At 42.3% G+C, this 67,195-nt stretch overlaps 9 protein-coding genes across 13 annotated transcripts in view; 3 read left to right on the forward strand and 6 right to left on the reverse strand.

The window, feature by feature from the left end:
• The first annotated feature begins 1,798 nt into the window (after positions 1–1,798).
• LOC115685933 (ammonium transporter 2 member 3-like) lies at positions 1,799–4,692 on the forward strand. Its single transcript, XM_030611093.2, has 3 exons — positions 1,799–2,671; positions 3,553–3,838; positions 4,166–4,692. Exons 1-3 carry the CDS (start codon positions 1,940–1,942, stop codon positions 4,690–4,692), a joined length of 1,545 nt encoding a protein of 514 aa, XP_030466953.2. The 5' UTR covers positions 1,799–1,939.
• Positions 4,693–7,228: 2,536 nt separating this feature from the next.
• On the reverse strand, positions 7,229–12,509 carry LOC115685944 (bifunctional nuclease 2). 2 transcript variants are annotated; one of them, XM_030611105.2, is made up of 10 exons: positions 12,146–12,509; positions 10,671–10,868; positions 10,521–10,573; positions 10,386–10,442; positions 9,511–9,576; positions 9,337–9,408; positions 8,696–8,805; positions 8,498–8,589; positions 8,283–8,348; positions 7,229–7,658 (listed from the first exon to the last, which is right to left on the reverse strand). In XM_030611105.2, the coding sequence occupies exons 1-9, from the start codon at positions 12,411–12,413 to the stop codon at positions 8,302–8,304; spliced, it is 963 nt and encodes a 320-aa protein (XP_030466965.2). In that variant the 5' UTR covers positions 12,414–12,509; the 3' UTR covers positions 7,229–7,658; positions 8,283–8,301. The 2 variants fall into 2 exon arrangements, with proteins under 2 accessions (XP_030466965.2, XP_056169542.1); XM_056313567.1 differs by lacking the exon at positions 7,229–7,658 and having other exon boundaries at positions 8,299–8,415.
• Positions 12,510–13,183: 674 nt separating this feature from the next.
• LOC115683578 (ankyrin repeat domain-containing protein, chloroplastic) lies at positions 13,184–18,296 on the reverse strand. The gene is made up of 8 exons (XM_030608120.2): positions 18,152–18,296; positions 16,057–16,842; positions 15,842–15,918; positions 15,463–15,561; positions 15,256–15,354; positions 14,821–14,919; positions 14,631–14,729; positions 13,184–13,845 (listed from the first exon to the last, which is right to left on the reverse strand). Exons 2-8 carry the CDS (start codon positions 16,760–16,762, stop codon positions 13,699–13,701), a joined length of 1,326 nt encoding a protein of 441 aa, XP_030463980.2. The 5' UTR covers positions 16,763–16,842; positions 18,152–18,296; the 3' UTR covers positions 13,184–13,698.
• Positions 18,297–19,008: 712 nt separating this feature from the next.
• On the reverse strand, positions 19,009–25,819 carry LOC115683528 (phospholipase D delta). 3 transcript variants are annotated; one of them, XM_056314139.1, is made up of 10 exons: positions 24,730–25,819; positions 24,368–24,484; positions 23,593–23,790; positions 22,212–22,553; positions 22,053–22,124; positions 21,660–21,807; positions 21,145–21,293; positions 20,618–20,764; positions 19,778–19,978; positions 19,009–19,378 (listed from the first exon to the last, which is right to left on the reverse strand). In XM_056314139.1, the coding sequence occupies exons 1-10, from the start codon at positions 25,687–25,689 to the stop codon at positions 19,088–19,090; spliced, it is 2,625 nt and encodes an 874-aa protein (XP_056170114.1). In that variant the 5' UTR covers positions 25,690–25,819; the 3' UTR covers positions 19,009–19,087. The 3 variants fall into 3 exon arrangements, with proteins under 3 accessions (XP_056170114.1, XP_030463926.2, XP_056170117.1); XM_030608066.2 differs by having other exon boundaries at positions 19,778–19,981; positions 24,730–25,818; XM_056314142.1 differs by lacking the exon at positions 20,618–20,764 and having other exon boundaries at positions 19,778–19,981.
• Positions 25,820–33,287: 7,468 nt separating this feature from the next.
• On the reverse strand, positions 33,288–40,328 carry LOC130134327 (phospholipase D delta). Its single transcript, XM_030608103.2, has 10 exons — positions 39,013–40,328; positions 38,636–38,752; positions 37,777–37,971; positions 36,590–36,931; positions 36,437–36,508; positions 36,049–36,196; positions 35,543–35,691; positions 34,976–35,122; positions 34,123–34,323; positions 33,288–33,720 (listed from the first exon to the last, which is right to left on the reverse strand). Exons 1-10 carry the CDS (start codon positions 39,931–39,933, stop codon positions 33,430–33,432), a joined length of 2,583 nt encoding a protein of 860 aa, XP_030463963.2. The 5' UTR covers positions 39,934–40,328; the 3' UTR covers positions 33,288–33,429.
• Positions 40,329–43,575: 3,247 nt separating this feature from the next.
• LOC115683508 (DNA-directed RNA polymerase II subunit RPB1) lies at positions 43,576–52,483 on the reverse strand. 2 transcript variants are annotated; one of them, XM_030608040.2, is made up of 15 exons: positions 52,175–52,483; positions 51,605–51,868; positions 50,622–50,921; positions 50,381–50,539; positions 50,062–50,223; positions 49,719–49,939; positions 49,497–49,638; positions 49,057–49,392; positions 48,663–48,949; positions 48,190–48,448; positions 45,005–48,108; positions 44,760–44,831; positions 44,437–44,490; positions 44,155–44,299; positions 43,576–43,876 (listed from the first exon to the last, which is right to left on the reverse strand). In XM_030608040.2, the coding sequence occupies exons 1-14, from the start codon at positions 52,256–52,258 to the stop codon at positions 44,185–44,187; spliced, it is 5,559 nt and encodes a 1,852-aa protein (XP_030463900.1). In that variant the 5' UTR covers positions 52,259–52,483; the 3' UTR covers positions 43,576–43,876; positions 44,155–44,184. The 2 variants fall into 2 exon arrangements, with proteins under 2 accessions (XP_030463900.1, XP_056169832.1); XM_056313857.1 differs by having other exon boundaries at positions 43,576–43,863; positions 44,141–44,299.
• Positions 52,484–54,684: 2,201 nt separating this feature from the next.
• Positions 54,685–56,242, forward strand: LOC115683822 (uncharacterized). The gene is made up of 3 exons (XM_030608448.2): positions 54,685–55,045; positions 55,682–55,818; positions 56,008–56,242. The coding sequence occupies exons 1-3, from the start codon at positions 54,812–54,814 to the stop codon at positions 56,147–56,149; spliced, it is 513 nt and encodes a 170-aa protein (XP_030464308.2). The 5' UTR covers positions 54,685–54,811; the 3' UTR covers positions 56,150–56,242.
• A 2,435-nt stretch (positions 56,243–58,677) lies between these two features.
• Positions 58,678–62,543, forward strand: LOC115684558 (probable prolyl 4-hydroxylase 10). The gene is made up of 8 exons (XM_030609335.2): positions 58,678–59,054; positions 59,394–59,496; positions 60,329–60,426; positions 60,546–60,643; positions 60,904–61,033; positions 61,140–61,327; positions 61,509–61,597; positions 62,271–62,543. The coding sequence occupies exons 1-7, from the start codon at positions 58,693–58,695 to the stop codon at positions 61,580–61,582; spliced, it is 1,053 nt and encodes a 350-aa protein (XP_030465195.2). The 5' UTR covers positions 58,678–58,692; the 3' UTR covers positions 61,583–61,597; positions 62,271–62,543.
• A 481-nt stretch (positions 62,544–63,024) lies between these two features.
• The window catches only part of LOC115684549 (aconitate hydratase 1), a 6,351-nt gene continuing 2,180 nt past the window's right edge, over positions 63,025–67,195 (reverse strand). Inside the window, exons 8-20 of the mRNA XM_030609323.2 lie at positions 67,072–67,195; positions 66,935–66,991; positions 66,782–66,861; positions 66,614–66,689; positions 66,007–66,192; positions 65,639–65,706; positions 65,446–65,564; positions 65,239–65,360; positions 64,995–65,093; positions 64,406–64,885; positions 63,855–63,953; positions 63,531–63,773; positions 63,025–63,439 (exon numbers count right to left, since the gene is read on the reverse strand). The exon at positions 67,072–67,195 is cut by the window's right edge and continues 19 nt beyond it. Coding sequence (XP_030465183.2) covers positions 63,365–63,439; positions 63,531–63,773; positions 63,855–63,953; positions 64,406–64,885; positions 64,995–65,093; positions 65,239–65,360; positions 65,446–65,564; positions 65,639–65,706; positions 66,007–66,192; positions 66,614–66,689; positions 66,782–66,861; positions 66,935–66,991; positions 67,072–67,195 — 1,828 coding nt within the window. The 3' untranslated portion in view covers positions 63,025–63,364. The remainder of the gene's footprint in view (positions 63,440–63,530; positions 63,774–63,854; positions 63,954–64,405; positions 64,886–64,994; positions 65,094–65,238; positions 65,361–65,445; positions 65,565–65,638; positions 65,707–66,006; positions 66,193–66,613; positions 66,690–66,781; positions 66,862–66,934; positions 66,992–67,071) is intronic.

A 67,195-nucleotide genomic window follows, 5' to 3' on the forward strand; every position in this document is an offset into this window, starting at 1 on the left:
TCTTTCTTTCCCTTCCCTTCCTTGGCCATGGCCGGTCGCCGGCGTCAGCGACCGACCACAGGCCAGGGCCAGCGAGGGCGTCGCGGCCCTCGCCGCCAGCCTCGCCATGGCTGGGCGAGGCCTCGCCGTTGCGGCCGCGAGCCACCCTCGCTGACCCTGGCCTGTGGCCAGCAGCCGAGGGCAGGCTAGAAAGAAGAAGAATAACAAACCGAAGAAGAAAACTAAGAAGAATCGGAAATGGAAAAATTGTTCACAGAATCAAGAAGTTACTTTTTATTTCTTTTTGATTTTGTTCCAAAACTGATTCTGGAAATAATTTTTTGCAAATTTGTGCCCGGGCACAAAAAATTTAACAAACGAATTTCTGTTTCCAAACTGATTTTGGAAACAAAAGAACATAAATTTTCACTATTTGGCAACTTGCCAAACAAGCCCTAAGACAGCTTGGCTGTCCCAAGAACCTAGACAATTTGCACACAATCCATGCGGATTAGCAAATGAATCTAAACGGCTTGATGGCGTGCATTCACTCCAACCTATTGATTTTGGCAATGGCAAGAATCGCCCTATTTAAAGAAGAAAAGAGCAATGTAGAGATTAGTCTGTCTAATATGCTTTGACTCCATTGTAAGTGTAAAGTCTAGCCTCCAGCAAGTGGAAGGATGAGAGAGCTTCCTTGGGGACCCTGGATATGTTTTTCTCTGGCCCTATTCTTATTCGTGTTAATTAGGTAACTATTATTATTTTACTACCTAAATATTCATCATTTTCAGGTCACATTTCATGTGATATTTTATCTTGGAGTAAATTTTTGCCTCACAGCATGTGCAATTCCAAACTTGGCCATCGATTACTTTTTCTTCAATCAAAATCGTCTAATTTGTTACAATACAGAACTTTGTTACATTTAGAGGATTCTCGTGGCTAAAAGCAGAATTCTTATGATCCCGAAAGTCCTCCTCTTGTCTTTGGCCTTAGGGTCGGACCAAGGACCCTAGTGCCCATAAACTAGGACTTTGAGATCGGACTTGAGAGCCAAGGACTGTATAGTAGTCCATGTGCAAGCGCAAGCGAGTCTTTATAGGGTAATTGTCGCTGCATATAGACACGAATTCGGATGATGAAAGTTGGACTAGTAAACGAGAAAGGACTACGGTCTCGTCTGGTTAACGGGAATGAAGCAATAAGAATGTAATCCACTTATGTCTAGAGATTGTGGTTGTAAATCTTCCATGAAAATAAGCAACAATAGAGTCAAAACAAGTTCCAACCATAACAAGTTTTCTTTCTATATAAGTTGGCAGAGTCCAAAACTTAATTAGGATGGAATTTAAAGTCAATCATTCAAATTCATTCGTCCCCATTCACTTCTATTCATCCCCCACACAACCAAGTAAAAAAGCACTATTCATTGAACATTTTCATGTAAAAATATCCACTAGCTTTGAACTAATGAAAGGTCATTATTAAACATTTTTGTATAATTTAAGGACTAAATTGATCATATACCAAAAATTTAGGGACCTCATTACGTATTGGGCTAAAGTTTATAAACAACATTGTACATTGGAATAAAGTTCATGGATCATTTCTGTCGTTTCCTCCGCGTTTTCTTGTTAGGTTGCTTTTGAGTGTCGAATAGGGAAAGATTGCCATATAAGTTAAACTTTAATATTGCTTCCTAGTTCCCACGTACACCATCATCCTTTTAGTTTCTATCAGCCGTACCAACAAGAAGTGTACACAGTTAACTCGAGACAACTGTGGGCGAAAAAAAATGTTATACATTAGTGGCCGAAAAGAGAATTTGCTGAAGTTGATGTTGATGATTGTTAAGAACTATCGAAGTTGAATCTTGGAGCTATAGACAGCAAAGAATGTTAGAGGATCCTGATACCAGCCAAAACCTCCCCGTAGATTATAACAATGCGAACCCCCCATGCATACCTCCAAAACTCAAACTCTTCTTTATCACTCTTATTCTTACTCCAATCCCAAAATTTCAATTCCATCTCCATTACACTCTCTCTCGCCCACATATCCATTAGGACCGATGAGCTATGCCAACGGCAGCCCGGTATATTTGCCGGAGAACCTCGTGCCAGACCAAGCGTCCCCGGGGTGGAACAACAAGGGTGATAACGCATGGCAGCTGACGGCGGCGACGCTAGTGGGCATGCAGAGCGTCCCGGGCCTCGTGATCCTGTACGGGAGCATGGTCAAGAAGAAGTGGGCCGTGAACTCGGCCTTCATGGCCCTCTACGCCTTCGCCGCCGTCCTCGTCCGCTGGGTCCTCTGGGCCCACTCGATGGCGCTCGGGGACCGCCTCTGCCCGCTAGTGGGGACGCCCCAACCGGTGCTATCCCAGCGCTCCCTCCTGAGGAAATATAAAGACGTGTGGATGCCAAAGGCGGATTACGTCTACTTCCAGTTCGCGTTCGCGGCGATCACGGTGATCTTGCTGGCCGGGTCGTTGCTCGGGAGGATGAACTTCTACGCCTGGATGATGTTCGTGCCGCTGTGGCTGACGTTCAGCTACACGATTGGCGCCTTTAGCATATGGGGAGACGGTTTTTTGAATCAAAAGGAAGGGATTAGCACCATTGATTATGCGGGTGGTTTCGTGATCCATCTCTCTTCTGGTGTGGCCGGCTTCACTGCTGCTTACTGGGTAATAAACACAAAATTAGTGACCAACAATAATCACAACTATGACTAAAAAGTCCATCGCACACGCTTTTTCCTAAGTAAGTTCGACCTAGCAAAGTTTAGGGAAAGAAATGCCATCGTGAGAATTAACCCTCAAGATCAAACCTTAAGATAGTTAAATCATCATTAGTGATTCTTAGATAGACTTTATTTATGTAGAATCTGTTGTATAATCATGTATGTGCAAACTGTTAGATCATGCACAATAAGCTCCAAGTGATCACAGAGAGCTAAGTTGATTACTCAGAAACCGAGTTTTATCGGCCCTCGTATGCCGGATGCATAAACGAGCAATGCCGTGATCAAGATATCATGGAATTACAGATGGTAACATTCTCTAGCAAAATACTGATACGAATTGCATCATCACCAAGTAACTACGACATATCTCCTTTAGTTCTGTATTATTTTGTTATTTAAGACAGTTCTAGAGATACAAAGATTGATTTATCAAATTAGCGTTCGAAGTTGATATAAATATGCTTTTCCTTTGTGGCTTTCTTAGAGATACAAAGGAGGGTATATCTTTCTCTATTAGAGACATCAAGGAGAATGATGGGTTCATGAGAATCCAATCAAACATCCTCCTACTTTGGACAGCAACCCCATTTGCATAGCACTCCTAAACCAATTATATACATGGACCACCAACAAATCTGGGGAATTACCTTTGATTACTGCTGCGATTTTCCTAGAAATCTCGCTCATTCTTGTTCTTGGTTCAATATTCCGATGAATGTAGCACAGTTGTCTGTATACGCATCGGGCATTCCGTTCCATTACTTCTTATGTCTATAATGCAAGTGTTCTTTTCATTTTGGTGGGCGAATTTCGTATGTACAGGTTGGACCGAGGATTTCACACGACAGGCAAAACTTCCCACCGAACAATATAATACACATGTTGGGAGGTGCGGGGTTCTTGTGGCTGGGTTGGACTGGGTTCAATGGCGGTTCGCCGTTTGCTGTTAGTAGGATCGCATCTCTGGCCATCCTCAACACCCATCTCTGCACCTCCACAAGCCTCATCGTCTGGGTTTCGCTCGACATGATCTTCTACAGGAAAAGCTCTGTCATTGGTGCTGTGCAGGGAATGATCACTGGCCTTGTTTGCATCACGCCCGGGGCAGGTTTGACCCTCTTCCGAGTCCGGAACCGCACCGTTTCGCATCGGAAAACGTTTTCAGTATATGAATCTCCTCATTTGCATTTTGAAAACGTGAAAAAGCACTCTATTTTCGTTTCACAAACTGTCACGAACTTTTATATTGTTTGGACTGTATTAAGTGAACATGAAACCGAAAAATTGGAAAACTTTTAGATATCAAATACGGCTAGTAGTTTCCGTTTACTAAACTCAACCGGTCACTCACTTAAAGCACGCGAGTTGCAAGGTACGATTTCTGGTGATTAAACCGGCTGCATCACTGCATAATTTAAACCGATCGCAACTGCAGGAGTCGTGGACCCGTGGGCAGCAGCTTTGATGGGAGCAGTGTCCGGTTCAGTACCATGGTACACCATGATGGTACTCCACAGAAGATCGGCTTTCTTCCAGAAGGTGGACGACACGTTGGCCGTCTTCCACACGCACGCAGTGGCCGGAGTTCTTGGGGGCATCCTCTCGGGGCTGTTTGCGAAACCCTATCTCCTAAGGTTGTTTTATGGCTCAGATACTAATTACACAGGCTTGTTGTATAGCATTATCCAGGGGAAGGCCAGCCAAGGACTCCGGCAGATGTCGTACCAACTCATCGGAGCAGCTTTCATCACGGTATGGAACGTGGTCGCCACGAGTTTCATTTGCCTTCTCATAACCAGGATTGTCAACCTGAGAATGGGAGAGGACGAACTGGAAGTAGGCGATGGCGCCGCGCATGGGGAGGAGGCATATGCGCTCTGGGGAGACGGGGAGAAGATGCCGAATCCCCTGCGTCTTCGGATACCTCCGAGACTCCCCTCCATCTGTCAGCGCCTGCCCTGATCTTTTCCTTCCCCCGTCCAAGGTCGATGATTATCACTGCTCGGTGATGCTCGAGTTGAAATTTCTCTGAGATATCAGCTTGTATTAAGGCAGTAATGCTCGTTACAGCACCTTCTCCGGTTTGGATGTTTTCTTTTGCGAATTCTGGTTCCATGAAATATGTAGTCAACGATTGTACAGACAGTCCTGATGAGTCTGTACAAATTGTTGCATAACAAGGAAAGTAGTATTCACAAGTGCAGAAAGTGTTATTCACAAGTGCAGAAATTTACATGATCTATGCCAAAAGAAAATGAATTAGCTAGGAGGTCCGCATCAACTAATTTATGTGGGAATATGAGTGCATCCCCCACCATTGCATTCAATATAGTAGCTTTGAGCAAATAAAGGGATACTAGGCTCCATTTGTTTCGCGAAAAATGATTGATTCATGAGATATTTTCCTAAAACGGTCGCTTGATTATTGGCAACAATTTATGTCTAAATATTTTCGTGAATGGTAAAAATATTTTCGCTTATTCATTTTATAAATGATACAAGCGATCGGTTTAAGGATTATGTTTTCCGAATCATTCATTTTTCACCAAATATATGGAGCCTAAAAGTAATTTATTAAGTAATGTGACACTTTCTAAGTGATTATTTCTGTCAGTGAGTCCATTAAAGCGCCGATAGTTTTCTGCCACATAAATTTGAATCATAGTATATTTAGTATTACTAAAAGGTTCTAATATAAAAAAAACAAAAGGTAGCTAGAATTCTTTCTACACATCTTGCCAAACGTGGGGGTTTCTAGTTAGAACTGACAGTGATCGTCGATGGTTAGCCGGTAAAGGTGGCGGAGCAACCATTGCCGGAGGCGGGACCCTAGTAGCAGTTACCAAGTCTAACAGGATTGAGCATGATCGAACCACGCCATGGTTCAGTCAGTGAGCCTCGACATTTCAGTTTCGGGGATGCATATTTAGACTTGTCGGGAGATGGCGACAGATAATAACTTATGGAATACGTACTCTGCAAGTCCTAAAATTTGTTGCGAAAATACAATTGAGTCCTATAACTTTTAAAAAGTGCAATTAAATCATACATCTTATTAAATTGGTGCAATCAAGTCCTTCTGTCAATTCCGTCCAATTTGGTATAACAAAAAATGCTAACGACGACTTATTATTATTATTTTCTCTCTCCTACGTGGCAAAGACATGGTTGAAACATGAAATATAAAACTAAAATGATGTGGTTTTGGTCCAAATCTGATTTTTTAATACAAATTTTATTTAAATTATATGAAAAATAAGCAAACTTTAAAGATACAGAAAAGAGAAAAAAAAAACTCAAGCGAGGGCAATCCTCTTGTTAACCCAATTGAACGGAATTAATAAAAAAACTTAATTGCACCGATTTAACAAGTTTTAAAATTTAATTATACTTTTTGAAAATTTTAAAACTTAATTATATTTATGGATAAATTTTAGGGTTAATACCACGAAAAATCCTAAACTGGTACACTTGTGATACATTTACCCCAAACTATTTTTTTGACCATAAAAACCTCAAACTGGTACACCTGACAATTTTACTTGAACTATTTTTTTGACCAACCAAAACCCCAACCATTTGTGACAATTTTACCACGAACTTACTACAAAAAACCCCAAATGGTACATATGTGACAATTTTACCCGAATTAAAATTTTAATATTATTTTTATTTTTTCGAATTTTTATTTATTTTTTATTCTTTTCTTTTCTTTTTTTTTCATCTTCGGACCACTGCCGGTCAGCCGTCCCGGCCGCAGAGCGGAAGCCGAGGCCGCCTCGCGGCGTCGGCGAGGGCCGCCTCGCCGCGCGGGCCGCCCGCCCGCCAAGCAGGCAAGGGCAACCTCGCCGCGTCGTGCGAGGCCGCCCACTGAGTCGGCGAGGATCGCCCTTGCCCTAGGGGAGAGGACGCCTCGCTCGCCGCGAGGTCGCTCCGGCGATCCGCGCGGCGAGGCCGCCCGACGGGCGAGGGGGCCCCACCGATCTGGGCGAGGTCGCCTCGCCGACGGCAGGTCGCTCGCCGATGGAGGGTCGCCCTCGCCCGATACCGACGAGGGCGGCCCTAGCCCGACGCCGGCGAGGGCGGCCTGCGCGGCCCTCGGTCGCCGAATCGGCGACCGGCCAAAGGTTGAAGGTGAAGGAAAAAAAAAATTCAAAAAAATAATATTTAAAATTAGTTCGGGGTAAAATTGTCACACGTATACCGGTTTAAGGTTTTGTGGTATGTTTGCGTAAAATTGTCACGATGTGTACCAGTTAGGGTTTTATGGTCAAAAAAATAATTTAGGGTAAATGTGTCACAAATGTACCAGTTTATAATTTTTCGTGGTATTAACCCTAAATTTTAAGACTTTTAATGCACTTATTTTAAAGCTCATGGAAGGCTGACCTGTTAAGACTTGTCCTCGAGAAAAGAGGAACAAAAGCTGGGCTAGGAATAGGCCGAAACCGACAAATTTGAATTCCTAAAAGCACGGTTCAAACTTCGACAGCCACACTTCAACACATCCAACATTTCAATAAATAATGAGCACGTGTACATGTGTACACAGACATTAGCATTCAACTGATATGTGGTACAACATATCGGCCGTACTTTGTGACGATACATGTTTAACTATGCAATTGAGTACAATCGGTACTTTCAAGTAATAATGGCGCTCTGTAATATACAAGGAGGCAGGCATCCATGATCGCGGAGTCAACTTAGAGGCAGCACTCATCTAACGCAAAGCTGTACATTTCAGAGTTGCCTCAATTTTTTTAGAACTCAGAAACTAACTTTAACTGCCCCTTGACCTGCATTTGGTCCCTTATACGTTTTTACCAGTCAATTTTTGGAGTTAAACCGAGTGAAGTCTGGGAACATGCCACCATCACCACCAAGCACTCGGCAACGGTAGATACTTTCTTTTGTACAAGAGAATCCTGAAAGGAAAATTACAAGGAGAATAATGTCAAACACCACGAAATGCACCTTAGTTAACGAACAAAAGATAAAAGCATAACGAAGGATCTCCCTCCCTCCCTTTTTCTTCTTTTCTGAGTATCCTTTTTTTCCTGAAGAATTGCTACGACATGTACACCCCGAAAAAGCTACATCAACATTTTATCAGAAATAGTATGGAAATCTAGGCGAAGCGACCTACATTTATTTATGTATAACAATGATCAAAATCGCAATCAATTATCCAATTAAAAAAATGGACCAAGAAAAATGATCACTAAAAATATTTACCCCAAATGGAGATATTGGTTGAGAATCAAGATTTCCATAGATGTAAAGTGGATCACAGGAGTCATGTCCAAAACAGCCTTAGGAACACCTTGAAAATTGGTCAGATAAAATGTAGTTCGCCTAGATTCTAAACAGCCCCTTGCATGGAAATATATGGAAATCTTGATTCTCGACCATTATGAAATATTACCCTAAAACAGCCCCTTAGATTCTAAAAATGTGCCTATGATATCAGGAGTCAGATAACCCATAAACTTGTCATTCCTCGATTGTCACAAGAGGTAGAGGTATTAATGCATTGAAAAAGGAAGTACCTTTGGATCTGCCTAATTGTTACGTCTTTGATTTACGAAGCTTCATTAGTTTATCTCTCCACAAGGCTGCAAAAGTTAACGGTCAAGAACACGAAATCCAGAGAGAACTATTCGTGAACTTGATCATGAATCACTGTAAAACCGGGAAACTCATGCTTGATGAATAAAAGCTTTGTGAGAAATAAGGATAAAAAATAAGCTCCCTCGAAATGTACCTGCATCATTGTATCGTTCCTCTTTGATAGCTAGATTCATGTTTTTGACTAAATCAAGTTCTTCAGCCAGCGCATCTGGACCGTCTGAAGCACTGGATAATATGTGAATCATGCTTAGATGAAGAAATTTCGAGTATGTTTACATACTTTGAGTTTTCTACAACACTATACAAAACTTATGTTCGTAAATCGAGTTACCTGTCAAGTAAAACGTCATAGACTGGTTTTCTGTCACGCGTTCTATCTGTTCTATAACCAAAACCGATAGCATCTCTGAGGACAATTTGCTTATTTACATATATTGGCACCTGCAGTATACAGCTTCCTATCAGGAACAAAGTCCAAATAACGAAGCTGCCAGCACCAAATTTATTGGTACACCATAGCAACTCCACCAATGCCATATCTACTTATTCAATGGAAATAAAGGTAGACATGATCTGGGCCTAAAAAGAGGCAATGATGGATATCTACCAATGATTTGGACCACATAATCGACAAGAAACCTAAAGCAGAAGGTATTTTTAAATGATAATTATAAAACAAGCTAAAAACCAAAAAAAAAAAAAAAACAAAAGAAAGCTCAGTTGATTTTTCCAGGACTATACTGGTGAATCACATCAACACCACAAATCTATATGAGATCAATCCATTGAGCAATTTCCCCTTTCTCATTTGCCCATTCAGTTTACAATTAGAAGGAACTTGAGTCCAACCAGACTAAGTTGTACAAGCATGCATCCACAAAACTTCAGAGGTCAGGTTTTGAGCGGGTTTCATTTTCCAATATTCACAGAACAAATAGACACTTGCAAGTAGGAGAGATACATAATACAAACCTTACACCTATAAGCCACATTTATGGCATCTGATGGACGAACATCTACACTTAGGACATCATCTTTCCCTGACTGCAGAAAAGGAAACACTTAATTGTACCATTAAATAAAGAACCATAAGGCTGATGACTTCTGGAATTTAGCATGTTGTTCAACCGACGAGCTTTTAGTTACCTTACTGAAACACAATCTGGCAAAGTAGGTGTTTGCCACTCTTTGTGTGATCCTTACCATCTTTATCTGCAAAAAAGGGAAACGAGATTCATCTATTATAACCTCTAACTACATCTCTGGATGAGTAATGTTGAATACGTCAATTTGCAACAGAAAGCTAACGCTAGAAATGCAGATGTGAGAGTAGCGATAGAAAGATTTACGCAACATATTTAGTGTTCACTCAAAAATCAAAAGCTAAATTCAAAGTTTCTAATCTAGATTTCTTCCGTTGCTCTAGTGAATTCCTTAAACACCTCACTTATACAAACTGAATCGATGTTTCATATGCCTCAATTCCATGGAGACCAAATCACACTTGTATTTGAGAACCAATTTTCCTAACAACACACTTCAGAAGTGATGGTATAGAGCATGGTACTAGATAAATAACTTGAACAACTGAATAAATGAAGTTTCGTTCATTAATTATGCTCCAATAAAAGAAACAAGATCAAGTCAATGCCATTTGCAGCACGTTAGTGATGGGATTATTGAGGGTATATGTTAATTATCTTTAAGGTTCAGTTCTTCACAGTCACCAATTTTGAACGTCAAAGCAAGCAGCCCGTGCTTATACGATCAAAAACAGCACATGTTTGAGACAAAAGCCACTTAATAGATTCCATTATCATAACAATACATAGTAAATCACTGTGTTACCAGTAGAGTACAGTGTATCAGCTTTTGGTAAATCTCAGTGTATCATTCTGTGTACCCCATCTAAATCTTAAAACACCCAAATGCATGCTTAACCTGTTGCACCATTTACATAAAGCCAGCAGAAAAACAATTAAGCCTCAACCAGTTCCTAAAAGTGAAATTTACATACGTACTTCAAAACCAACTTTGTCTGTAAGATCCTTCACAAAATCATATTGATCTGCACAATCCTGCACAAGACCATCATAGAACATTCAGATTAAAGAAAGAAATATTACATTCACTAAAAGCCACAAATAATTAATTACCCCATCTTCACCGCTGTGAAGGGCATCAATTAGTTTTTCAATCGCATACTCTCCTAAAGAGACAAAAGAAAATACCAATACATTAGTCCAGAAGCTATGGAAAACAAGGAACAGGACAAGAGAAAAGTGTGCAGGAAACTGTTTGTATACCTACAACAATGGGTAGCAGGAAATCTCCATCACAAACAATCTTAAGAAAAATTGTAGGACTCTGAAACCGGTGAAGGAATCCTTGATCTATACTAGGACCCCTTGCTTTGATTGCAAATGGATGCAATTGCCTCGATAACTGACTGTTCACATCTACTTGATATCCTCTCCTCCGCATACGGTAGTGAGAAACGGTTTCTGCCCCAATAGAATTCAGCATCAACCAAGACATATAAAGCTTCATCAACACAAAATCTTAGATCCGTTATGACATGGGCTCTGAAACCAGATTAAGTGTAAAAAGCTCCAGGAAGAAGGTTGTCCAAATTCCAAAAGCAGCTAGTCCAAAATATACTTTTCAATACATGGATAACTTTTAATTTATTATAACTTCCATCATCAGAAGAAGTACAAATAGAACTATAACCGCATTGTTACAAGTTATGGGAAGTGTTAAATAAATCTGAATAATGTAGAAAAGTATAATCCTTGAGATTTTGGGATATAGGTATCTCTTGTGCAAGCTCCTCAATAGGGAGTATTAACTTTGAGTACAGATGAACCAACTACTTCAACAGAACAACTTGTTCATGAAATTCTAACAGTTCCCATCGAGTGAAAACCAAGTGAAAGATGGAAGCCACACAATTGGATCGAAGCAGGAAGACAAAGTCTCAAGCCTGGATCCCTTGGTCCTGAATGACCCATACACAATTCTTTGGAATAACAGGATATCCATTAAAAAGTGTGGAGATGCAGATGTAGTACCTAACCTAGTTAGTACGACATTAAATTAGAAAATGTAGCTAAGTTCATCGTGTAAGTTGTGGAGAAAGATATCAAGTAATTTCTAACACGCTCCATGCCATGTGATACGAGCCGATTGAATGGGAGAAAGTCAACATGTAAAATAAAGCAAACTGAAAAATGTCGGCTTCATCAATGCATCTTGCTGCTGGCAATCGAATAAGCAGACATCATATGCAGAAACAACGAACAGCAAAATAGAACATGACAAATTCAAATGCCAAAGACTAGAACCATCTGATGTTGAACAGAGAAAAGCGACTCTCCCAGACCGTCATTCTCATATTTAATCTCTCCACATAAAGAAACTATTCATTAGCCGACAAGTCCCTCGATCATCTCGGGCAACCAATGTCGTAACATCATCTGAACACTCCCCACCCGTTGCCAAATTTTCACCAAATTACTCAATAACTCAACCGCGGACAGTTCCCAATCAGACTCCCAGTAAATGACCAGGTCGAATCGAGCTCAATCCGAGACGACACTCGCATTCCAAACAGCTCAAGTTGATCAAGGCTCGCAGCCAACGAGTCCCAGCGCGATCAAGGCATTCCCCCCCAAATCTATCTACACAAACGCACGCAATCCATAAACCAACGAGCTAGCACCGAATCCGCACGCGCAGCGCAAAACGCCGGCACGCGGGCGCGCGGAGAACGCGATACCTGCGAGGAGGAGAGAGGCCTGGAGATAGTCGCCGCCGCCGCCGCCCTCGTCGGCGGCGCCGCTCGATCCGCCGCCGCGGGACGACGTGCACGAAATGGGGGTGGTGGATTTGGCGCCGCGGCACCGCCTCCGCCGCCCCCCGCACGGCCGGACCGACGCGCGGAGGGGAGAGGAGGCGCACGCAGTCGCGATCAACCGGGTGGCGCGCGGCTGCTCCGCCGCGCCGGAGCCGGGGATCGCGCGGGCGCACAGATGAGCGGCGAGCATTGTAGAGAGAGAGAGAGAGAAGAGAGAGAAAGCTTAGTGATGAAGGTAAGCGATGATGATCCCGGGATGGAGGAAACAAGAATAGTGGGGGGGGGGGGGGATCGGGGGAGATGGAGATGGAGACGGAGACGCGCATATCTCAACACTGTTTTCACGTTTGTTAATTGTTTGTCGTCCTATTTTCCCCCTTTTTTCTTTTTAAAAAAATAATATGGATTTCTAAATATTCTTTAAGAGATAAAAGATACGATTATTTTATTTTATTTTCCTATTTATATGTGCTTTTTGCCCATTCATCATCGTTGCCATTTTGGCACGGCGCATCAACCAAAGGATTGGTCCTCAAACTGCCTCGTATGGACCACGAGACATTAAAATGAAGCTGGATATTGTCGGGTCGGCGCAAGAAAAAGATTCTGAACCTGCGGGAAGAATTGAGATGTGCAGTCGATTACGGTACAGGCAAATCAAGCACCCAGTGGCAATGAGCTTTAGGGGCTACGGACCTTGGTGAGTCCTAAAACTACCATGTCTAGATCACGAGATGTTAAAATGAAATTTGGGTATTATCGGGGTCAGAGTAAGAAATAAATCATGATCCGATAGAGAGGATGAAGGCGTGTAAGTACCGGTATGTTAAAATAAAGAACGTATTAGTAGACTCCGCCTACTTGCAGGACAGTATATTATAAATGATGTAGGAAGTAATTGCGAAATTGAAAGTGACGATGCTCAATGTCCAGATCCAGAGGAATGAAATCCCCATCGAATTTATAAACGGAAAGATGATCTGTCATGTACTTATTCTATTCTTGCACGAGCCAACCGGGCGACTTTAACAACGACAGAATAAACAACAGCGTATGACGCACTACTGTCTGATTGGACAAGGTAGACAACTCTTCCCTATCCGACATGTCGGATTATTTCATACCACCCTTTGAATGCCCGAGATGCACATTGGTGCTCGAATGCTAAGAACCATTACATTAGATAAGAACATGTGCGTTTAAGTCTCGGCAGCATCTCACTAGGTATCAAGAAGAATAGTTCTCTCTTCGACTTGTCCATTGATGTAGAGCAACTGTCGCTACCATCCTGCTCCTGCACAAGCACAAAGGTTTCCTGGGAACGTTTGCCCGGCGGTTATCGGCTGAAGTTAGTTGTACGATTCTTCGCTTCACTTTCGAAGAGCAAGCTGACTTTGCCATTTGCCGGTCCTGTACTCGTGGCCTGCGATGTATGTGCATTTTGTACTTTTGCCTCTTTCCTGAGGAAGACATCTTCAAGGACCACCCTCAAGACCGAGAGCTTCAGCGCTTTCACGGCATAATAAGCGCGACTTGGGAAGCTGCTTCAGTAACCTGATGAGCTCGTAAGTCCTCAAGTCTCGACCAGAATGTAGACAAAGGTCGAGTGGAGTCATACCATCCTGAAAAGGAAATGCTTCTACTTTTGGCTAAATGAAAGAGGATAATTGCACATCACAGAGAATTGAAACTAGGAGCACATCATACTGTTTACTACATGCTTCTGGCCGAAAAAACACTGCTATTTTCTACACCCTAAATTTAATCCAGCAGTTCATCAGGTGAAAAATTTTCAAGTTTACAGGTCACATAAGTAAGGAATAAGCAACGTATCAAAAGAAAGTATGGACCAAGCAAATTAAGGGCATGAATACTGGGAACGAGGGTGATATCTTAGGTACGTAGACCATAAGCTCTCATTTCAACCGCTAGATGTTCAACTATCTATTAAAGATAAGCGTCTGTAACCATAAATCCAATGAGTTTCTCAAGCAGTGGGTATATCCATCTTCCTCACCAGATTTTTAAGGGCAAATCACCAATTGCGATTCCCAAGGCCATCCTTAGGAGCGCAGGTCTGTATGCTCAGTAATTGTCCGATGTGTGGAGCACAGACCTATCATAGCACATTAGTGCATTCTCTTGGGGACACTCGAGGAATATGGAAATGTGCCATCCAGTAATTACATGGTTTATAAGGGAGCGGGGTACTACCACAAACATTCTCCTCGGAGAACACAGCGAAATTTTTAGTATTTACCATGAGCTCAACCGTGAATGGCACCTGCCTACGAACAGCCTCTAGATTAAAGAAACAATTCGATAGCAATTTGCAATACCAAGAAAACTGGAAGCAAAGAAATTCACTAAAAATTCTGTGCAATATAACATATTCAATTAAGTCTACCTGGTTTTTTATTGTCTTATCAGCTCCCTTGATTAATAAAAGTCTCACCACATCAGTTCGTCGAGATTGGACAGCAAGATGCAATGGTGTCCATCCATCCTGAAGAACAGAGACAAAATCCTCAGATATAAAGCTATGGGCCTAACACCCAAAAAATGTAAGAGTGCCCATCAACATTTAGGGTCCTCACATTATCCTGGACGTTTATGTCAATGTTGTACAATAGAAGAATCTTTATCGCCTGACTCGATGCTGTTTGGACAGCATAGTGCATCAATGTAGCCCCTTCCTATATAGAACAGACAAATGTGAGAATACAGGTCCAGAGTAATATGACTCAGATAAGCAAACACAAGAGGAGCTGAGTTTTCCATGACTTATATAGACAGTTATTCTCAAAGACCCATACAGACTAAAGTCTAGCCAAAACAAGATAGTGAAGAAAATTCCTATGTAGCCATAATAGCCATTGATCTAACAGAACATGAGCACTAATACCCTCATATTTCAGTCATCGGTATCATTTACTAATATTAGGATGAAGTGAAACATGCCGAATATCAAATGCCATTCATATCATGTCAATGAACAAGAAACAAGCCATACAGCATTTGTGTATCTATACCTTATCGCTAATAAATGGATTAGCAGATTCTCTCAAAAGATAGTTCATAATTGCCTGCTTCTTGCCTATAATTGCTTTGTGGAGTGCACTCAAACCATCCTAGAAAGAACACATAAGCCAAAATTAACATCACAAGCTCACAACTTGAGTGTTCAATACAGAGAAATTTTCTCAATGATTAATCATCTAATAATCAGGCTATCGTACCTTATCTACAGCATTGATATCAACATTGTGTTTCAGCAAAGCATTCATAAGGTAAAACTCTCCCGATGCAGCCAATGTGTGCAGGGGTAGCCATTTGTCCTGCAGCAACTTTCATCGTGAGCCAAAAAAGACTGAATCCTCAACTTCTGTTGCTAAAAAGAAAATGACATAACACAGAAGTAGCCAAGTCCTTGCTTCTGATCTTATTCTCATCCAACAGGATAATTAGACACCTATAAGTCCGTAAATCTCCAATCTAGAAACTTTTTGAGTCAAAGAGACAGGTAATACATCAGTAATCACTTAAAATATATCAAGAAAAGTACTTACATAAAAAAAAAATGAAACTAAATGCTGAACTAGAACACAGAGAACTTACAGATGTGGCAACAACCAGGTTAGGAATCCGTCTGTTCAGCAGAACCTTTTCTTCCTTAGTAAACAGCTTGCGCGGACCTATTTTCATGTTTTGAAGTTACTATCCAATCTCCGTAGTTTAAACAACCAAATTCTGAACTAATCATTTGAGGCTTTCAATTAATTCCAGTCAACCAAAGCCATACATAAGACTTATGTGATGCATAGCAGCTTTACCTTCAGGTTTTTTACCAGGTTCATAGTTTCCACTATTGAAAAATTCAGTAACATCCTCCAAGCCCCTCCCATAAACTTCCCATCTTGGATTCCGTGGCGCTGCTCTTTCACTTAGCAACTCTTTTTCTGCACCTGCATTACCCACTTCTTTCACTGGAAAACTAGAAGGACTGTCAAGAACTACTGGATTCAACTGTGCCATCTTCGCCTCTTTGTAAGTTTTATATTCTTCTAAATTCACAGTCCTTAAAGGCACATAACCTTGTTTTCTCTTCTCGACTGTGCGACCAAACTCTAATTCCTGTGCGATCTTGCGCCTATCTTTCTTTGTAATGTTAATCTCTGCTTGCACCTCTCTCCAACTTTCTGGCACTAAGTTTTCAGTTTCAACTTCATTTAACCTCTTTTTGCCTTTGCGTTTAGGTGGAACAAAGTTGTCAAGGTCGGTTTCACCTTGGAGGTATGGGTCTTCGAAAATACCATCTTCAAATACAACACAGTCACCAATTATATGTTCTTCATCAATGATGTCCTTTTGCCATGCTGGTGAGGATCCAGAAGAAGGTGAAAGACAATTCAGCTTTTTTGGGAATCGAATACTTCGAGAGAATGGCAACTGGAGGTAGCTTGTCAAAGACAAAGGACAGGTTGGAACTGAAGAGAAGGGTCTCGGAAACTGGGGCTTCTGCAGATTTAAAACTGACATCGCTAGCTCGAATTTTGTTACCAGATCAATGGCATCCAAATCAGCTCGAACTGTTGTCACAGGGCTAGATCACCATTCACCTACATGATGATAAAACGCCCATCATGAAAATGAAGAAACATTTCCAATAAATGACACTAGAATGAACTATCAAACATTTTAGAAACAAAAACTAGATTAGACATCATAGAACTTACAAAAAGCAGATGTAACTTACAAAATAAAAACTATATAACATGTAAAGAACATAATGTGAGTTAAAAAGTAATAACATGCAACCGCAACTCTACAAAAGAGAAAGCAAGATCACAAAATAAGAGGCAATTTCAAGTAACAGATCTTCCACATCCCTCAGCTATCCTGTTCTCAATTTAATCAGCACTGATCTGCAATTCACCTCATGATTTTATCAAATTATGAGAGACTATAGCTAGTGACATAATGGAAAGTAAAAATTATACAATAATTGAAACTTTAGCATTGAAAAAATTAGTTATATTATTTGCTTTCCAAAACTATTAGAAGTTTAAAATCGGCATACATACTCCAATAGTTCTCAAGATATGAACATATCACACTGGTAAAAGATAAAAAAGATTTCAAGAAGAAACGTTAACATCGCCATTGCAGGACATGAACTTTCAGCGCCTAAATTTCGAAACCTTCTGCGCTGTTTGAATTGTTCATTTGAAGCTTAAATGCTGACCAAAACACTATATGAATTCAACTTTGCATTTCTGGTAATTTCCTGATTGCGCGCCATTCTTCAATAAACTTACACACTTAAAAACCAATCAAGCTCATAAATTCGCATTTCAGATTCGACCCCAAGAGTTGGCCTCATGGATCCTGACCCATACTACATAAAAGGCCGACCTTGAGCCTAAGCAATGCACGTCACGCCCGCGGGTTCATCATCTCCTCACACTGTTCTCTTCAGCAATAAAACCATGCACGAAATCATACAATTCCCACGAATACGAACCGACCGAATTCACCGACTCGGCAAAGCGCACGAACGCTTCGGAACCAACATCTCATTAGCCGGTACACGGTCCCATAATCAACACCCTCATTCCAACCGGTCCTCTTCCGCGCAATAACCTCGACCGCGCTCGGGAAGCAATGTTCGGAGGCGGCCGCGCGAATCGGCGAACTCGGGCAGCCACGCGGCGGCGAGAGCCTGGCGGGCATTTCCAGAGAGCCGGACGAGGTTGTTCGCGGTCGGAGGTTGGTTTCGGCATTTTCACGAGCACGTCCAGTGCACGCACACGAGCGGATAAGCAGATTGGCCTCCCGGCCGTCGCCCAAGTATCATACGATTCGGTGAACAACACCACAGAGAGAGAGAGAGAGAGAGAGAGAGAGAGAGAGAGAGAGAGAGATTACCGTTGAGGGTCGCGGCTCCGACAGTAGAGAGGCAATTCACACGCAGAGAGAGACAGAGAGAGAGAGAGAGAGAGAGAGCAATACAGCAGAAGAGAAGATGCTCAGGAGCTCGCGAGAGAGACGAAGGGTGCTGCCAAGATGGGGAAGAAAGGCTGAAATGAAAATCGGGACCGTTGGAATCATGCGGGCCCCGCGTGAAGTGGCACTTTAATCTAACGGCCCAGATGCTCTTTGATTTGTTAAGTGCGACTCAAAGAATGGGAGTCGGCACAAATTTGATGAGCTTTGCAAGTTGGTTGGTATTTTGGATAGAAATTGAAAGAGATAATTTAAAGGGTTATATCGAATCTCGAACTTCCGTATATATTTTGAAAGGTTTTGAGAATTTCCCGCTGCATAAAAAGCCGAATTCGAGAGCGTGAAATTTGCCCGAAAAGTCGCCACGAATGAATATGGCGGGGATAGAATCGATCCGTGTCGAGAACTTAACTCTTGCATCCCCGAGATTTCACTCATTTCAAACTGAAGGCATCAATCACTTCATATAGAGCCAAGCTTGTTCGACTACATTATAGCTTTATGTACAACAATTTCCAAATCACACCGAGCACGGATGCTCCCAGATTGTATAATTGCAGGAACCTTCGACCAAAGCCGAAGGAGATACACCGAACTGCTCGGACACAACATTCACGCCGTGGCCGCAATCACCACCGAGGATCCTCGTTGGGCAAGGGGGGTGGGTCTGGGAATAATCCAGATAGCCACAGAAAAAGCGAAACGATAAAAGAACAATCTGAACTACGGCACCTCCCAAGAGCAATCGTGACAGAACCATACAACTAGTACAAATCAAAGAATGAAGCGACGCCCCCCCCCCCCCGGGAAACATCTTTGCGGCTCCTGGGACTGCATGGACACGGAGTCGGACGGAACCTAAGTTGTTAGAACATCAGGGATTGCATTGGAATGAGTACCGACGACTTTGCCACCGACGTCAGGAAACTCCTCGAATCCTTGCAATGACCCAACATTCCCATCTCGGTCCACCTGTATGGGATACCGGAGAAGGTGGCCCTGCAATGGACCACCAGCCTTGTAGTTGTCCCGGTTCTTTTCAGCTATCTCGTTCACCCTGTTCACACATTCTGAACTGCCAGGCTCAACAAAGCAACCTTCCACTTGCCCAAGATGCTCTGCCCACAGGGACATTCTGTATCCATATACCTGCAACAGATGGGCAAAAAGTGCAAACAGACAACAATCATACCCAAAAGTATGTATCTCAATTGCTGCATTCACAAGTCACAGCAACCTATTTTAGATTCGACTGCATTCCCCGAGCCAAAACAAATACCAGTGTCAAAACTGTTTCGATTTCGTTTCTGTTAGGATGTGAAATTAGGTTGTTGAGAAAAAATGAAACAGGGAAATAAATACGAATTGTAAAGACTTCCTAATTTATCTGACTGGAAATGGTGTTGCTTGGCATTGTCACAACCAGTTCAACAAGTGTGAACTGATTTGTACTCCAAAGATTCAGTGGATATTTGCTTGAGCAAGCCGGCGCAAACATCCTAAAATCAGAAATTAGGCTTATGCAAAGAAGAGCCACAGGACAACAACCTGACCATACGGATGCCCCTGCTTTCGTGCCCAAGTGTGATGGGGCTGATATGCACCCATGGCAATCTCGGTGTCTTTGGTACCAGCCAATGATCTTTGGTTAATATTTGCCGACCCCAATAAAACGTACTCATCATCCACAACCATTCCTTTAGCATGAACATATATCATAAATCGCTGGGATTTGTATGATTCTGAGACCTGCTGTAACATGTCAGAAAACATCAGATCCAAGTAACATCAAATTATATCGAGAGAAAAGATGATTGATCGTGTATTTGGGTCTGTGCATCCGTGTATATGATGAGAAAAGCTGATTAACCATCTGCCATTTTTAACTGGGGCCCCGCTCAATGACTACTCGATAAGCTACTCGAGTGTCTTGTCGAGTCTCCAGCTTGAGAAGCTCCCGAGCCTAATCGACCTTTAATAATTCTTTTCAGAAGTAATTTTAAATTACAAAAAAAAAAACACACAAAAGTCATTAAAATTACATATTAACCCTCATACACATATGTGAGGAAAATGTTTGAGCTTATTAAACTCGAGCTCGAGTTGATATATAACTCTATCATAATCAAGTCAAGATCAATTCAAATGCGAGCCTAAATTTTTTATACCCGATTGAGCTTGAACCCAATTTTGAGTCCCGAGTATGCGAGTCGAGTCAAGCTCGAGCTTGGCACAGTATCGGGTCAACTCGACTCGGCTCGGTTACCACCCTATGAACCATGCTTGCTTGTCTATGCATTCATGCACTAAAAGACCATTGGCATATAGTCAGAATTCGACTTTCAAGGACCTGAAAACAAGTCAAAAACATACTGCAAAAAGCATTACCTCATTATCTGAAGAAGGTTGACCAGAATTATCTTCCCTTTTACCAAGACAGTAAAAATTAAGGAAGTCCTGAGGATGAGAATCTTTGAGCTCCTTTTGCTTCAGTTCACTTGCGACAACTTGATACATCATTTGCATGGTCTGGTTCTGGGAAAGAAGTTCAGGCAAATTGCAGTCTCCAAAGAATTAGAAACACATAATATTTTGTATAACTATTCGATTTAATATTTTACGGCTAATGTGATGTGTGAGGAGTAGGAGATGGTATAAGAGAATACTTTGCACAGCATTAAACATAGATATCCGGAACTAGTGAGAAAGCATATTCTCTAATTGGCTGGACACCTAAATGGAATCAATTACTTAGTATTGGCTACTCTTTAGTAAGTAGTAATTTCTGTCAATTGTCATGTAAAGAGTGTCCTTGTCCTTGGTACTCTATATCTTCCCTCTCGCCATCTTACCTATCAAACAAAAGCACCAAAGTCTACACACATCTGCGAAAACACATTCATGTCTCAACCTACCTGCCAAAAGAGAATCTCTTGGACTGTAGCTGACCTGGGATCACCTTCAGGCCACATCGGTATGACAATATATACAGCAAACCTCTCATTAGCTCTAATTTTTCCAGCAATCTTCAGGGCCAATTCCATTGGAATGAGGTTATCAGCTCCTGCTCAGACCATGTTACAAATAGCTCAGAGAAGTTTGTGGACAAAAAATTGACTATAAGAAGTCTACTGCTAACAAAGACTTCATTGATGTGGTAAACAGTACTAGTTAACGACTTAGCTCCTTAACATTCAAAAAAGTGATGAAAATGGTCAATTGACACACAAAGAAAAGATTTAACCGATGCTTTGGAGTGAAATGAGCCATACTCAATGTTTTTTTGGTAGGTTGATTCACCTCTGCAGGTCAAATATGTATATAAGCACTTGATTGTGATTAAATGAGCCATACTTAGTCCACCGATGGAATTTCTGGAGTATAGATAGGAATCGCGTACTTGCAACATAAAAGAAATCATGATATTCACCTGCATCATTATGCGATGGCCACGCATATGATGATCCCAGAAAATACTGATTTTCAATATAGACAAAATGTTTAGCAGATCTGATTGCCTGAATGTAAGCTGTCTGAATGCTTCTGTCTACTACCACATCTTTTGTAACTAAAAGATTCTGCACCAAAAAATGCCAATAATTAAGAGGATGCAGATATCAATAAAAAAAATTCTAGTACAATGATGTCAATTAGAAAAGTAGAAACTAAATTCAGTTTTAACAAGGCAGATTCCTACTCCAGCCCAAGTCCAGTAATATTTTTTTCTTCTCCTTTTTTCGAAATTCATTCAACTAAACAAAAGCAAAAAAAGAAGAAAAATAGGGATAAGAAATGAAGAAAGAAACATAGATCTCATGTAGACCTTCGTTTCAGTAACATCTTTCCTTTTTGTGGGAAATCCTTTGACTGATCCAGAGTCAATAGACCGGAAAATCTGCACAAGCAAACACAAAGCAAAAGGGCTAAATAAAAGAAAGGTAAACTGAACATGCAATAAAAACACGTAACTTGCATTTCCAACCTGAACATGCCAGTTATTAGGATCATCTTCTTTAGAGACATAGAGATTGGGGTTGTCCTCAGGCACTACCGTAAAACGCTCATGGGGGTCATTCTTTGAATGAGATCTGGTGCCATCATGTGACTCAGTCGATGGAGGACTCAATATCCAAGAGATACGGCCTATTTTAATTAAGGAATCATCATGCCAATGTTTTTTTCCTTTGACAAAGAGACTGAATTCTTTCCATCTTGTTGCTTTCCTCCAACGTTGCTCAAAGTTTATCAGGACATCATATGCAGCAGGCCCTTCAATCCGGCAGTGCAAGTCATGCCACGGTTGTCTTGGAGCTTTCATATCAGCCTGAAAGACACAAAGTAAAGTAACTCACTGGAAGAAAATCAAGAGACAATACCAAGATGTGCAGCAACACCAGTGGATGGTACCAAAGTCCAAGATCTTACTGGTCACAAGACTCAAAACTGAAAGAAAATAGCAAGAAATTGTTGCATTCAACCCTTTTTCAGGTTCTATCAATCAAATTCACAAAATTTAGGTGTACCCACAGAATATAGATGGGCATTCTGTAGGGACCCTCCATATAAGCACAAACTTTCTAGCTTAAAGAAAATTTAATGGTTTGGCTCAACATGTACAAAAACTTACTTTAGTCATATATACCTCGGTCATTTTATACTTCTCCATGCAACAGATTAAGATCGAAATGACACAAAGAACTCGCTCGTATCATGACAAATCCGAGAAGTAGACTAGAACTTGCAGCCACTTCCACAATCCAAAAGTTTAAAAATGCTTTTGTACCTTCGGCAAGGCTGTCAAAGGTTAAGTGCACTATATGCTTTATCTAAAAAACTTTTCCAGCAAGTCATCAAACAGAGGCATGAATCTTCCTTCAGTCTAAATAACATTCAATCCACTTCCGATGTGCAACCACGGCAATAAATTCTGAAAAACTAGGAAATCACCCCCTTCAAATTCACAGATTTTGATTTTATCAATTCATCCTCATTGCATTTGCTTATCCACCTGACTATTTCTTCGTGAATTCCCATACAAAATAGTTAGAGTCCTTTTAAGTCTTAAAATTTTAATGCTACCACAACACTTATGATCGTAATTTATCTGATGCGACAAAGCAAATCTAATCAGAAATAGGAAGACTGTTATTGCGGAGCTGGTACATCAGTTCTCAAGTGCAAGTATCACGCCACTCTTCATGCAGGAAAGTTAAAAAAAAAAAGGGGCTCAAAAGACTTCTATCACTCCAGAGTCCCAAACTTGACCTACGTTATAAGACAGTACACACAAGAGTATTTAACAGAAAAGAAGAACTGCTAGGCAAAAGGCACTAATGCATATCAATTATAGACAAACAACTCACAGGATATGTAGGATTGTAAAAGTCATCCTGAAAAACTTCAGTGTGAAGATCGCGAAATAGCCGATGCTCAGGTGTATCATATCGACCGTGACAGAGATCAATTCCTCCTACAAATGCAGTTATTTTTCGGTTATTACCCGACGCCTGGGTGTCCACTAGGACACATTTTTGATGGTGTGTGAACATGGTTCCAACAACCTGGAGATAAATATAGCACAGTCCAAACTTGTAAGGAACTCAAGAAAGCAAGAGGATAAAGTCTGTCCATTTTCACAAGATTTATGCAGCAATGCTCAAGTAAAATGAATGTATATTACAAAGCAAACCTTATCCCTTAAGATTATCATTCCAAAATAATGAATGAGGATTATGTATAGCACAGAATCTTCCTTAGAAAGTTGAGTACCTTTATGATAGCCCAAAAATGCAAGAAAACTTCATAAACAAGCGTTCAACTTTAAAAGTACAAAAGGGGACATTAGTTCTATGAACGGGCTAAGTGAAAGAGTCCAAAAGAGTACATCAAGTGACTTTATAAAGAACATTCTACAACAAAACGCATCTCCAACTACAAATATGCTAGGCGGCTGAATGCCTAGACCTGAGGATGGAACAAAACATCACAATGCCATGTAGCTCATAAATGCGAAAGAGGTTATGGCAATGGCAATGGCAAATGACAAAGAGACCCTGGCTGTCCAATGCTAGTGCTAATCTCTGGATTTTGATCAATGGTACATGTGGTGAAACTGCAAGAATTCAAGGAAAAGCATACCTGCTGTTTTATATAGCCAAGCTTACTGCTGGCATAACGCGGGGCCAGCACACAGTTCACCGATGAATGTTTGAAAAACTTTCGAGTTTCTTCATCATGTGTCTGCATCACCCCTGCCTGCAAGAAATGCCACTCGTTCACCCTTATTCATCGGTAGAGACAAATATTGTGAACAAAGACAGAGACACTATCACCTAATTCCTCCACTAGACAAGGGGTTCTCACGACTAATACACTAACCATTATAAGAGTCTGGACGACAGAACCAACAACAATATAGTAATCGGTGATGCCGTATGCCATCTTAATTTACTAAACTAAGCAGATGGAAGCATGTGATCGAGGGGGGCATTACTTCTCACCGTGTTAATAAAATACTTGTTGTACGAAGTCTTATCATCCCAAATCAACAGCAAAACGCGCACCCCCTCTTCTGACTTATACTTGAGCAAATCGCCGAGCGTCAAGTCCCCGCCTCGCGGCAATGCCCGGGTACGGGTAGGCTCTCTAATGAGCTTAACTTTATGAAAAACCGACCACCCAACGATGTATATCAAATGGTGAGCCTCAGATATGGCGTGACAAATATCCTCCCAACACTTCCCGTGCCTATAAACGCCTCCAGCGTCGCTATCCAACTTGATATCAGGCAACCACCCATCGACCACATGAGCGTCCTGATACAGCGTGACGCCACTCCCTTTTCTCAAGGGGAAATAAGTCTGCCTCACTCCAGCAATGCCGTTCTGGTAATCCTCGTTCTTCTCCACGGGCGTGAACTTCAGCTCGAGCTGGAGGACGGAATTCGACTTCGCCGAGGGTCCAATTAGCGGGTACGACCGGGAGATGAACTCGCGGGCTGCGATTTCCCGCGCCGGGATCTTAACAACGCCGATCAGCTGCGCGCCCAAGATGTCGTCGTCCTTCACGTGGAACTCCAAGTCGTCGACGGGGTGAGCCAGGGCGATGTGGAACTGCTGGTCCCACATAGGGTTCTGCGTGTCGTGGAGGACGCGGGTGCTGGCGATGGTGGCGTGGGGGACGCGGACCTTGACGTAGGGGTCGGAGGTGATGATCTTCCCGTGGCGGTGGGCGTCGCCGTCGGGGTCGGGGTCGCGGCGGCGGTCGCGGGGAGGGGATGCGAGGTCGGGGTGGGGGGAGCGGGAGCGGGAGGGTTGAGTCCCGGCTCCGGCGCAGGCGGAGAAGCAGAGGCGGAGGCGCTCGGAGAAGATGTCCATGTTGGGGAGGTTGGAGGCGGAGATGATGTGGAGGTCGAGGTCGCCATGGAGGTAGACGGTGCGGCCCGGAGGCGAACCTGCCATGGGAGGGACCGGAGGAGGATGGAGGTGGCGGCAGGGTAGATGGGTAGAGAGAGAAAGGCATGGCGGATCATCATCATCATCATCATCATCATATAGGAGAGAGAGAGAGAGAGGAGCGGTGGCTTGCTTGAGGAAGAAGAGAGAGCAAGGTATCGATGCGCGGAGAGAGAGAGAGAGGGAAAGGATGCGTTAGGAGAAAGCAGAAGGCATTCTCGCAGGTTTCAGGACGAGGAGCCCACGAAATGAGCGATGGAGAATTGGCCAATGGCCATGCATGTTATAATACACAGGAGACGAGAGAGAGATCGCGCGCGAAGGCGAAGGTGTTCGAGCAGCGCCGCCGTCGCCAACCTCGTATCTCTATCCGAGAAAATATTAGATTCTGTCACGTGTACGATGATTGGCCCCCCACGAGAATTCTTCGGAAACTTCGAAATTTCCTCCTGTTTGGTTTCCTTCTCGTTGCAGCTCCCCCATTTGCGCCTCTCTCTCCTCTCCCTCTCTACTCTTCTTCTTCTACTACTTCTTCAAATCCCTAAAATTAATAATCCCGAAACAAAACTCCATAGAAATGGGAAGCACGGTCGCGACCGAACCGCTCCTTTGCGTAACATCTGCTTTTTCACCTAAACACGCTTAACTTTAGAGTTTCAAAATTAAGCATTGTCGTTATGTTAAAAAGCACCTACCTTCTTGAGTCAATAATATCTTGAAATCGTTCTTCCATATTCGGTGTATGGTTCAATTCATTGTTACCGCATTCGCCATCCTAGAAACCTATCAAGAGCTGCTCCTTGTCCAAATCCTTTAATCCCGGTGATCACTCCTCGCCCTCGTTGGAATGGGTGGCTACGGGTCGCTGATGGTGAGATCTCGCGGCATTTTTCTCCTGGCCATTTTGTCATGGTCAATCGAAAAATAAAATATATTAAAATTGTAAATGTTTACAACTGAATTATCAAAAATAATAAATTCAATACTCGATGGACAAATTGGACAAAACATTTAAGACTGTCATTGCAACAACTACTATAATTTATAGCAATTGACTTGTTGTGGTAACAAATATATTCGACGTGGGCAAGAAACATCTATCTGATCGATTAACCCTCCTCTCATTTTATTCACAAATTTTTTACTACGGTTTCACTGAAATTAGTATTACCACATACGGAACATGGATAGTACTAATTTTGAAAAATGGAATATGTATATTGAAAGTTTTAAAACTTATCACGAAAGCGTAATCAAATTATAAAACTTTCAAAAAGTACAATGGAAGTCTTAAAATATGTCACGAAAGCGCAATTAAGTCCTAAAACTTTCAAAAAGTGAAATTAAGTTCTAACACTTGTAAATTTGTCGAAACAAGTCCTTCCGTTGATTGTATTTTTTTTAAAATTTTTAATCACGTCTCAACCAAGACCATAACCCGTGGCTTACTTTGCGACGTCCCATTCGTTATTATCTTTCTTTACAAGCAAGCAGAAGCATGAATTCAGGACAATCACAATCAGAACAAACAACGGGGTTACAACAAGCATCATAAGCAAACTTTATATTTACATGATAGTTTATATATTTTACAAGGCAAACCTTTTTACATGTCCCTTCTTTTTACGGGACGATTCACACACATATACCCGCTACAACAAACACGGTTGGGTTATGCCTAGCCCCGCTACCGTGATTTTATCTAGAAAGGGGCCTCCAAAAAGTTCCTTCCTATAACACGCTCGGTCATCCCCAAGTCAGGTTCGCCGCCTAGGCTCCGTTCGCGGCGCTTCCAGGTGCCGGTCCGTTGGCACCACCAAAACGGCCATGAAACTAGCGAAGGGATCCGAGCAGTCCTCCGTCCATTCATACCAAGCTTCGTACAGGTGCGAAACAAGATTCTTAAGGCCTTCATCGACCATGACTTGGGAGATAACTTTACGATAGGCTCTCCCTTTGGCTGCGTCTATTACGTCGATTAAGTCTACTATCATTTCCACGGGAGTTCTAAAGCGGACGGGAGGAGCCGCCATCCTACAAGTCTGAGAAAAAATAACGGGGAATGAGCCATCGACTCAATAAGTAAATCTTCTAATTTCAAGTTAGGAGGATATAATTGTCGTCGGACACAAGTCCAACCTTACCGCCCCAATGTCGATGGCAAATCAATAGCAAAAATGCATTTACTTTGCCTATGTGCTATTCATGGCACATGCACCAAATGAGAAAACATCAAGCATAGTATACAAGCAATACATGTAAGAACAAACATACGGGATTCATTTATTCTTAACCGAAATCCATCGGTTCCTCCGAAATCCATCGGGCATCCGAAATCCATCGGGCAATGTCTCGAAATCCATCATAGACGACTTTAGTCCCTTGTGTGTCCATGCGTCACAAGCATCAAGGAAACCGTATTCTTATCTTTCTTTATATCTCATGCAAACAAGAGTGCCCGAAGGCGTGAGTGCAGTGTGATTCATGGATAATAAGCTTAAATCATCTAGTATGTCGGTCACGGTCCAGGGTCCATGACTTGATCCGACACGCCAAACATTAAATAAAACCGTACTTAGCTCGGATCCGATACGCCTCAATATCGAACTTTTGCCAAGCAAGTCTTGATCCATATGCCATAACGTGCGTACAAGACATACATTCCCTCTTTCGCGACCGATTCGTGCTTGACTCTTGACTATATCTTGCAAAACAACAAAGCACACAAGCCACACACAAGCAAGTCCCTATCAAGGCTCTAGTAAAAACACAAGCTAACAATGCATCATATCATCTTATCCCGAGATTAGGGAATCTACTTACTCTACTCGACAAAAGCAAGATCTAGTGGGGACCAAGAAGGTGGCGTGAGGGAGAGGTGGTGGTTGGCCAAGTGGGGTAGACGTGAGAAAATGAGAGAGACGTGAGCAAGAAGGCCGGATGGTGGGGTAGCAAGAGAGAAGGAGGCGTGAGAGTTGGTAATGGTATGAGGAAAAAGGGAGACTAAGTGGGGACAATGGCTATTGATAGGGTGGTCCACTAATGCCCTTTATGAAGAAAGAGCCAAAATTTTAAGTTAATAATGAGGATAGTCTTGAAAGTCTTTGGCCATCATTAGTCTTCTTCATCAAGCTTTCAATGAGGGCCATATGTTGCTAACTTGATTTCCAAGTTGCTAATCTAGGAACATGATACCCTATTAAGTCATTCAAGACTATGATAACAATGATAGCTCTTCATTGCCCTTGCCTTCTTCCTCTTAGGCATGAATCATTCTCTCCTCTTGGCTTGGGAATGTGTCCTTGATCATAGTCTTCAAGACACAAAATTAAGAGTAAGTGCAAGTGCCATAACTTTGTACGGAGGACACTTAAGTGTTATAAGCTTTTTTTGGCTTAGTCTTGTAACTTCCAAAAAGATCCTTAAGTGCCACTTACGAGCTGGTCGTGAGGGTCCAAACGCGGCTCGTTCCGCCAACGGTAGTGACCTTCCTGGCGAGGCAGACCGCGCAGAGAAGAGTGTCGGTGAACTCGATTCCATGGCCTCCGTTCGTCTCGAAATTTCCGTTTCAGCCTCCGTTGATGAAGGTAAAAACTCGTAGTCACACAATTTATCGAACCGATTTGTGTGACTACGAAGCATTTACCTTCGTCCCGGAGGCTAAAGGAATTCAGCTGGTAGGCCATGGAATGATTCACGACACCCTTCCAAGGCGGCGGTGCTCACTCGCGGGAAGGATCACCACGCCGGAAAAGCCGCGGTTCGTGCCCTCACGACTAGCTTCGGAAGGGTTGGTCGTGAGGGCCCGAAACCGCGGTCCTGGCCGAACAATGACCTCCCGGCGAGGCGAGCACCTCGATAAATGTGTGACTACGAAGCATTTTTACCTTCGTCAACGGAGGCTAAAACGGAAATTTCGAGACGAACGGAGGCCATGGAATGATTCACCGACACCCCATCTTCAAGCTAGTGGTGCTCGCCTTGCCGGGAAGGTCATTGTTCGCCGGAGCCGCGATTCGGGCCCTCACGACCAGCCTTTCGTAAGTGCACTCAAGTGATCTTTTTTGAAAGTTATGGCACCAAGCAGCAAAAAAAGTTATGCACTTTAAATAACTTATAAAGGAAGTTGTCAAATTGTCTTCTAGCCCATAATTTCCCATTTTTGGGCGCGAATCACTCTCAAGTATTGATTCTTATAAGACAACTCTATTATTGGTTCATGGTTTTATTATTGGTGGCTTAAGGGCTAGGTTTCATTATCGGCCAACTTATCTAAGAAGTTGTCAATAATGCAACTACTAAGTCAAGTCAACTTGTCTTCTTATTTCAAGATGCTCTTAGGCTTGAACCATGTGTCATATTTCAAGAACGCTTAATTATTGGGGTCATTGCTTAATTCTAGTGGCACATCTTCCTTTGAATACTCAATTTTCACTAAAACTTAACTTAATAATGAAATAAGGTAATTAGGGGTTTTCAAGTGCCATAAACGATCGACCATCCCATTTGGAACCAAGGTTCGGTGTAAAATATGTCCGAGTATGTTTGGACACTATCGAGCCAAAGACCGAGCTAAACGGCGCAAGGTGGAATTAGCCGGATTGTCCTAGTACATGGCCTGTTCGGTCAAGCCTGGCCACATGAGCGCGGGGCCGAATGCGCGGGTGCGGGGCCAGGCCGCACGGACGGCGTATCGAGCGCATTGCGGGGCTGCACGAGCGAGGAACCGAGCACACAGATGGAATACACTAACGAGGGACCAGTTCATGGGTTGTACACATGCATTGGCTCACGGGTAAGCACAATGCATGGCCCATGGCCAAGTCTGATTAGCACGGAACTAGGTCTGGGCCAGAACCGATGGGCACAAGGCCTAGCACACAGGTCAGGTACAATGACTAGCACACGGCCGGGCGCAAGGCCGGCTCGTGGCCTGACTGACGGGCACACGAATGGTCCATGGCCAAGCACAAGGCCTGGCTTGCACAGCCAGCACAAAGCCTCGTCCACGACCAAGCCACAAGGCTCTTGGCCTGGTATATGGCCTATCCGTGGCCTACCCAACTCAACACAACGATCCATGGCCGATTCGTAACCGTTCCATGTTCGAGCATCAACGATCTATGGTCGATCCTCGGTTGTCATGTAGCCGCATAGAATCAAATACGATGGAATCGGTCCATGGACGCCAGCGACTGGTGCATGGCCGTGCAGAATCATCCGCGACCGACACATACTCGAGTGGCATCGACCCATATCCGTCCAGGATCGTTCCACTGTCAACCCTTATGGTTGAGCGATCGATCCATGGTCGAATCACTCTAATCAACTTGCATGATTGGGGAGTCATTCACTGTTGATCCCTTGGCCAATCCATGGACAATCTTTCGATCGAACCATGACTGATCCTTTAAATACCCGTTCCGACCATACCAGTCGATCCATGACCGACCCTCGGATCGATCTACTCGCCAATTCCATGGCCATTTTCCTTTCGTTGACTCTGTCCAAATTGGAGATGTCATAATTTTAGGACTCAATTACACTTTCATTACAAGTTTTAGGACTACCAATATACTTTTTAATAGTTTTAGAACTCAATTGCATTTTCGTAACAAGTTTTATGATTTTCAATATACTTATTCCTTGAAAAAAAAAGTAGAGTTGATAATCTAATGCCTGTACAAACCTCATTGTAAACGTCTAAAGTATAGCGACGGAAATGATGGAGTTACACAAATTTGATAAGCTTGTAAATTATATTTTGGATATAAATAATATGACAGAAAAAGCAATGGATAAATGCACTAAAAATTTTAAAACTTGTCACGAAAATGCAATTGAGTGCTACAGCTTTTAAAAAGTACAGTCAAATGCCAAAACTTGTAATATTGGTACAATCAAATCCTTCCCGTCAACTCCATCCGACTGGCTAATGGAAAATGCCGGCGTTGCTTTTTTTTGTTATTATTTTCTCTCATGCGTAGTGTTGACGTGACTAAAACGAAGTAATTTTGGTTCGAAATCTTAATTTTTAACCTAAATCTTAATTGCCACTGGGCAATGCCAGTATCATTAGCGTAGGATTCGACTCCCGGTCTGTGTAAAGAGACAGTGCACAAGTGTGAGAAATATAGGAGAGTTAGAAATAAGACAGATCAATAACAAAACCCAAATCTTAAATAAATTAAAATAAAAAAAGCTGTTTTTTAAGGAAAAAGAAAAATAAGACACAGGTGAGGACGCTCTTGCTGCCCCCAACCATTGCCCTAAAAGGGCAGGGGGTTGTCAGGGCTTCAACGATGGCCAGTGACCGTTGCCGATCACAAGCAAGGGCCCATAACCTTCGAGCGAGGGTTGCGGCGGCCCTCCCCCGAATTTGAGGATGGCTACCCTCACCCAGGTTAGACCCAAGTGTCATCGAGAGCTATGCTTCCATGCGATTCGAATCATCAATGGAAGTAGATTTGGCTCGCAGATCCCGAGAGAAACCGAAATGATGGAGAAGATGAATCCAGCGTTACGAGAAGTTCAAAGATGATGGTCGGAATGGAGGTTGACGAAGAAGCTACTTCCTTCTTCGTGGACCACATACAGCAATTCCTTCACGGACGACTTCAATCGTCAGGGCACCCTAACCCCCGACCAGATCCCCCTCCCCCCTCCCTCGGCGAGGGTCATCGGTCATTGCCAGGGCCCTAGCAACCACCTCCGGCCCTTTTCGGCAATGGTGGGTGGCAGTCCTCAACTACGGGGTTCTTTTTTTGAGAAATTAGCATATATTACTTTTTCAATATAATTTAATTGAAATTTAGGTTACAAAAATTAGTATTTGAATCTCCCTATATTAGTCTTATGTTTCACGTTTTAGTAATGTCGCCACGTAGGAGAGAGAAAAAAAAAGGTCACTCAATTGAATAATGTTCACGAAAGCACTTAATTGCACTTTTTAGAACTCAACGGCACATTTATGATAAGTTTTAAAACTTATAGTGCATAAATATATGAATATTTTGAAAAATTTCAAGTATTTGCCTGCCATGAATCCTTTGTTGTGATTACCGAGGAATACCTCACTGAAGCAGGGGAAAATCGAAGTTTCCGACAAGGAGATAGTTTTTCTTCCCTCACCCTAGATAATACCTCGTGTTTTACATCTCAGAGTTCAAACGAAACAATTTAAGAACTTGCTTAGGTCCAAGTGCATAAATGTATGTATATTTTGAAAGATTTCGAGTATTTACCGCGAATAAAAATAAGTCTTGAATGCCGTAAAATTTGCCAAAAGTCACCACAGATAAACGTGGTAGGATAGAATGAATATGTGGAAGAACTTTCTCACGAAATGATTCTTGCATCTCTGGGATTTATTCACTTCAAACTGAAGGCATCAATTACTTCATATAGAGCGAAGCTGTTTTCAACTACATTTGTACAACAATTTCCACATTACATCAATATCTTCTAAAACACATGCACAGATGCTCCCAGATTCCAAACTGTTCAAATACGATATTCACACCATGGATGGGGTCACAGCTGAGGATCCTCATTATGCAGGGGTCCGGAAAAGATCCAGATAGCCACAGAGTAAAGCCAAACAGTGAAAGAATAATCTGAACCCCGGCACCACTAAAAAACAATTAGACAGAAATCATACAACTTGTACACATCGAGAATGAAGCGACAACCCAGGAAACATCTTTGCAGCTCCTAGGACTGGACGGACATGGAGTAGGACAGAACCTAAGTTGTTAGAACATCAGGGAGCGTATTGGAATGAGCACCGACAACTTTACCACCAACATCAGGAAACTCCTCCGATCCTTGTAATGGCCCAACATTCCCATGTTGGTCCACCTGTATGGGATACCGGAGAAGGTGGCCCTGCAATGAACCTTTAGCCCTGAAGTTGTTCCAGTTATTTTCAGCTATCTCACTCACCTTCTTCACACATTCCAAACTGCAAGGCTCGTTAAAGCATCCTTCCACTTCCCCAAGATGCTCTGCCCACAGGGACATCCTGTATCCGTATACCTGCACAGATAGGCAACAATGCAGGGACAAAACAATCATACCCAAAAATATGCATCTCGATGCAAAATGCATATATATCTCTCAGAGCCCATTACTCCATTCACAAGTCACAGCAACCTCTTTAAGATGTGACTGCATTCACTGTGTCAAAACAAATACCAGAGTCAAAAATGTTTCGAACTCTTTTCTTTATATTAGGTTGTCGAGAAAAAAATCATGAATTCTAATGACTTCCTAATATATCTGACTGGAAATTGGTGTTCTTGGCTTTGTTACAACCAGTTCAACAAATGTGAACTGATTTGTGTTCTGAAGATTTAGTGCATATTTGCTTGAGAGAGCCACCACAAACATCCTAAAATCAGAAATTAGGCTTATGCAAAGAAGCCACAAGACAACAACCTGACCACGCGGATGCCTCTTCTTTCGTGCCCAAGTGTGATGGGGCTGATATGCACCCATGGCAATCTCGGTATCTTTGGTACCAGCCAATGATCTTTGGTTAATATTTGCTGATCCCAATAAAACATACTCATCATCCACGACCATTCCTTTAGCATGAACATATATCATAAATCGCTGGGACTTGTACGATTCTGAGACCTGCCATAACATGTCAGAAAACATCATGTCCAAGGTTCATCAAATGATATGATGAGAAAAGCTGATTGACCATGTGCCTATTGCAACTAAAGCTCCAATCGATAAATACTCAGGATCGACTCATCGTATTTCTAGTTGAGCTCAGCTACTCAAGTATCTCGTCGAGTAAAGTTCGAGCTTGTCAATACTCAGCTCGACAAGCTCCCGAGTCTCATCGAGCTCTTATTATTTTTGAACAAAATATATTTTAATCACAGAAAACGACACAAAAGTCATTAAAATTACATATATGACCCTCATACACATATATGCAGAAAACTGTCTGAGCTTATTAAACTCAAGCTCGAGTTCATAAATAATTCTAGTATAATCCAGTTGAGCTCAAGTCAAGCTCGAGCCTAAATCTTTTATACGCGATCAAGCTCGAGCTGAGTTTCGATCCCCGAGTATGCAAATCGAGTCAAGTTCGAGCTTTGCACTCTATCGACTCGGCTCAGCTCGATTACAACCTATGAACCATGCTTTCGTTTCAATGCATTCAAGCACCGCTGAACGGGGTCTTGAGCTTGCAAATTTAATGACTAGTGAAATAGACCATTGGCATGTTTCAAGGACCTGAAAACTAGTCAAAAACATATGCAAAAAGAATTACCGCATTATCTGGAGAAGGTTGACCAGAATTGTCTTCCCTATTACCAAGGCAGTAGAAATTAAGGTAGTCCTGAGGATGAGAATCTTCGACCTGCATTTGCTTCAATTCACGTGCAATAACTTGATACATCATTTGCATGGTCTGGTTCTGGTTAGAAAAGAAGGCAAAAAGGGTAAAAGAATTAGATTATGTGAGATTGCAGTCTGCAAAGAATTAGTACACATGAAATCTTGTCCTAAAAAATTATCATATAATTCAATTTACTATTTTATGGCTAATGTAATGTGTGAGGAGTAGGAGATATTATAAGAGAATACTTTGCACAGCATTAAACATAGACAACGGGGAACAAGTGAGAAAGCATATTCTCTAATTGGCAGGACACCTAAATGGAATCAATTCCTTAGTCTTCGGTACTATACAGTCTGTAGTAATTTCTGTTGATCGTCATGTAAAGAGCACCCTTGTCCATGGTACTCTATATCTTCCCTCTCGCCATCTTACGTATAAAACAAAAGCACCAAAGTCTACACACATCTGCGGAAACACATTCATGTACCAACCTACCTGCCAAAAGAGAATCTCTTGAACTGTAGCTGACTTGGGATCACCTTCGGGCCACATCGGTATGACAATATATACAGCAAATCTCTCATTAGCTCTAATTTTGCTAGCAATCTTCAAGGCCAATTCCATTGGAATAAGGTTATCAGCTCCTGCACAGACCATGCTACAAACAGTTGAGAGTGGTTTGTGGACAAAAAACTAACTACAAGTCCACTGCTTACTAAGACTTCATTAATGTGGCAAACAGTAATAGTTAAAGACTTAGCTCGTAAGCATACAGAAAAAGGGATGAAAATGGTCAATTGACACACAAACAAAAGATTTCACCAATACTTTGGAGTGAAATTACTCAATATTTTTTTCGGTAGGTCAATTCACTCTGTAAGTCAAATATGCATATAAGCACATGATTGTGATTAAATGGGGCATACTTAGTCCACCAATGGAATATCTTGAGTATATATAGGAAACACATACTTCAACATAAAAGAAGTCATGATATTCACCTGCATCGTTATACGACGGCCACGCATACGATGATCCCAGAAAATACTGATTTTCAATATATATAAAATGTTGAGCAGATCTGATTGCCTGAATGTAAGCTGTCTGAATGCTTCTGTCTACTACTACATCTTTTGTAACTAAAAGATTCTGCACCAAAAAATGCCAATAATTAAGAGGATGCACATATTCATCAAAAAAACTTTCCAGTACAATGATGTCAATTAGAAAGAGGAGAATATGTTTTAACGGGACAGAGATTCCTACTCCAGCCCAAGTCCATCAATATGATTTTTTTCTCCCTTTTCGCTTTTCATTCAACTAAACAAAAGCAAACAGGGAAGAAAAGTAGGTAAGAAATGAAAACAGAAACATAGATCTCATGTAGACCTGCTTTTCAGCAACATCTTTCCTTTTTGTGGGAAATCCTTTGACTGATCCAGAGTCAATAGACCGGAAAATCTGCACAAGCAAACACAAAGCAAAAGGGCTAAATAAAAGAAAGGTAAACTGAACATACGACACGTAACTTGCATTTCCAACCTGAACATGCCAGTTATTAGGATCATCTTCTTCAGAGACATAGAGATCGGGATTGTCCTTAGGCAATTCCGTCATACTCTCACCAGGGTCCTCCTTTGAAAGAGATGTAGTGCTATCATACGAATCAGTCGATGTAGGACTCAGTATCCAAGAGATACGACCTATCTTAATTAAGGAATCATCATGCCAGTGTGTTTTTCCTTTGAAAAATAGACTGAATTCTTTCCATCTTGTTGCTTTCCTCCAACGTTGCTCGAAGTTTACCAGTACGTCATATGCAGCAGGACCTTCAATCCGGCAGTGCAAGTCATGCCATGGTTGTCTCGGAGCTTTCATTCCAGCCTGACAGATACAAAGTAAAGACACTCACTGGAAGAAAATCAATAGATAATACCAAGTTGTGTAGCAACTACCAGTGCATGGTAACAGGTACCAAAGTCCAAGATCCTACACGTCGCAAGACCTAAAACTGAAAAGAAATAGCATAGAAATAAGCACAACCTTTCTAGCTTAAAGAAAATTTAATGGCTTGGCTCAACATGTACAAAAAACGTCCTTAAGCCGAATATATATGGGTCATTTAATTTTATACACCTCCATGCAACAAATTAAGAATGAATTGATAAAAGAACTCGCTTGTATCATGACAAATCTGAGAACTAGACTCGAATATGCAGCCACTCCGATAATCCAATATTTTAAAGCAAGTCATTAAACATAGGCATGAATCTTCCCTAGATCTTAATAACATCCAATCCACTTCCAATGTGCAACCGTGGCAGTAAATTCTGAAACAAGAAAATCACCCCCTTCAAGTTCGCAGATTGGGATTTTATCAATTCATCCTCATTGCATCTTGCTTATCAACTGGACCAGTTCTTCATGGATTCTCATAAAAAACAGTAAGAGTCCTTTTAAGTCTTAAAATTTTCTAGAATGCTATCATCACAGTTTTGATCATAATTCATCTGATGTACTTAACCAGAAATAGGAGGACTGTTATTATGGAGATGGTATAGCGGTTCTCAGAGTTGAAAGTTGAAAGAAACAGGCTCAAAAGACTTCTATCACTCCAAAGTCCAAAATTTGACCTACATTAGAAGACAGTAAACGCAAGAGTACTTAACTAGCAAATAACTACTAGGCAGCGAGTGCTCAAATATATCATATATAGACAAATAACTCACAGGAAATGTAGGATTGTGAAAGTCATCCTTAAAAACAGTGTCAAGATCGCGAAATAGCCGATGCTCAGGTGTATCATATCGACCGTCACAGAGATCAATTCCTCCTATAAATGCAGTTATTTTTCGGTTATTACCCCACGCCTGTGTGTCCACCAGGACGCATTTTTGATGGTGTGTGAACATGGTTCCAACAACCTGGAGAAAAACATAATTCACCAAACTTGTAAGAATTATTTAGATTATCAGAATTACCACTACATCACATAAGGAACTCAAGCAAGCAAGAGGATAAGGTCCATCCCTTCTCCCAAGATTATTCACCAGAGTCATGCCGCCATGCTTAAATAAAATGAACGTAGAATACAAAGCAAACCTTATCCCTTAAGAGAATCATCCCAGGTTAACGAATGAGGATTATGCACTGCACAGAATCTTCCTCAAAAAGTAGATTTTTCTTCATGATAGCTCAAAAATGCAGGGAAACTTCCTAAATGAGAGTTCAACTTCACTTATATGAAAAGGAACATTATCTTTACGAATGGACTAAGTTAAAGAGCTGGAAAGAGTCCATTAGTAACTTTACGAAGAACATACATCTCCAGTGCCAAATCGCCCTAGCAACGTCATAGAAAATTCCACAACACACATCTCCAACTACAAATATGCTAGGCAGCTAATTGCCTAGAAACATGAGGCAGGAACGATACGTCCTAATGCCATGTAGCTCATATATGCGAAAGATGTTATGACAATAAGGCGAATGACAAAGAGACCCTTGCTGTCCGATGCTTGTGCTAATTTCTAGATTCTGATACATGGTCCATGTGGCGAAACTGCGAGAATTAAAGGAAAAGCATACCTGCTGTTTTATATAGCCAAGCTTACTGCTAGCATAACGCGGGGCCAGCACGCAGTTCACCGATGAATGCTTGAAAAACTTTCGAGTTTCTTCATCATGCGTCTGCATCACCCCTCCCTGCAAGAAATGCCCCTCGTTCACCCTTATTCATTGGTAGAGACAAATATCGCAAGCAAAGACAGAGACAATATCACCTAATTCCTCCACTAGACAAGGGGTCCTCACGACTAATACACTAAACCACTATAAGAGCCTGGGCAACAGAACCAACAACAATATAGTAATCGGTGATGCCATAAGCCACCTTAATTTACTAAACTAATCAGACGGAAGCATGTGATCAAGGGCAAGCCAACTAAAATAAAGCAACTTCTCACCGTGTTAATAAAATACTTGTCGTGCGAAGTCTTATCATCCCAAATCAACAGCAAAACGCGCACCCCCTCTTCTGACTTATACTTGAGCAATTCGCCGAGCGTCAAGTCCCCGCCGCGCGGCAATGCCCGGGTATGGGTAGGCTCTCTAATGAGCTTAACTTTATGAAAAACCGACCACCCAACGATGTATATCAAATGGTGAGCCTCGGTTATGGCGTGACAGATATCCTCCCAACACTTCCCGTGCCTATAAACGCCTCCGGCGTCGCTATCCAACTCGATATTGGGCAACAACCCATCGACCCCATGGGCGTCCTGATACAGCGTGACGCCACTCCCTTTTCTCAAGGGGAAATAAGTCTGCCTCACTCCCTGATGCTCCGGATCGCCGGCAATGCCGAACCGGTACACCGGGTTCTTCTCCACGGGCGTGAACTTCAGCTCGAGCTGGAGGGCGGAATCCGGCTTCACCGCGGGCCCACTCAGCGGGAACGAACGGGAGATGACCTCGCCAGCCGCGATGTCCCGCGCCGGGATCTTGACAATGCCGATCACCTGCGCGCCGAAGACGTCGTCGTCCTTCACCCGGAACTCCAAGTCGACGACGGGGTGCGCCAGGGCGACGCGGAACCCCTGGTCCCACCTGGGGTTCTGCGAGTTGCGGAGGACGCGGGTGCGGGCGACGGTGGCCTGGGGGACGCTGACGGTGACGTAGGGGTCGGAGGTGATGATCTTCCCCCCGCCGCCGCCGCCGCGGCGTGGTGGGTGAGGGCCGTCGGCGGAGGGGGAGGCGCAGGCGGAGAAGCAGAGGCGGAGGCGCTCGGAGACGATGTCCATGTTGGGGAGGTTGGAGGCGGAGACGATGCGGAGGTCGAGGTCGCCGTGGAGGTAGACGGGCTGATCTGGAGGCGAGCCCGCCATGGCGGGGAGGGGCCGGAAGACGACGGGGGGGGGACACGGCGCGGTAGATGCGGAGGGGAGGGAGGGAGGGAAGGAGAGAAAGAGATGGTGGGTGGGTGTTCGTTATACAGAGGAGGGGAGAGTCGGTCGGTGGTGGAGAGAGAGAGAGAGAGAGAGAGAGGGAGGGAAGTGCGTTCGTCACTTGAGGAAGAAGAGGGAGCAAGGCATGTCGGCACGTTGTTGGCAGTGCGGGGAGAGTGAGAGGGGAGAGGAAGGTATTTGGCGGCGAGAGTAGGAGGAGGAGGAGGAAGAAGAAGAAGAAGAAGAAGAAGAAGCGAGCGATGGTGGGTGAATCTCCCCAGTCGACGATGCGGGAATGTTGCAGAAATTACAGAAAGAGAGAGGCAGAGGCAGAGGCAGAGGCAGAGGGACACTGCGTACGTGGTGGTGGTGGTGGTGGTGGTGCTGTGGTGGTGTGGTGGGTGGATGGGGAGGTTGATTTCCGGCGTCTGAAAGTTACGAAACGGTTTTTAAGCCGCTTTTTTCGAGTTAAAAAAAAAAAAAAGATGGAAATTCGTCCTCAGCTCGGACAATGACGATTGGCCGATCCAATCACATCGCGCCTTGCCCGTTACGGGTTCTCTCCGATCGGGTCTCTTAAGCCCAGGTCTGGGACTCGGTAGAGGATCGCGGGGGCTTGTCCCGAGACCGCTCGGCCCCGACACCGGATCTCTAGTGCAGCCTCCCAAAAAACTAAGATACCACGCGGCCGGCGATAGTAATAAGCACCGGCGGGAGCAAAAAATCGGCGATCTCTAAATTTTCTGCCGTGAAACGAAAGACGAAAAAGTAAGTTTTTACCCTTTGGGAGTGGATAAGTGCCAAAAGGCGACTTAGGCGTCGCGGGGCAGGTAGTTGAAGCGGCGCGTGTGGGCGCCCATTCATGGTGCGTAGAGGGAGAGCGTGCGGCTGCAAAGAGGCCGCGACGATCCACGATTGCGATGTCGCTTTCGATTTCCCCGACGGGGATAGTAAAAACGAGGACAGCATGACCCACATCGAATCGGACGAGGTATGAAAAAGGTCGTGGGACACCTTCCCGAAAGGAAAAGTGAAGGCACTGGCTCTTTGGACCGGTCCGATCCTTCTTGACATTGCACGCCCCTTTTTTCTTTCCTCTTTCTTTCCTCTAAAGTCTCAAGACTACGAAAAACCCTCCTTCTAATTGTGCGATTAACGACCCAACCCGTTTCACGTGAGTTGAGATTTTAAAAGGGATCTTTAAAAATGACACTATAACCCGCATTGAATCGTACTATGGATGAAAAGGTTGTGAACACCTTCCGAAAGAAAAAAAGCAATTACAGTACTCGCCTCCCCTTTTGACAAATTCTTCCTCCTATTCTCCTAGATATTGCATGCCCTTTCCTTTCTTCTAAAATCTTCAAAGCTCAAACCTCGTATTGAAACCCTTTTAAGGACCGAGCCTATCTCTCGAGAGTCGGGGTTCTAAAAAGAATATTCGAAATACTATCACGAGGTGATGATCATTTTAGAGATGGATCATACTATTGATAACATCGGCCTCGTTTCCTAAAAAAAAAATTCCTAACTTTAGATTCAATCTCGATACTATCCCAAACTTTTTTTTCATTAAATAAATCACTAATTTTCGCTTTAGTCCCAAATTAAAAATCGCTACTGATATTTTTAAAATTATCAACATCATGACCACGATCCCTGAAAAATTTTCCGTAAAACGAACGAGACTTTTCACGGAGGCGAAAGTAAGTCTTACCCCTTTCAGGAGTGGGATAAGGCCAAAAGGCGACATAGGCGTGGTGGGGCAGGCAGTTGAAGCGACGCGCATGCGCCCATTTTATGGTGCGTAGAGGGAGAGCGTGGGAGTTGCATAAGGGCCACGACGATTGACGATTCTAATGTCACTTTCAATTTCCCCAAGCACTCCAAAGAGAGAGCACCTTCGTGACGGGATAGTAAGAGAGGACGATCGCTATGACCCGCACTGAATCGTGATATGGATGAAAAGGTTGAAAAGAAAAGCGAATACAGCGACTCTCTTGACAAATTCTTTCTCCACTTCTTCTGCACATTGCATACCCCCCTTTTTTACTTTCCTCTCCTCTGAAGAAGTCTCAAAACTACGGAAACCCTTTTTATGCAATTAACGAACCCGACTCGTTCTACGTGAGTTGAGATTTTGAAAGGGATATTCAAAGTACTGTCGCAAGGCAAGGTGGTGATCATTTAAAAATTGACACCATAACCCGCATTTGAATCGTGCTGTGGATGAAAAGGTTGTGAACACCTTCCGAAAGAAAAGGGCAACTAGAGTACTCTCGTCCCCTTTTGACAAAGTCTTCCTCCAATTCTTCTGGGCATCGCGTGCCCTTTCCTTTCTTCTGAAATCTCACGCTCTAACGTCGTATAGAAACTCTTCTAAGGACCCAGCCGATTTTACGTGAGTCGAGGTTCTAAAAAGGATATTCGAAGCACTATCAAAGCGATTGATCATTTAGAAATGAATATTATTATTAATAACATCGGCCTAGTTTCCTTTAAAGAAACCCCACAAATTTAGATCTAATACCAGTCTCGCCCTGAACTTTTTTTTGTCTTAAAAAATCACCAACTTTCAGTCTAGTCTCAAAATCTGGCCCACGTCCAAAAATTGCCACTAATTTCTTCAAAATTATCAACATCATGGCCAATTAGACATTCATTATCGGAACTTACATCTTCACCAATACCATCACTTTCGCATGAAATAACTGTTTCTTCTTATGTTAACAATTTTGAAGAAACCAAAGATGATGGGACGGGGGCATCTTATAGAGGTAGAATCTCATTATCTTATCCCCATGAACTGATTCTCTTCACTTTATCGAGTTAAACAAGTTCTTAAGTTGTGTCTCCGTCTGTTTCTTTGACAGAGAATGAAGGCAAAGCTCCATTTCACCTTTCTGACCGGAACTGGACCTTCTTGGATTGCTAGGGGAGACCTAATTAAGGTCCATTCTATAATATCTCAAAAGAAGACCTGAAGTATGCTAAACTCAGCTCGTTTTTGTTTGTTCTTGCGCGGTCGTCCATGCAGAAAGGTAAAGTTGGTGATTTTTTTTTATAAAAAAATTAGAGGCAAAATTGGAATTAACCTAAAATTGGGGATTTTTTTTAGAAGGTTAAGCCGATTTACATCACAAAGCCTCACACGCCCAACGGATTTAAGGTGTCATCCCGATAATCACAGATTACTTTGAAACAAACACCGCCTCTAAAGCTCTTTCGAAAAAATCATCCCATTTGACGAAGGTTCTTTCGAAAATTTTCCCGAGTTTCACTTTGTTGTGGCAGCTAAATTGACAAAATTCTTCACAAACGTTGTAACCAGATAATCTCAACAAAAGACATAAAGCTTCCGTATCTCTGCTATAAGCAAGCTGGCACTTTCTGAACAAATGGCAATGATAGAAGATACAGTTTCTCGTTGATCATCAGGTTCTGAGGTTAAAAAAACAGAATCTTACAATTGTCAGGTTGCATCAAAATTGATACGCCACTAAACTGAAGCCTCGTGGTTCTTTATTTTCTATGGCAATAACAGAAAACCGAGTCAACACGATGATTGCTTGGCGCACTCAATATTGCAAGAAGACATTCTGTCATTCAATACGACAACCAAGTAATAGTACTGAACTCGATGCTGTTCTCTTCTTGTAATACAAACTCTCAACGGTGAAAGAGTCTAACGAGGAGCGAAATAGTATTGTCCATTTTGACAAACGTCCTATTCCTTTGGACTCACAATCCATGCAATTACATATACATATTGCCGCAACGTATAGCTGATGGAACCAAAAAAGGTTTTCACTGTCAACAATATCCACTTCGTCATCAAAATTCAACGACTAGATGCTTTCTCCATTTAAGGTTCAGACCCCACCTGCCAGATCGATTGAATAACAGAGAGTGTTATCAGCTTTGGAAAAATATACCTACTAATAAGTCGGAAATTCTTCGCATTTCTTTTTAAGTCTTTTTGAGATAATATTTTGCAAATGGATATGCCAGCTTATCAACTTCCAAAAGTAATGGATATGCCAGCTTATTAACTTCCAAAAGTATGTCACGGGAAACAAGATAAAGAAAAAAGGAAACTAAAAGCCACCGCATATGACAAATCCTTGCAAACCTCATTTGTGTTAAGGAAATAAACATCACCTATTTCGAGCTTCCTAGCAATAGTTTGCATCAGCGACTGCTCCTGTCATCCTTCTTACTCCTGTCATCCTTGTTGCTCGGAGTGTACTGGCTGGTAGAAGTCGGCGAGTATCCAGGTGCACTTGGAGAATATCCAGCACTCGGGCTGCATATTAGTCAAAGATTTAATCTAATTAGGAACCACGTGCAATCCACATTTTGCAACACCCAAGTACTCAGTAAGTTTTATTTTTTCTTGCCATTAAGAGCTCCTGAGCCAGCACCCTACGCTGGTAAACTCACCTGTACTGAGGAGAACTCGGGCTGTAATCTGGGCTGACACCAGGATTGTATGGGCTGAAGAAAAAAAACCAATTAGTTGACACATTAGACAATGGTGCATGAACTATGCATGTGCCTACTCAACCAAACTCTTTTGGGAAAGAGAACTCGACAGTAGCATCAGATAAGCATGGCAGACAAATTGAATTGGACTAAATAACATTTAATTTTCGGCAGGAGTACACAATGTCAGACAATTTGACTGTCACATTGAAAGCAGACAGAATGCCATGTCCTGATATTACTACTTGATGATGTCCCAAAGACTGAAGATAAACCATTACCTGCTAGGACTGTATGTTGGGCTTGATGGAGAATATGACGGAGAAGTCGGTGAGTACGACGGCGATGTGGGGCTGCAATAAAACAGACATATCCAATCATACTAAACATAAATCCTGCCTTAACAAAGAATAGCTCAACTGATACGACTTCAGGAAAGGCACAATGATAATATGTGGAAAACATGCAAAAAATTGAAATGAAATCAGAGGAAAGCTTCTCCGGCATGCATGCCAACACAGTTTACCTGTAGTTTGGAGATGTAGGACTGTAAGGACTGGATGGTGACAATCTTGGACTGCTTGGCGAGTACGCCAATGATGGGCTGTATTTTGCCGACTGAGGGTTATAACTCGGAGAAGTAGGGCTGTAGCTCGGTGAAGTTGGGCTGTAACTTGGTGATGTTGGGCTGTAACCAGGAGAAGTGGGGCTATAAGCGGGCGAAGTTGGGCTGTAGGAAGGAGATGTAGGACTGTAAGAAGGTGAAGTTGGGCTGTAGGATGGTGAAGTTGGGCTGTATGAAGGAGATGTTGGGCTATAAGATGGTGAGGTGGGGCTGTATGCAGGGGAGGTGGGGCTATACGCAGGTGATGTGGGGCTATAAACAGGAGAGGTTGGACTATAACTAGGTGACGTAGGGCTGTAACTTGGCGAAGTGGGGCTGTAGCTGGGAGATGTAGGGCTATAAGATGGGGAAGTAGGGCTATAAGATGGGGAAGTGGGGCTATAGCTGGGAGAAGTGGGTGAATATGAAGGGCTTGTAGGAGAATACGCAGGACTAGTTGGGCTATAACCAGGAGAACTGGGACTGTAGGTTGGAGACGTGGGGCTGTAGCCAGGAGATGTGGGGCTGTAACCAGGTGACGTGGGGCTGTAACCAGGTGACGTCGGGCTGTATCCTGGTGATGATGGACTGTATCCTGGTGATGATGGACTGTATCCCGGAGATGAAGCAGGCGAGAAGGCCATACCACCAACATAGGGAGAAAACTGAGCATCTGTAGTTGGAGAGAGCCGGAGGTTTGGGCTCAGCAAATAACTTGGAGACATCATACCCTCATGGTAAGGAGTTCCAGAGATTGGTGAACGTGCAGGCGTCATGCCAAAATCAAGACCATCCATATAACTGGGCAGCTGAAGTTCGATGGCATGCTTCAACATCTCATCATTGAGGTACAATGCACAGTCTCCTGTGCCAATGGGTGCAAGCTGACCCAACATAATGTTCTCCGTAACACCCCTCAGATAATCTGATTCGGCATAGACAGCAGCATCAAGAAGAATGTCCACAGTTTCTTCAAATGAGCATCTCATCAGTGGCCCAGTATCATTCCGATTGATGCCATGACGTGTAATGGCCATCAAGTGGCCTCGATATGTCATGGTATCACACAAAATAGCCAAATGCCGATAGTTCACATAAGATCCATCAAATGATATGACAACACGCAGTTCATCCAGTAAGGAGCGCCGAACTGCCTCAATACCAAGAACTTCAATGATTTCTATTAGATGATTGCTCGTTGTCCTAGTGGCATCAACTCCTTCATGACACATGACAGCTAATAGGTTAACGCCTTCAGTATCTAACATCCACTCAGTTTCTGGCTTGAAGCCATCATTCTCATTGAATTTGTTTACTTTGCCATTCTTGATAAACACCTTGTTAATATCTGGGATCCCTCGAAGAGCCATTTCTGTGAGCATGTTGCTCTCAATCTTCTTCAAGAAGACATCATCTTCTGCAGATTCATCATTGAGCTCCCCTTTCGGAGCTTCATCATTCATGATACGAATGCGAAGAATGAGCTTATCGGCATTGTCATCATTGAATATACAGTTCAAATCATCATCAAACTCCAGATTGATCTTCCCCGCAATATCAGCCATGCTGAGCTTCTTATCCACCATCATTTCCCGATTCAACTCTATCCGAAGCAACCAAGGAGAAATCTTTTCAGGGGCGATCTCTTCATCCGGCATTTCATAGTAAGATTTGACAAAATCAACATCCTCGTCAATCAATGTGCTCGTAGGGTCTGGATCATACCATACTTCAGTGGCTTGAGTTACACTGCGGAGAGTAGTGTACTCCAAAGCACATTGAACACTCTTGGCACTTTCCTTTGTCTTGCTTACCTCAGGTTTCAGATAGACAGAGAGGGAGGGCGTCTTGATTTTTTTGGCAACGTTAATGATTTCTCTCAACCTAGGAACACCAAGAGTGACGTTCTTCGCACTCACACCAGCATAGTGGAAGGTATTGAGAGTCATCTGAGTGGCAGGCTCACCAATAGATTGTGCAGCAACACAACCAATCATTTCCCCTGGAGCCACTAATGATTGCAAGAAACGCGATTCAATCTCACCAATCACCCAGTCAAAAGCTTCACGAGTAAGCCTATACTCCTTCAACACTCTCTTGCTGGCAAAAGTGCTGCGAAGTAAGATATTGAAAAAGAGAGTTGCATTCTTTTGAGCTTCAACACTCAACGGATCCTCACCGGGAACAACCTTAAGCCTCTCTTGAAGCTTATCGATAGCCTCCACAACCTCCACGGGGTGAATATCCGAAGGCCTCCTTAAGTCGATTTTAAAAGTCTTCTGGGCATTCCAAATAAGCCTCTTGAGGTTGACAGGTAATGGCCAAGTATTATCACCTGTAGTTGCAATCTCTGTTCCAAGCTGGAATCTATCAGCTTCAAGTTTTTGAACTTCAGCATCAAAGACATCTCTCAATTCTCCAATCGATCTCAGATCCTCAGCGTTTTCAGGCAACATGTAATCAGGGTTCCAGTTCTCATCATCTATCTCATATCTGAAAACTCTATCAAATTCTGACTTCTTCATTTTCAAAGAATCCAGTTTCTGCGATTCAATCCAGACAGAATCCATACCATCTTCACCATACAAAAACTGTATAACATCTCCCAAAGAGTTCCTAACTGTTCCATCATATTTGACCATAATATCCTCCATAGCCTTCACTAATCGCCTCTGGATATATCCAGTCTCAGAAGTCTTGACAGCAGTATCAATCAGACCTTCCCTACCACCCATAGCATGGAAAAAGAACTCCTGTGGAGTCAACCCACGAAGATAGGAGTTCTCGACAAATCCACGACTTTCTGGCCCATAATCATCTTTTGTGAAATGGGGCAGGGTTCGATCTATGAATCCAAATGGGATCCGCTTACCCTCAACATTCTGCTGACCAACACAAGCAGTCATCTGAGAAATATTGATAAAACTTCCCTTAGATCCAGCAGTAACCATTGCTTTGAGATTGTTACTCTCAGATAAACTCTTTTGGGCACTACTTCCAGCATCATCACGAGCCTTGTTCAACACCTGAAAGATCACAAGCATGTCATTGTTTGATTTATAGAGCCTAAAAAGAGAAGAATGTGGGCAGGGGAAAAATATGCAGACCTGATTCACTTTGTTTTCAAAGGATTCCATCATCGTTCGTCCGGGTTCAGGCTCTAACTTTTTCTCCTGAGCATCTTTTATAAGCCTTTTCACTTCATCTTTAGCTGAAGAAATGGTCTCATTAATTTTTTCCATTGTTGCTGCATCAGCGATTGTGTCTCCAATACCAATGCTGAAGCCATTCTGCAAAAGCCAATAGTTGACAAGCCACTGAGTATGTCCCAAGAATTTCCGGGCTGCATCCGGGCCAACCTCTTCCCTGTACAGACAAATACTACAATCAATACTAAAGAAGTAGCCGCCCGAGTCTTCAAAGAAGTTCTACTGTGGACAGGAAGAAGGAATTTGAGTATCCTGAACACAAATGTTATAGCAAATCCAAGTTCCAAAAGTTTTCACGCAAGTAGAAATTTTCAAAGAGAATTCATCTGCCAATAAATCATCCAGCTGAAACAAAAGTTGAGTGTTTGTACCAGATGACATGTATGAGACTTCCCGTAGATGTCCCAAGTGCCTTCTTGCAAAGAGTTCCCGCAAGTAACTCCCCCTTCTCAATTCGAACTTGGGTATCTCCTGGAGTTATAAATCCTGTTTCAGTCTCTGAGTGCCATGCGGCATTTCTCAGGAGATTGATCTGCTTGGGTATGATGAGATTGAACACTTGCTTTCCTGTCCAAAGAGGCCTGGGCTTCAAAATTGCAGGAGTGGGAACTTTCCCATCAAAATCCTCCCACCACATCAAGACATTCATAAAAACATCCTGTGAGAAAAAAAAAAGGCCAAGGAGTTCCAAAGTCAAAACTCAAACAGAAAAAAAACAATAATGATAAATTTGCAAAACTATCACGAGGCATCCTGCAGAATCACCTTCTCAATAAAAGTATCCCTCTTTGTGATTTTACGACAACCTAGGAGTGTATCCTGGACAATTCCCATCACTGGTCTATTAGATTGAGGCGAAACAATACACTTAGGCACCATCATCAGCTCCAAAACTTCTGCTCTGGTTTCAAAAGACTGAGGCACGTGCATGTTCATTTCATCTCCATCAAAATCAGCATTGTATGGTGAAGTTACAGATAAATTTAGACGGAAAGTCGAGTATGGCATGATTTTGATTCTGTGACCCATTATAGACATTTTATGAAGACTAGGCTGGCGATTGAACAACACAAAGTCTCCATCATTCAAGTGTCGCTCCACCTGCAAAAGAGTATTTCAAGTTGGATAAGCTGTTTAAATTGCAAAATCCTTCTTACTTATCAAAAACAAAAACCATGAAAAAGATCAAGGATGAGGGAGGATGCCTTGTAGCCTAGTTCCAAATGATGATCGCTACTTTTCTTCAAATAGCGGAGATCAAGTCTCTGTCCATCATCCCTTATAATATATTTAGCCCCAGTTTTACCAGGTGGCGGATGAGGCCCATATTCAACAAGCTCCTTCAACCTGTTTTAAGATAACAAAGAAGTCGATATAGAAGGAGAAGAAGAAGAAGAAGAAGAAGAAGAACAGCTAAGTTTATGAACCTCTCAATGTTATAAGGAGTCACGGTTTCTGGATATGTAAGATTCAAGGCAATACTCCAAGGGACGCCTAGTTCATCAATATTAATAGTTGGATCAGGTGTAATGACTGTTCGAGCAGAAAAGTCGACTCTTTTTCCCATGAGATTCCCTCTAATCCGGCCTTCCTTTGCCTTAAGCCTGCTGCAGATCGACTTAATAGGTCTCCCAGACCTTTGGGTAGCCTGAGAAGTAATAGAAGAAATGCATGCATAAGTAACTTTGACGCTTGAGGCATCATACAGCATAAAAGACGAAATTATTTCCATCTACAAATTCGACAGATAGCTTAAAAGAGTCAGCAGACCCTTGGCTGTCCAGGCAATTCGTTGTCAAAGTATGTAGCGATGTGGAATTGCAACAACTGTGCAAACTCCGATATGATATGTGCTGGTGCACCATTCCTCTCCTGTTGCCTTAGATTCTCATTATGTCTTATAATCATTGCCAATTGATGCGTCAGATCATCCTGTATACAAAAATGGGAAAGATGTAAGTATATATCTCGTTTGCATAAGAGCTAAATTCATCAAGTTGATTCCAAGAAAAAATCCAGAAAAGAAAGAAAGCAAAACATTAGATAATTCTATATACGAAAGCCAGAAAGACGACGAAGAAATGCTTGCCTCACTCCTGGAAGAGGTGTCCATCATCACAGAGGGCCTCACAGGAGGCGGAGGAATAGGTAGAACTTGTAAAATCATCCAATCTGGACGAGCATATTTCGGGTTCAAGCCTAACAGCTGACAGTCTTCATCACTAATTCTCTTGAGAACGCTGAGTACCTAATTTTCATATTAACAGTCTTTAAAAGCTTGTCGAAGTAAGAGAAAAAATTAGTTCTGTTTATGCAAATGAAAAAATTACCCTTTCAGCAGAAAGTGTCTGCTTCCTTTCCACCGGTTCAGGAAGCTGATCCTGATCATCGTTTTTCTTCCGCTGGGCCTTATACTCCGCTATCATTTTCATTCCTTCAATTGTAAGCTTTGGCTGCTGGGCACCACAGCCCCCACGACTCTTCTTCACCGGCTCTTCTGAGCCTTGACCTTGTACATCAATCTCATCTCCACCTTCACATTTTGATTTGTTTTTACACGCATCTAGTATCTTCTTAAGCTTATTTTTAGGATTTCTTATTCGAAGCGCCTGTTTGAACTTGTGGTCTTCCTGCAAGAAGTCCAAAAGGTAAGCACCTATTACCATGACATAAGCTTGTATTTTCTATAGGTTCATATGTTTAAGACAACATTAAATTGGTATCAAGAGTGGTGTAAAAGCAACATTCATCTATAAATATAAATCCACCCTGATTTGTTCGAAAGTCTCCCTAAAATCCACAATGTCGCAGCTTCAACATTCACAAGAATCGGTTTTGCACCAGATCATATCTGGGAAGAGTCAAATTTTAACACTCAAAAGGAACAATGAATTGCCGCCTCATCTTTGTGATGTCAGAGTCAAGTATGTCCAATTAGGCCTTCAAATAAAATTATGCAGTATCAGCTATAGAAACAAACTGAGAGTTCTACATCAAGAAGGCTAAGTCCTGTTCAAAGGTTCAAAAGAAAAGAAAGCTCCTCAGCTAATTCTTACATACACATAGAGTTATTTCCATGTCGAGAAATAGTTTCTGCAACAGATCAATTGGAAAAAAAAAAAGAACAAATTGTAATTGGAATTTCAGCATTGAAACTTCGGGAACTTGAACATTTCCCCTTGCAAGTCTAATCCCTACAAATCTCAAGAAAATAAAAGTAGGTTTCGGATTGCCTAGTAGCATTCCACCAATTCTGTTTGGATCCACAGATGTTTCGTAAAAAGAGCATGCGCTTAATAAGTCTCCCAAGTACCTCATCCGTGAGTATTTTGGAGCAATTGAAGCAGACGCAGCGCATGATGCTCAACACGGTCTTCATGAACCCAATATGAAACATCGGCTTCGCCAGCTCCAGGTGCCCAAAGTGCCCGGGGCACTCGGCCATGTTCGCCGTGCACGTCTCGCACTTCAATTTCCTGTCGATGGTGCCGAGTCGAGGATCGCTGAGCCCGGCAATCTTCGGCTTGCCCCTCTCCGTCGTCTCGCCGTGCTCAATCTGCACCACGGACATTTGCCTCTGCACAAAACAGCACGATCAGAGCACGCACAGAAACCCCCAAAACCATAACCGCGGACATCATAACCTCACAAAAAAGCAACAACAGCAGCTCAATCAGCACATAGAACCGCAGTCCCTCCTCCAATTTCCGAACTCAACACCACAACCTCTCAAAATCACTAGCTCGATCATCATCGCCACTCGGTGACTAACATCGCTATTTTCCGAGCTACGATTCCAATTTCCCCCCTCCCGGAAAAACGAACGGCAACGAAAATCGCAGCGGAGAAAGTTGGAGGAGAGGGAGAGGGAGAGGGAGATTACGATCTCGTCGGGGCTGAGGATGCCGAACTGGACCATCCGGACCTTGGCGACCTCCGCCGGCGAGAAGGGGAACCGGATATCCATGGCGGCCGATCCGACTCCGCCGCGCGCGAACCGCCGGACCGCCTAGGGTTTTTTCCTTACAGTCGTCCAAATTGAGTAACGATTCGAGTTCCGATTAGTTCTTCACGGTTGATCTTTCCTTTTTCTTTTTCAAATTTTTGGCGGTTGCAGTTCGAAGAAGAAGATACCGCAGCAGCCGCAACGGAGGCGCTCAGATCGGAGGAAACCCTCTCCTTGCGCAGAGAGAGAGAGTCCGTGAAGAAATCTGAATCGAGGGGCCTGAGGAGGTATTTATAGAGGAAGATGGGGGAGGACCTGGGGCTCAGCCGCCCTAGTCAACACGGGTCTGTTTGGCACTGGGGTTTACGCAATCCCTGTCCTGGTACAATGCTGACCTGGGTCTGTTTGGCACTTGGGTTTACGCAACCGGAGATCGAGCCGGTTTAGCGCTACTTATCAAGTGTCGGCCCTCACGAAACTTTCGACTTATAATACGACGTCGTGCCCGAAGAAGAAAGAATTCCTATGACCAGTTAGTAATTTTTTTTTTGTTTAGAAACTTGGATTAATGGATCGGAAAATTCGAAATTGGTATATCTGTGATAAATTTACCCCGAATTAATTTTTTGACTACCAAAAACTCTAACGAGTATATTTGTGACAAACTTACCCTCTGTCGATTTCCGTTAAATTTGATTAATACCGCGAAAAATCACAAATCGGTATACCTGTAACAAATTAAAGGTAAACCCCCAAACCAGTACACTTGTTAATTGCCGCGTGTCATCTAACTTGAAAATTTAACGGTAAAATTTAACAGAAACTAACAGATGACAAATTTGTCACAGATATACCAATTCGTAGTTTTTTTTTTTCAAAACATTAGTTGTTGATAAATTTGTCACATGTGCACAAATTTGGAGCTTTCCGTGATATTAACCTAGAAATTTTTACTCGAAGAAGTATGAATTTTAGCATAGTTGTATAGTACTCCTCGCATATGTTATCTTTAAAAGTTTCGCTCGTATTTCGTGGTTTTTTTTTTTTTTTTTTTGGTCGTGTTTCAGGGTTAGTTTAGGCAGCGCACTTGTTACAACAAAAAAAAAAGGTCGGATCCGGGCATTGCGAGAGTGACCCGTCGGGTCGGATCACGCCAAGTCATGCCCGCTTCGTGAAACTTGGGCCGTTAGATGGGCCTAAAGTGTGTGAACAAAAGTCAAGGTCAGCCCATCATCGATAGAGCAGTGCCCACCGACGGTCCGACGATGATACAACGAGGACAAACGCTAGCACTTTACAGACTAGCATACCAAATTGGTGCAACATGACAAGCTCTTGCTGGGTGATTATACGATTGGCTTCTTTAGATGATCCCTTGCATTCGATCACATAGTTTCGTAAGCTAACCTTACTGTACCGAGCTTTACTCGAGTCGCGTGTCCATAATAGGTAGACCCATCAAATGGGCCGGGCGGGTCGGGTCGGGCTTGGGCCGGATCGAAAATGGTCCATCCCAAATAGTACCATTTAATCCGTTTTGACCCATTTTCATGCAATGTAAATCTAGTGACTCATACCCAACTGACCTATATTGCTAAAACACTTTCATAGTTAATCCAATTTAGGAAAACTTGTATCCAAACCGAGATGAAAGTGTGGAGTGAGCAAGTGCGAGTTCGAGTGAGGGTGAGAGAGAATCATAGAAATGAATTGGGTTTAAGTAAGCTGTAAACTCATTTATGACCCATTAACACCCATATTATTTTTAAACCCATTTATAACACATTTACTAAATATAAATAATTTATTGACTAAATATAACTAACCCATATAATAACACAACCCGTTATATATGGATTAAGAAATGGGTCATAGACCCGTTTTTGCACTCAATAATATAGGAAAGCGCGATCTATCTCTTCTTCCGTCTTCGCACTCAACTCAAGAAGGGATTATTACCCTTTATCAAAGAAAAAAGGGACAATGTCAATATGGTCGAATTTCGAGTCAACTTTTACGCATCAGACTAAATTTATCGCCTACTTATCAATCCAACAGGCCACCGCCGACCACGTACACCAAAACCAAGGAGAAAACCCGAGGCACGGGTCGTTCTTCAACCATCGTTCTCTACATAGGAAGTCCCTGGAATCTCCAATTTTGGATCATTCAGTTAGTGTGGTGAATCTAACTAGGAAGTTGTCATCTACCAGTCAAAACCGTTCTGAATTCTCCGCCTCTCTAATGCCAAGAGACCACAAGCCAGGATGACAATTTCTTCACAGTCGACAATTGCAGACACCGATCAGATTTCACTGGAGCCAAAAACCAGGAGAAAAAAGGAACACGTCGTGGGTCAGTGCTGAAAGTTAGGTTGGATTGGTAGCCCTGGACGAGTTGGTACAGCAGCAGTTATGACCTGGTCCTTCACTTGCCTCCTTCCTCAATGATCTCGTTATTTGTTGCATTGTTCCCAGATTTGATTACAAATCAACGCGCAGGCTGGTGTGCGGCAGGGGATAGAGCAAGACTTCGCGGACAATTGTCAGAGGTTCTTTTGTTCTCTCCCGGAGGATGAAGCACGCCAAAGTGGAGGCTCGAAACTGTCAGGCTTTGAGGACGGTACCGCCTCCTCCGCCGCCGCCGCCGCCGCCGCTCCCAGATTTCCAGGCCAGGAGAGCGGTCGCCGAGACGAGCGTGACGAACAGGGAGATTGCTAGTTTCTGGAGGCAGAAGCGCATCAAAGAGGAGGATCACCTCTTGGCGGCGATCAAGGCCGCGGCACGTGTCAGGGCGCGGAAGCTCTCGGTGAGATCAAAACCATCAGCTGCAAACATGATCAGGGTTTATATAGAATTAATGTAGCTCCATCTCTATAGAGCATAGCGGAGTTTACTTCGAAACATCTCGAATGATGGCGTGTGAAGCAAGAAAATACTGTATAACCTTTCGCCGGTAGACCTTAAACGGTTTAGGATGAAGTTTAAACCCATCCACACTAATTTCGTCAAGATTGTTCAATCAAACACACATTTGCAAAGACTAACATTCTACATATTGAATTCTCTGAGCCAAAATCTGAGCACGCAAAGACACAGCCAATGCAAATATCTTTGTCTTCCTATTTTGCTGTAACCTTGTGACCCTATAAAGCTCAGTTCATTAGTTCCTTCTTCTGGAGCAGTTCAAATTACAAACTTTTGAGAGGTGTTTTCATCTTGTGTACAATAATTTAATGTGAGGTGGCAACCAGGCTGATCGATAGAGTCATAATTCTATAATCTTCGAAGAGTACTCAAAAATTCGGGTGAAGTGGCATAGGGAGCGCCACTTCCTCGATCTTGCGGATGCCCCTAAAACAGTTAGCCCTATGATAACACAAAAATTTCGAACATCTGTAGTTTCTCACACATCCAGGACTCAATTAAGATATGTTGCCTTCAGGAGGACGACTACAAGCGTTTCGTAGAGTCTTTAGAAGATGTAAACGACGACGTCGAGGAGAACAACGCGGCTGTTTCCAACAACATGCAGAACCACGCCGAAGACGAGAAAGAAGCGCGCATCGGAATAAAAGACTGGTAAGGTTTGACTAGGGTTTTTCCTAGATGCATGTTTTGCTTCAGAACATTGGGACCTGGCTTTAGTTGCTTCATGAATTCTGGATAAAAAAGATTGGCAAAGATGGTCTCATAGACATAATCGAGTGGATCGATGGATCTAAAGCCACGAGTTGTCATTGATGTGTGTCGTGCGTATCATATCCGCAGGTGGACGAAGAGCAAGTACGCGTACCTGAACCAACCGGCCCTCGAGTCAATGGATCACCCGAGAAGAACTTCCTCCTACACTCCGAACTGTTTCTCGTATAAGCCTGTTCCGCTGTATCCTACTTCACTCGGAGTGTTTTAGCATCCATGTAGCCATTCGGTTTTCGGTTGGTTTAATTGCTTGAAATTCATTCGAGTCGTATGCTGTTTCGACTTCAGGTCGAGTGCTTGCAGATTTGCATCGTGTTGATTAGCTCCAGCATCTGCAAATTATCTTCAATTTGATCTTCATTTGTATACAGAGTCATTTGTCAGTGTCAATGAAACTTCCCTTTGGTGGTTCGCAAGATCACGAGGAGCGCAAGCATACTTCGTACTGTACCAATCTCTCCGAATCTACGACTAATTAATTCATCTGCTCATACGATCGGCAAGAAAGTTAAGCATCATGAATGATGAATACCAATTAAGACATGAATCGGAATCGTGACCGGAAGTGTTTGTGCTAAGCAGATTCTAACCTTTCACAAAGCAAATAAAAAGGGCAGATCAGTGAACTCAGAAGCCTAACACGGGTGCCGCCGCCCCAATTCAACTACAACGGCATAATGAGAATGCAACTAACGCCGAAAAGGCCGCGCGGAAAAGGCGTCGAGGATTCCGTTCTGCGTAGCTGTTCCCGGGTCGATCTTTTCTTTGCATCTGAAGAAAGCTGCACTTCTGTTAGCCTTGAAACAAGAGTGCCAGCATTTGAGAAGCTGCGAGCTGAACTGTGATTTGCCCCCTCAGATTAACACGGATCTGCCGGGGACGAAACGACATGCCTGGACGAAAAAATAAAAACTAGAATCCATCTTGACCATGTCGTATCGATCGATATGGATAAGAATGATAATAATATACAAAGTCGTCCAGTGGAGACAAAACAACTTCTCCATTTTGACCCAATAGATCCGGGGAACATCTTCTAACCGTTAGGTGAGGTAATTTACTGCAAATAACCGGTCGTTAACTTGTGTAAAATAAATTACATTTTAAAATTTAATGCCAGCTTATTCGTCGAATCTAACGGTCAATATGTACAGTGTTTTTTTAAATCGGCAATTGACCTAATAGAAATAAAGATTAATATCACGAAGAACCTCACATTTGACAGATTTACTCCGAACTAATTTTTTGATCACCAAAAGCCTTAAACTGGTACACCCATGACAAATTTACCCCAAACTAATTTTTTGACCATCAAAAACCTCAAGCCGGTACATTTATAACAAATTAACCCTACGTTAAATTGGATTAATATCACAAAAGACTACAAAACTGGTACATCTATGACAAACTGAGGATAAAACCCTCCAAACTGGTACATCAGTCAACTGCTACGTGTTATTTAACTTAGTAATTTGACGGTAAAATTTAACGAAAACTAACAGAGGATAAATTTATCACGAATGTACCAGTTTGGAGTTTTTTGCGAGCAAAAAATTAATTTAAAATAAATTTATTATAAATGTATCAATTTAAAGTTTCTCGTGATATTAACTTTAAAATAATTAGAACAAAGAGGCAAAAAGGGCAGCGGGGAAGGGCAACGGCGTTAATAGGAGAAAACCGATAGACACGTGGCGTCGTTTGGGAGGTGCTGGTGTCAGCTGCAAGTCCACTGCGGAACCACCACATAAAAGCCCGTCCTTTAATTGCGGTATCAACTTTTGAAATGTTCGTCCAATTAAAGGCGTGATTAATTTTACTTCTTTAATTGAACGAACATTTAAGCTCTCATATCATCGCATCGTTACAGATTAGAACGACAATAGAAACCTTCTTCTCTTCATCCAGTGATCATAATATTATTACATATTATAAATTGATCATTGCATATTTACCCGCAATTGCCCTGTGATTCTCATTATTTGGCTTTTATATCTATAGACATTCATACGATGGAATAAAGAAATTTTCTCATCATTTATATACCCCTGAACATTTACATCATTATTATTGTTATTGTTGTTATAATAACTATTCATATGTATTAACTAACAAATTGGGTTAATATCATGAAAAATCCAAAACTGATACACCTCTAGCAAATTTACTCCGAATTGATTTTTTGACAACCAAAAACTCCAAACCGGTACACATGTAATAAATTTACCCCAAATTAATATTTTGACCACAAAAAACTCAAAACCGGTACACTTATGATAAATTTACCCTTCGTTAGTTTCTGTTAAATTTTACAGTTAAATTGCCGAGTTAGATGACACGTGACAATTGATGGGTATACAAATTTTAAGTTTTACCTCTCCATTTATCACAGATTTACCAATTTGTGATTTTTCGTGGTATTAATCTAATTTAACGAATGGTAAATTTGTTACAAATGTATCAATTCGGGGTTTTTGGCGGTCATTACGGGAGTACTAGTTTTGGGTTTTTGGTAAGCAAATAATTAGTTTTGGGTAAATTCGTCACAGGTATAACAGTTTTGGATTTTTGGTGGTTAATTTGTCACGGATGTACCAGTTCGGGGTTTTTCGTGATATTAACCCTAGATAATTTCTCAAATTTCTAACAAAAGAAGAAGAAGAAGATGTTATTCTCTCAAATATAGACGTACTAATTACAGATTAGTCTAAAGAATCACTTTTAATTGACTAATAATAAATTGAGATTATAAAAATGCCTCTTTTACTGAGTCGGCTCATTCCGACGGAGGAGAAGCGCACGGCCAGTCGTCTCTCGCCGTTCGGAGCTCCTCCTCTTCCCTTCGCCCGCCCTTCTCGATCTCGCTCGCTCCGTCTTGGGTCTCCGATCGCCCGACCGGCCCTCCGGATCGTCCGGCGGATGGCGAAGCCGAGGCACCCGCGCTTCCCGCAGCGGAAGCCGCCGTCCTCCTCGCGGCTGCTCCGCGCCGTGCTCCTGATGTTCGGCCTCGTCGTGCTGATCCTCCTCGCGCTCGGCGTGTTCTGGTTCCCGAGCGGCTCCGGCGGCTCCTCCAAGGCGAACGATCTGAGCTCGATCTTGAGGAACAGCGCGGAGAGGTAGTTTGGCCGCGATGTTTGAAAACTTCGGTTCGGTTCGATTTCGCACTCGAAGGGAAATTCACTATTTTTCTGGTCAAGTTTGGCTGAGAATTCGCTTGACTCGGTTATAGATGAAGGAGGCATTAGCGAATGTGTTCTAGATGAAAGGCAAAGTGCGTACCCTGTAAAATTGACTGAAAATGTGGATTTTTTTATCTAGATGCAAAGTTGAGGCAGGTCATTATGTTGTGAAAATGGACTTGCTGCGGACTATCCAATATGAATGTTGCTGCTGGAGATTGGCGATGTGGCAATTATTTTGACGAGACAAATTGGCGTTCTTGTATGGTGATGCAGGAGTGGACTTGGAAGAGATGGAGAGCGAGAGCGAGGGCGAGGGGAGCAGTGGGTTGAGTTGATCTCGTGGGAACCCAGAGCCTTTGTCTATCATAATTTTTTGGTAAGCAGGTTAGAACCGCGAGAGTTATGCTGCGAATGATTTCATATATTGGAAATGCTATTTTCCAGTTGTTGGATTTTGATCTTAATGAATTATTTGGTTTTATAATCTGCCTCGTTTGTGATGTGCATTTCATGTGCCGATTTCAAAAATTGGCCCATTGGGATATAATTTGCCATTATTGTTACTAGTCAGTCATCTTAGTTCTGCATTCACTGATCTTTGAATGGGTCTCCATCGGCAGTTTTAATACTGTCTTGCCAGTAGATTTTGTAGTTTCAACACTGCATGGACATCAAAGGAATCGTGTAGTGAAAGAAATTCGAAATATTAACAGTATGCAGGTTGCTAGTATTGGGACTTGATTGAAAAATCCTGCCGAGGTGGCAATTTAAATGGTGCATGGTCATGTCCTCTACCTGATACATCTTCAGAATCCAGCAAGATGTAATGAATCAATTGAATTAGTTGAATTCCTGACTCAGTAATAGATTGAATAAGTCATCCTTGAGGCTTTTTATCCATTAGACAGGGACCCTGTTGGTGTTTGCTACACCATAATCTTCTTTTTGATGACGAGGAAACCAGCCTAAGTAGGTGAAACCTGTCCATGAAACACCTCACCAACCTCATGGATCAGGGCTACCCATAATTTAACATTGCTCAATCAGGCTTGACTGCAATTTCCTAACTAAAAACCTCATCCTTTAGCCTAACATGTGATCAGTTGAAGGCGTCAGGTTATATGATTTTACATTTACATTAGCACATTTGCTATGGTCCTGCTCTTGGATTTAATAGCCTTTAACATTGCCAAGCCTTTTTTGTGCAGTCTGAAGACGAGTGCAAATACCTAATCGAACTTGCCAAGCCCCGTATGCAGAAGTCAACTGTTGTAGATAGTGCTACTGGCAAGAGTAAAGATAGCAGGTTCAATCACCATCTATTTTACTAAAGTCAAACATTGAGCTTTTAAGACACCTCTTTTCATCCCACTTCATGAAATATCTGGTCAATAGTTTACTCCATTATAATCTCATTGTATGCAGGGTACGGACAAGCTCAGGGACGTTTCTGGCGAGAGGGCGAGATAAGACAATTAGGGATATTGAGAAAAGGATAGCAGATTTTACCTTCATACCCGTAGGTATGCAGTGAAATTTCCTTAACCACCGTCATAACCTGCATATCAAATAAGGAGTACTGATGATTATCACTGAAATACTTAAATTGCAGCTATCAAATTAATGTCTTGAAACTATTATCTCTTCCACAATCTGTCTGATGGAATGTCCACCAATTGGTGGATACATAGCCATTCTTGCAGGGATAAATCTTTATCAACCACATTCTTGTAGCGACGCTGATAACAATTTTCATGTATTTAACAAACTTAGCAAATTGTAGAGAATGGAGAGGGACTACAAATTCTCCACTATGAAGTTGGGCAGAAGTATGAACCTCACTATGACTACTTCCAGGATGAATACAACACTAAGAATGGTGGTCAACGAATAGCTACTATTCTCATGTACCTGTGAGTAAAATGGCCTTTTAGCTTTTCTGTATAGTTGAATTAGTACATACTGTGTTGTCTTTTTATGTTCCTTTTGTGACTTCTCCATCTGCATAATATATTACAGCTCTGATGTTGAGGAGGGAGGTGAAACGGTTTTCCCAGCAGCCAAGGGTAACTTTAGTGCAGTACCTTGGTGGAACGAGCTTTCTGATTGCGGTAAAGAAGGACTTTCCGTTAAACCGAAAATGGGTGATGCGCTTCTTTTTTGGAGTATGAAACCTGATGGTGCTCTGGATGAATCCAGTTTGCATGGTTAGTTGTGCTCTCTATTTGGCTGTCATGTGTTCTTGGTCATGCCTAGATTTCATAATATAATAGCACGTCAAAATCTGTACAATTTTACTAAAATCTATTTGTTGATCTTGTAAATGAGTTATCGAATTTATTCTCCAGTTTCTGTCACTATTTACTTAGCCATTCTGATTCATGTCAGGTGGTTGCCCTGTTATTAAGGGGAACAAATGGTCATCTACTAAGTGGCTGCGTGTGCATGAGTACAAAGTTTGAGATACTGAGCAGAAGGTAATTTTTTTTTTCTGCTGGCAGCAGATGATTAGGATACAAATGCTCTGTGTTTCAGTATAAGTATTATATACAACATGAAGTGGTTCACGATCGTGTTTCCTTGCAGTAGCGATTGTAAACAATATATGATTTTAGTGATAATTTCTCTGCTACTAATAGTGTCTCACTCTGTACGTTAGTAAGGTAATAGAAATTTCATTACTCTAAGTTCTAACCGTCTGTTAATTGCATGATAAATGAAATATGTCTGGTCTTATCTGTTGCGCTATTTTACACACGTAACTTTATTAAATGAAGGACAGATTCAGGTTACGCCAGTTTATAGCAGATGTTATGTTCAGTTCTTGGTTGAATGAGTCCGATATGTTTACTGTCTGATAGGTGTAAAGTTTGCTGAAGCTATTCTTATACATTTTGGAATGTTTAGAAATGATTTAGGAAACCATTGGCTGTATAAGTTCATTCACCCAGTGTGTCAGTCATGCTACAGATAAGGAAGATTGCCTGCTTAGATACTACTTTCATTTCGGTGCACGTATCACCCTGAGCAAAACTGAATTATCACCCTCTTTGTTTTCCTTCCTGAAATTACGTAGATTTTAAATATCAGTACCGATTATTGCCTGTAACTACTCCATCTTGCACCCGCTGATAGGTGCTTCGTTTGCAGGTCCAAAAGTTTGTAAACTCCTACTGTCGTAACATGTGTGAATTCTCGGGTGAAGGCCCCATCTTTTGGGTCTCATGTCCACCTTTCACGTCAGCAACCAGCATGCGGCGACTCGCAATTTTGTGTTGTCTTCGTAGTTCTAGTGTAGAACAGTATAATCAGCTGTACAGCAGTTCTCGTTTCTTTCTCTCTTCCTTCCCATCTTTTTGGGAATCAGATGGGCATTAGAACATGAGGACGCTGATGATTGCTATAATTACGAACTTCACGCAATGGGTGGCGCGTTTTGCATTGCCCGCCCATTATGTACGAGTAAAAAGATTATCACGAGTTATGAATAGTCATTTGCTGTTCTATCCAAGATGTGGCCTCAATTGTAGCATGAGCCAGAATCGGTATGCATCCAAATAGCCGTTTCAATATGATGTATGGGAAAAATGTCTCTGCAAAAAGTGTTTCATAATGTACCGGAACGTCTCTGCGATGATTCGGCCTTTGTTATGATCGGTTTCGACCAAAACCAGTGAAACGACCAAAGCTCCCTGGATCTCATTTTTGTTCTTTCTCAGCTATTAACAGGAAGAGTGGTCACGGGGTAAGATGCCATTTGGAACTTCTACATGGACACCCGACACGTGACGTAATGCGTTTGTTTTTATAGCTTTGAAAGAAAACGTCTCAGGCATGAATTCTACACCATCATCTCAAACCAGAAGTAGGCAAACTGCTCGAGTAAATCACATTTCGGAAACAGTTGAAAATTCTCGTAGGCTTCTAAAATCCAACTCATTTGTCCGATAAAAACCGAACCCGAAAGCTTTTGGAACAGAATGAGAGGCCAACGATGGATTGTCTGACATATCATGAACGCCAACAGTGACCTCGTAATGTTAATTCATCTGCCACCCATGAGTCAGAATGATAATCATCCAAGAACGCAGAAATCGTCCCCATTTATTCCCCCGATTTATTCCTATTACAGCTGGAGGAGAACTCTCCAAAATAGAGAATTACTCGAGCCATGTCGACCGGGATGGGATGGAAAATGCTGGGAACACCAAGAAGAGTCGGCTCTGGGGAACTTGCCTGGTTGCTCAATGTCCAGCTCCGATCAAGTTCCTGATCACGTACTGCAGGATGCCCCCGTGATCAAAATAAGCCAGCTCAACCTTCATATGGAAGCGACCGAGACTTAGCAAGGAGACAAACAGATAATGGGTCTTTCAAGGATATAGATAAGTGACAGATTAATGCTGTTACCTCTGTGTCAAACCGCAGTGTGCACACAAATGACTTGCCATTGTCTGTCACCACCGTGATGTCCTGACCAGGCCTTATTTCACTCACGCTATTTGGAAGATTAATGGTGTAGCGTTCATGGCCGGTTAGTCCGAGCGTTTCTGCATCCTCCCCAGCCTTGAAACATAGAGGAACGATACCCATTCCCACTAGATTACTTCTGTGAATCCGCTCAAAGCTCTTTGCTATGACAGCTTTCACGCCCTGATACGAATTTACAGCTTAGTTGCAACCGAAGGTAAAATATGGACGAAATATTGAATGGGAAAGCATCAAAATGCTCACCAACAGCATTGGACCCTTGGCAGCCCAATCACGAGAACTTCCACTTCCATACTCAGCACCAGCCAAAATAATGGTGGCATGCCCCTCACTCTTGTACCTCTGCCACACAAGCGATAAAACTAGTATGAGCCACAATGGCACCAGTAACCAGATAATGAGACATCGAAGAAGCCCCTACTCAGCTAATGGAATATTAACCAGCAGGCGGACAATCAGCTGATTATCTTTAAAAAGTTCTCCCAATTAAGATGATATCATATTGACCTGTCAAATGAATCTCAACTAACAGTGGGATGACCCTAAAGGATGTTGCTAGGAGGCTGGTCTAGCCGGTATTAATGGACCAAACAAAAAATCAGCTTCTTTCAGACTTGCCAAGAATTTGCAGACAAAAACTAGTAAAAGACATTATAAGTCGTATTATTCTCAGGGGCAATCTAAATAGAATAACGTATCCAACCAACAACAGTAAATGATGAGGCCCCATCACGCATGACACTATCATTTGTGATGCGGTGTCTGTGTTGGATCTGCAGAGTGAAGAAAATTACCATGGCAACATCATAAACAGATAGTTTCTCCCCACTGGAGATGTGGATTGTTTTAGGTCCAACTTCTCCTTTCAGCAACTTGTTGACAATGCGAATGTTAGCAAAAGTTCCTCTCGCCATAATCTCATCATTCCCTCGGCGACTTCCATAAGAGTTGAAGTCTCTTCTATCAACCCCGCGTTCCATTAGATACCTTGCAGCAGGGCTATCCTTGTGAATGCTACCAGCTGGAGAAATATGGTCAGTCGTGATGCTGTCCCCAAAGTTCAGTAAGCAGTAAGCATCTTTCACGCCATGTGGGCCAGGAGGAGACATCGTCATGCTCTTGAAATATGGTGGGTCATGAATGTACGTTGATGTAGGATCCCAAGCATAGAGGGTGCTAGAAGGTGTAGATAACTGATTCCACATAGGATTTCCTTTAGTGATAGCTTCATATGTAGCCATGAACATATCTGGAAGCACGTTCGATTGGACAACCTGAAGACAGGTTATACAAGAGAAAAAAACACAATCACCAAATATGATCTCTCTAATTATTAGTCAAAGTGAAGATTTCTATAAGCTCCTAGCAAATTTAGTGACTTACAGTTGCCACTTCTTCATTTGACGGCCAAATGTCTCTCAAGTATACTTTTCTTCCATCTTTTCCTTCCCCAATGGGCTCAGTTTCAAAATCAATATCTACCTGCAAAAGTTGTCTCCCATGAGGATTACGCTAAAAAACTAGATTTGCAATAACAAAGAAAAGCAAACTCTGAGGAAAATATTAAGTTTGGAGTAGATCGCTAATAAAGAACTAACAACTGCAAATATAACTAGATGTTACATACTGTGCCAGCTAGAGCATAGGCAACCACGAGAGGGGGAGAAGCCAGATAGTTAGCCCTAGTTAGGGGGTGAACACGACCTTCAAAATTTCTGTTTCCAGACAATACAGCTGCAGCTACAAGATCTGATATTGTGTGCAAATTCGACAGTTAAGTGAGCTTATAACAATTTCTTGATGATATTATGCAGGATTATGAATTAATTTCTACCATTTTCAGTAATAGCTGATGCAACTGATTCATCAATATCACCCGAGTTCCCAATGCATGTAGTGCATCCATAGCCAACAATGTTGAATCCTAACTGGTTCAAATATGTCTGCAAGCCACTGCAAAAACAACAACTCTAGCTTAGCAAGAAGATCCACAGCTGCTGACATTGAAGGAATATCTGGGAAAGCACCTCTTCTGCAAATATTTGGTCACAACGCCAGAGCCCGGAGCAAGACTCGTCTTAATCCATGGTTTTACCTGACACAAGATTTATTTTGTTCAGGTAAAAGAACTAAGTCATCTACAACCAAATGTAGCAACTCATCAGAATTTTCTGTTAATAATTTTAAAGTATGCGCATGGCTTCCAGCTGCATCTGTACAATCCTCAAATATATCAGCGGACAATAAAAAGAGTAAACTTTTAAGAGGTGCATGCAGATGCACATGAGCCTACACTGTCACGTGATCGATGTAGCAAATCCCATATTATCTAAACGTGTTGTTTGATTGCCTAATATATTCTACTTTGTCAGAAGAAGAGTTTTAGCCAGCCAACCTCCAATCCTAATTCACAAGCCTTCTTTGCTACCAAAGCACCACCAAGCATTACGCTAGGATTTGAAGTATTTGTGCAGCTAGTAATAGCTGCTATAACAACATCCCCATGCCGAAGCTGAGCTGGAGTCTCACGGAATCTGAACTCTGCAACCTTTCCCTGTGATTCCTTTGGTATAGCAAAACCCTGCAAAGGCATGTAAGAAAAACAGTCAAAATCCAAAGTAAAATGCAGAAAAAGAAAATCAATAATATTCCAGAAAAAGAAAAAGGCATTTAGGCTCCTCAACTCTTTGACACCATAGTTCAAAAATTCAATGTACGTAAGACAAGACTGCATAAAGATTTAGACGAATAAAGCTGCTCATCATTCAACTTCCGTACAGTTAAAGCAAAAAAAAGGTCCGGTGGAATTGATGTCAGTAGTAAGCACAAGTCAACACGGACATAGTTAGTTACCTATTTTGTTCAAGTATGTTTACCAGAGTACAAGCACAGCATGTGGGGAATTATTCACTTCCTAAATTTTGGAACCAACAAAGAGTCCCATAACCATACACACCCATGATCACTTAAAAAGAGTATACAAAGATTACAGGAAGCCTCACCTTAAATCCAACTCTATTATCCAAGCATGCATGCCAATCAGCTTTCATTTCTTTCAGTGGAACTCGATCATGTGGCCTGGAAAGTGTTGATTCTTAGCCAATAGAAGGGTGAGGGAGGCCAAACTAAACCTTCTTTATTATGACAGAATTTTATTCACAGTGGATTACCTTTTAGGACCCGAAATACATGGTTCAACATCGTTAAGATCCAGTTCCAGATATGACGAGTATGTTCTCTTCACTTGGGGCTGCTTCCAACAAAAAGATCCTTAGCAAGAAATAATGATGGACTCATAGAGTCAAAATATTCATAAAGCTCACCTCATTGTAGTCCACAAACATCTTATTCGCCCGCAAGTAAGATTCGATCATGGAAACCTATGAAGTTGCTTAAGTTAATACGAGTAAGTGCTCAGTAGTCAGTAGAAATTATTGTGATGATCTCCATAATTACTTACAGTTTCATCACTTCTGCCAGTCAATTTCAGATACTGCAGAGTGACATGATCAACAGGGAAAAAGCCCATAGTGGCACCATATTCGGGTGACATGTTAGCGATGGTGGCACGATCTGCCAATGAC

This window comes from Syzygium oleosum, unplaced genomic scaffold (genome assembly GCF_021117445.2).
Source record: "Syzygium oleosum isolate NSW1041296 unplaced genomic scaffold, Sole_v2.1 Sole_v2.08, whole genome shotgun sequence".
Taxonomy (NCBI): Eukaryota; Viridiplantae; Streptophyta; class Magnoliopsida; order Myrtales; family Myrtaceae; genus Syzygium; species Syzygium oleosum.

Excerpts from the sequence above, each read along its gene's own strand:
- LOC115685933 (XM_030611093.2), top strand. The coding sequence starts at position 1,940 with ATGCATACCTCCAAAACTCAAACTCTTCTTTATCACTCTTATTCTTAC. Across the intron at positions 2,672-3,552 it reads GCTTCACTGCTGCTTACTGG|GTTGGACCGAGGATTTCACA; the intron begins GTAATAAACACA and ends TCGTATGTACAG. Across the intron at positions 3,839-4,165 it reads TTGCATCACGCCCGGGGCAG|GAGTCGTGGACCCGTGGGCA; the intron begins GTTTGACCCTCT and ends TCGCAACTGCAG.
- LOC115683528 (XM_030608066.2), bottom strand. The coding sequence starts at position 25,689 with ATGGCAGGTTCGCCTCCGGGCCGCACCGTCTACCTCCATGGCGACCTC. Across the intron at positions 21,294-21,659 it reads GCCATCGCATAATGATGCAG|GAGCTGATAACCTCATTCCA; the intron begins GTGAATATCATG and ends TGGTCTGAGCAG. Across the intron at positions 19,379-19,777 it reads AGGGGCATCCGTATGGTCAG|GTATATGGATACAGAATGTC; the intron begins GTTGTTGTCCTG and ends CATCTGTTGCAG.
- LOC130134327 (XM_030608103.2), bottom strand. The coding sequence starts at position 39,933 with ATGGCGGGCTCGCCTCCAGATCAGCCCGTCTACCTCCACGGCGACCTC. Across the intron at positions 35,692-36,048 it reads GCCGTCGTATAACGATGCAG|GAGCTGATAACCTTATTCCA; the intron begins GTGAATATCATG and ends TGGTCTGTGCAG. Across the intron at positions 34,324-34,975 it reads AACCTTCTCCAGATAATGCG|GTCTCAGAATCGTACAAGTC; the intron begins GTAATTCTTTTT and ends ATGTTATGGCAG.
- LOC115685944 (XM_030611105.2), bottom strand. The coding sequence starts at position 12,413 with ATGCTCGCCGCTCATCTGTGCGCCCGCGCGATCCCCGGCTCCGGCGCG. Across the intron at positions 9,577-10,385 it reads CAGACAAAGTTGGTTTTGAA|ATAAAGATGGTAAGGATCAC; the intron begins GTACGTATGTAA and ends CCTTTTTTGCAG. Across the intron at positions 8,806-9,336 it reads ATGTGGCTTATAGGTGTAAG|GTGCCAATATATGTAAATAA; the intron begins GTTTGTATTATG and ends TGTATACTGCAG.
- LOC115683822 (XM_030608448.2), top strand. The coding sequence starts at position 54,812 with ATGAAGCACGCCAAAGTGGAGGCTCGAAACTGTCAGGCTTTGAGGACG. Across the intron at positions 55,046-55,681 it reads TCAGGGCGCGGAAGCTCTCG|GAGGACGACTACAAGCGTTT; the intron begins GTGAGATCAAAA and ends TGTTGCCTTCAG. Across the intron at positions 55,819-56,007 it reads CGCATCGGAATAAAAGACTG|GTGGACGAAGAGCAAGTACG; the intron begins GTAAGGTTTGAC and ends TCATATCCGCAG.
- LOC115683578 (XM_030608120.2), bottom strand. The coding sequence starts at position 16,762 with ATGTCAGTTTTAAATCTGCAGAAGCCCCAGTTTCCGAGACCCTTCTCT. Across the intron at positions 15,562-15,841 it reads ACCTGGTTGTTGCCACATCT|GACAAATGGCTACCCCTGCA; the intron begins GTAAGTTCTCTG and ends AAGTTGCTGCAG. Across the intron at positions 13,846-14,630 it reads ATAAGACAATAAAAAACCAG|GATGGTATGACTCCACTCGA; the intron begins GTAGACTTAATT and ends TTTCCTTTTCAG.
- LOC115683508 (XM_030608040.2), bottom strand. The coding sequence starts at position 52,258 with ATGGATATCCGGTTCCCCTTCTCGCCGGCGGAGGTCGCCAAGGTCCGG. Across the intron at positions 49,393-49,496 it reads ATTTGGAACTAGGCTACAAG|GTGGAGCGACACTTGAATGA; the intron begins GCATCCTCCCTC and ends ACTCTTTTGCAG. Across the intron at positions 48,109-48,189 it reads TTGAAAACAAAGTGAATCAG|GTGTTGAACAAGGCTCGTGA; the intron begins GTCTGCATATTT and ends GTGATCTTTCAG.
- LOC115684558 (XM_030609335.2), top strand. The coding sequence starts at position 58,693 with ATGCCTCTTTTACTGAGTCGGCTCATTCCGACGGAGGAGAAGCGCACG. Across the intron at positions 60,644-60,903 it reads TTTTACCTTCATACCCGTAG|AGAATGGAGAGGGACTACAA; the intron begins GTATGCAGTGAA and ends AGCAAATTGTAG. Across the intron at positions 61,328-61,508 it reads GGATGAATCCAGTTTGCATG|GTGGTTGCCCTGTTATTAAG; the intron begins GTTAGTTGTGCT and ends GATTCATGTCAG.